We start from the raw sequence: 60,948 nt of genomic DNA on the forward strand, positions 1-60,948 counted from the left end.
GTACAAGTTATAACCGAAGCTACCAATCTTAAGCTGCGGTCTAACCATGGCTTCAAGTCCTCTAGACTGGCCCATCACCAAAACACAGAATACTCACCTCGAACCTCGTCCATGGAATCACAAGTCGGCAATGCACAGCTGATACCGAGAGCTCATGCGCGCATACGAATGCGTGGAAGGAATTCAAAGAGTTATATTTCAAGTTGAATCAATTCCGCACGATAAAGAAATAAAGATGGGAAATTATCATAAATGCCCTGTAGCCTCTCGAAGATAAGTATAGACGTCATCATACCGATCCGCAAGACTCTACTAGACACTTGCTCATGACTTGTAGAACTTATGAACCTAGAGCTCTAATACCACCTTGTCACGACCCAAAATCCAACTAGGCGTGATGGCACATAATCCCAACCCGCTAGGTAAGCCAATTACCAACTATCTAATTCCAATGAAATTAATAAGGCAATTAATTAAAAGAAAATATATAAAACCAATACATTTTCCCAAGAACTGGTAGTACAAATCATGAGCTTCTAAGAATAGAATTTACAAAACTTATATGAAATAATACATCATCTGTTCGAAATGTACATGAACATATTGTTATAAATCTAAGGCTACCATGAACAAGGGGCAGCTACAACCGGAACACAGGTACATCTTCAGATCCAGCTCCCAACGAACATAGCAATATCAGCAGCCAACATCTGCACGCAAGGTGCAGAAGTGTAGTATGAGTACAACCGACCCCATGTACTCGATAAGTAACAAACCTAGCCTTAGGTTGAAAATAATGATAAGCTTGTACCAAGGTCGGGTCCAAAACCAATAGTCCACAACAGTCAATAATCACGTAAAGCAAATAATACAAGAAGTAACTCAGAGATAAAATGCTCGGCTAAATCATGATTTCAAAAAAAAAATAGTTCTTCCTTTCAAGTACATCACTGAAAACCCAAATCGTTTACTGAAGTTGCCAAATATATGAATAAGTTTGAAAACAATAATTTCCCCAAAAATCCTTTCAATAATAAATAAAATGTTTCATTTTCTTTCCAGATAACCCGTGTAAAACAAATGCATCACTATGCCCATCTGTCAACATGTGTGAGAAATCATGAATAATGTGATACTATACAACATGAGGAAAATACATCTCTATGCCTATATGTCATGTGTGCATGTCAATACGATGCAATTCAGTGATAAAATCATATGCATACTCTCAGAGTATCATTTCACTCAGTCCTCCCAGTCACTCAGTTCTCTCAGTCACTCAGTCCTCCCAATCGCCCGGTACCTCTATTTTAAAAGGCATTTTTGGGGCGAGCCCCGGGGAGAGGCATACCAAAAATGCCCCGGGGCGATGGTGTGGGGCGAGAGTCTCAAGAGGCGTACGCCCCGCAATATGGGGCGTAGGCCCCGGGCGTTCAGGGCGTACACCCGGACGTTCGGGGCGCGTTTTTTTAGTAAGGAGTAAGCCCTAGAGACTTTTTCAAATTAAAACAAATTTTTTTGAATTAGTCCTTCATATAATATCCAAATTCTCAAAAGTCAGTTTGGTAATTACTCAAAAGGTTTAAAAAGGAACTCAAAAGTATTAAATTTAAAAGTAAAAATCTTTTTTATTAATTTAAGCTCTAATTCATGATTTTTTCAATTTTTTATCTTGTCCGCTAGTTTGCTAATATCTCCCAAAAGCAACGAATATTTTTTTTTTTTTTACAAATACAAATAGAACTACATTTTTCTTCATAGCAGCAAATCCAAAGTTCAAATTGCAGGTTAATCATCCTTTTTGTTCCTCAATATAGAAAACTTTATTCTTTTAGATTCAAATTACTTGTGCTTGTAAGTAACGTATAATAGATTATTTGATTTGTTTTTTGTGGGGATAGAGCACACATATATATAGTTTTCTTCAATTTTTATGCAATTTTACCTATTTATAAATATTAACTGTCATTATATTATTTTATAAAATATTAAAAATTAAATATCTATGGGGCTTACGCCCAGCTGAGACATATATAAAATGCCCCGCCTTACGCCCACACCTTTTAAAACACTACCCGGTACTAAGCACTCGCACTCAATAGGTACTTGTGCTCACTGGGGGTGTGTACAGACTCTGGAGGGGCTCCTTCAGCCCAAGTGCTATAATCTGCACGGATAACTCACGTGCTGCACGGACAACTCACGTACTGCACGGACAACTCACGTGCTATAGTATCAATATTTGTATCTGCACGGACAACTCACATAATATAATAAAGCCTGTAAGGCCTGCTGCAGGCGGGCAGCCCCGATCCACATAATAATAAAGTATATAAAGCCAATATGGCATGCTGCGATGTATAGCCCGATCCCATAATTATCCTCACAATCAGGCCCTCGGCCTCAATCAGTCATCAATCTCTTCAGTCTCTCTCTCATGGGCATAAAAATAGCCCGAAAATTATGATATGATGTATCAATAAATAACAACAGAGACTGAGATATGATATGTAATGACATGAATATGACTGAGTATGAATTTTCAATTTAAAACAAATAATTCACAGCAATATGACCTATGTGGGTCCCAATAATACTGGCACATAGCCTCAATATGATTTTTAATATGATTCTCAGCTCAATGTATTTAACATAAAACTATATAGAAAATGCCAAAATTATTTGACTATAAAATTCTACGGAAACAATTATGTCACAATTTCCATGGTGCACGCCCACACGCCCGTCACCTAGCATGTGCGTGACCTCCCATCAATTCACATAATACATACATTCAGGGTTCATATCCTCAGCTCCAAGATTAGAAGAGTTACTTACCTCGAACAAGCTGAATACAATGTCGAGCAAGCTAAACAATGCTCCAAAAATTCTATTCTGCGCGTAACAACTTCCGAACGTCTCGAATCAAATCACAATTAATTTGATTTAGTCAACCCAAATTATAGGAATTTATTCCATATCAAAATACTAATTTTTCCACAAAATTCGAAATTATACTCAAAAATCGCCCGTGGGGCCCACGTCTCGGAACATGACAAAAGATTATAAAATATGAACGCCCATCCAACCATGAGTTCAACCATATAAATTTCACCAAATTCGGACATCAACTCGACCCTCAAGTTTTCAATTAAAGTCATTGAAGATTTTTACCATTTTCAACCCAATCTTTACCCATTTGAACTCAACAATCTTTTCATAAACTTTATTGATATGTACAAATAATACTACTACACCCAAGAATCATACTCTTAATCACCCAACTTTATCCAAACTCGAAATTGAAGACTAGGGGTTAGAACCTTACCTCTTGGGTGAAGATCTTGTGATATTTCCTTGTTGGATTTCAAAGCTTGAACAAGATCTTGATGAACAAAGCACTTTACCTTATTCCTCTCTCTATAACACCCTCCCTTCTCTTTTAAAAATATCAGATTTTTTGCTCCAAAATGAGTCCCAAAGCCTATTTATCAAAATGGGGTCGGGTTATGAAAATAGAAAAATTAACCCTATGAAAGCAGGCCTGTGGTCGCATAATGGACCACAGAATGGGTATGCGGGTCGCAAAATGGTCGCAAAAATTGGTGCCCAGAACTGGGCTGTTCTGGTCCATTCTACGACCAGTTTACGGTCGCAGAAGCACTTTCGCGATCGCAGAATTATCGCAGAATCTTATTTTTTTCTAGCCTTTGGTAATTTGGTCATAACTTATTGTAGGAATGTCCAAATAATGAACGGTTTAAAGTGTTAGAAACTAGACTCAAAGATCTTTCATTTGATATATAAAAACCATATAACACTTTGTATCATGAGAGTTATGCTTATTTGAAGTTAGGTCTTGTGCGAACTCACTTGAAACTTTAGTCTATTATGAAATTTCCTATTTCTACATTCGATGTCGAAATCTATCGAAGCAAGTCCGATTGACCTCAAATTTACACAAGTCATAAATGACATACCAGACCTATTTCAATTTCTGGAATCGAATTCCAACCCCGATATCAAAAAGTCAACCCATCTGTCAAACTTTCCAAAAATTCAACTTTCGTCATTTCAAGCCTAATTCTACTACGGACCTCCAAATAATTTTTCGGACACGCTCCTAAGTCCAAAATAACCATACAGAGCTATTGGAATCATCAAATTTCAATTCCGAGGTCGTTTACACATAAGTGAATATCCGGTCAACTTTTTCAACTTAAGTTTTTAATTATGAGACTAAGTGTCTCATTTCACTCTAAAATCCTTCCGGACCAGAACCAACTAATCCGATAAGTCATAAATCAATTGTAAGGCATAAATTGAGCAGTAAATGAGGGAATGAGGATGTGATATTCAAAACGACCGGTCGGGTCGTTATACAAATGCTAGACATGCTCCTCTTGTCTACGAGAGTACACAAGGCGACACACTGGCCTAATAAACCCCTTATCAAGAAGTTCCTGAAGTTGTTCTTTCAATTCCTTCAACTCAGTTGGTGCCATACGATACGGTGGAATAGAAATGGACCGAGTGCCCGGCACCAAGTCATATCAAAGTCAATATCCCTGTCGGGCGGCATGCCCGTCAGGTCTGCAAGAAACACATCCGAAAAATCTTGCACCACCGAAACAGTATCTATAGTAGGACTATCAGCATCAACATCCCTCACAAAGGCCAAACAAGATAAACAACCCTTCCCAACCATACGCTGGGCCTTCGAATATGAAATCACTTTGCTGGGAACATAGTTTAGAGAACCTCTCCACTCAATCCTTGGCAACCCCGGCATCGCCAACGTCACGGTCTTAGCGTGACAATTCAGAACAACATGACATGGAGACAACCAATCCATACCCAAAATCACGTCGAAATCAACCATACTAAGCAATAAGAGATCAACTCTAGTATTCAATCCCCCAATAGTCACTACACATGACCGATATACATGGTCCACAATAATAGTATCGCCCACTAGCACAGATACATGAACAGATGAAACTAAGGAGTCACGGGGCATATCTAGATAATGAGAAAAATACGATGATACATACAAATAAGTGGAACTAGGGTCAAATAATACAGAGGCATCCCTGTGGCATACTAAGACAATTCCTATGATCACTGCATCTGAAGAAACGACATCTGGCCTGGCTGGAATAGCATAGAATCATGCTTGACCTCCACCTGATCGGCCTCCCCCTCTAGAGCGACCTCTAGCTGCCTGGGTCCCAACCCGAGCTGGTTGAGCGGATGGTGAAGTAACTAGGGAGGAAGTCACAACCTAACTCCTCTACTACACTGGACCTCCCGGACGACGAGGACACTGCCTCCACATATGCCCAAACTCCCAGCACTCGAAGCAACTCCCCGATGCTGGTGGTAGGGACTGAAGGGATCCCCGAGCACCGGGATAACTGCTAGAAGGACCTGGCATAGATGAACCCTGAACCGATGGAGCACGAGACGAACTTTGAGTTGGAAGGGCACTGAGAGATGACTGGCCCTGATGAGCATTGTATGAACCATGGGTGGATGATGCACCATGGTGAGATGGACGAGTCGTCTGAGCATGCCTATAAGGACGACCCTTGCCGTGGTAGAACTGACCCCCAGAAGGAACCGCTGAAACCACCCTATCCACGAGGCCTCTTGTCCTCCCACTCACCACGCTCTTGACTACGGACCATCTCTATCTACCGAGCAATATCAACCACCTTGTCGAAAGTAGCACCAGATACCTTCTCTGTGCAGCTGATATGTGAGGCCATCAATGAACCTCCTAATCCCCTCCATATCAGTGGGAACCAACCAAACTGCGTGACGAGCCAACTCAGAAAACCTCATCTTGTACTGCGTCATAGACATGCCCTCCTTATGTAGTTGCTCAAACTGTCTGCGTAGCTCCTCCCTGCGAGACTGCAACACGAACTTCTCCAAGAAGAGAATAGAGAACTCCTGCCATGTAAGTGGTGCTGCATCGATTGGCATGCGCCTCTCATAAGCCTCCCACCATATAAAGGCAACCCCATTGAATTAAAAAGTAGTGAACGAGACACCACTGGTCTCCAGAATACCAGCCGTGCGAAGAATCCACTGGCGCTTATCCAAGAAGCCTTGAGCATCCTCTGACTCATCCACGCTAAATGATGGAACCTGAAGTCTCCCAAATCTCTCTAATCTCATCTGCTCGTCATCAGTCATAGCAGGGACCACCTGGGCCTGAGCAGCTACAATAGGCTGGGTTGGTAGTACCCCGGTGTCTAAAGACCCTGTATCACTTGCTTTAGAGTACATGCAGAGGGAGTCTAAGTACCTCCCCTGGCCTGAGAAGTGGCAGTTGCGGCCGAAACAGAGACCGCCTAAGCAAGGCTAGTGCATATCGTCAAAATCTGAGCCAAAGCCTCCTAAAGGCCTGGAATCACAATGGGCACAGCTGGTGCCTGAGCTAGCCCCACTGGCTCAACCGTATCTGGTACCTGCTCCTGAGCTGGAGCGACTGGTGGATCCACAGGTGCTGCTCTAGCTGATGTACGAGCTGCACCTCTACCCCTACCGCGACCTCGGCCTCTCATGGCCCTAGCTGGTGGTATTGGTGGCTGTCTGTCCTGACCGGTAGCACATGTACTCACCATATATGAGAGAATAAAATACAGAAGTTTAGTTATCGAAATCAATAAATCCGCACGACAAGAATACAAGAATATGAAGTTTCCTAAGGGTTCGGTAGCCTCTTGAAGATAAGTACAGACGTCTCCGTACCGATACGCAAGACTCTACTAAATTTGCTCATGACTCGTGAGACCTATGTGACCTAGGCTCTGATATCAACTTGTCTCGACCCAAAACTCAGCCTGTCGTGATGTCGCCTAACGTGATACTAGGCAAGCCGACACTTCAAAATAGTTCCACATTTTAAATGAAAAATAAGGATAACACAGGTTTTAATCAACAAAACTCTAAAATGGATTGAAAGTCAAAACCAATATAGAAATTCCCATCATCGGGGTGTCACATAAAGCGGAAAGATAGGGAAGGAGAGACAAGGTCTGCGAAACGCCAGGCAGCTAACTTGAAATCCCCAAACGATCAACTGTGGAAAGGAATCAACACCCACCGTGTCCGAAAACACCTGGATCTGCACACGAAGTGCAGGGTGTAGCGTGAGTACAACCAACCCAGTAAGTAACAAGACTAAATAAAGGACTGAAAGTAGTGATGAGCTTCGCAGTTATAGTTCAATTACAGTAATTTTCAACATAGGAAGGTAGGCATGCTTTCAAGTTCGACAATTTAGGCCACAACAATTAATCCATGTCAAGTACAGATGAAACAGAATATAATATCTCTCAGAAATTGCAAGACGGTGATATATGACAACTGAAGTGCAACAGAAATGAAAGTCAAATGCATCTTCTTAGAGCAACAGTCACTCAATCCTCCCATTCACTCCAACCTCATCATCACTCATTCCTCACAGTCACTCATTCCTCTCAATAACTCAGCACTCGGCACTCAGCAGGTACATGTGCTCACTAGGGATAAGTACAGACTCCGAAGGTGCTCCTTCAGCCCAAGTACTATAACAAGCCAATCATGGCATAAATCAATGAAACATGTTGCAGCGTGCAACCCAATCCCATAAATATCCTCACAATCAAGCCCTCGGCCTCACTCAGTCATCAACTTCTCCAGTCTCTCGGGCTCTCAGAAATCATGATAATCAGCCCAAACAATAATGATATAATACATCAATAATGAACAATAGAGACTGAGTTGTAATATGCAAGTAAAGTTGTGACTGAGTACAAAATAACAATTTAGCAGATAATTCAACATGTACACGACCTATGTGGGTCCCTACAATGTCAACACATGGTCTAAACATGATTTCTAACATGATTTGTAGTTCAATTTCTCTAATACGTGGAGAATGTACGGATAACAACATATTATTCAACTACACAGTTTCATGGAATTGACCAAGTCACAATTCTTATGGTGCACGCCAACACGCCCGTCACCCAGCATGTGCTTCACCTCAAAACCAAACACAAGACATATAATACGGGGTTTCATACCCTCAGAACCAAATTTAGAACTGTTACTTACCTTAATCCGAGCAAATCTCTACTCCAACACACCCTTGCCTTGTGAAACGGCCTCTGAATGCCTCTAATCTATCCATAAATAATTCGATATAATAACCACGGGCTAAAGGAATCAATTCCAGAAGAAAAATACTAAGTTATTAATCAAAAGTCAAAAATCGGCTCAAAAGCCAGGCCCCGGGCCTACGTCTCAAAATTTGATAAAAGTCACAAAACCCGAAAGGCCATTCATCCACGAGTCCAACCATACCAAAATCCGACTCCAAATCATCACTCAAATCCCCAAATCAAACTCTCCAAATTCCTAGTCTCAAACTCCCAAATTCCACCTTAAATACACATAAACTAGGTGGAAAATTCAATGGGGAAACAAGATTGTTGATAAAAAAAATGAGCACAAGGGACTTACCTCAAGAAACCCCTCGAAAATCCTCTCAAGAATCTCCCAAACCCGAGCTTGAAATGTTTAAAATGAAGCAAAATTGTGAACCCTCATTTTTAAATAATCTGCCTAGCATTCTCGCTTATGCGGCCACTTACCCGCTTCTGCGGTGTCGCAGAAGCGACCACACTCCGGTTTCTGCGGATTCCTCCGCTCCTGCAGCCCAGACTTTGCTCCTGTGGACTCGCTTCTTCGAGCCACCAAGCCGCTTATGCGGACTCAGCTTTCATTTCTATTTACGCTTCCCACTGATGCATCTACGGTCACACAGGTGTGGTAATTCCCTTGCACCTGTGACCACTGCACACTCCCCTCCAAAAGTCGCATTTGCGCAACATAGCCCACACCTGCGAGCTCGCACCTGCGATCAAAGCTCTGCATGTGCGGTTACAGCAACAGAGTCACAGCTTTAGCAGTCTTTCGAACTCAAACTTTAATCCGAAAACCATCCGAAATCAACCCGACCCCCGGGACCTCAACCAAACATACCAACAAGTCCTAAAACACGATACAAACTTAGTCAAGTCCTCAAATCACATCAAATAACATCAAAAACACGAATCACACCCAATTCAAGCCTATTGAAACTAATGAATTCCAACTTCTACAAATGACGCCGAAAACCATCAAATCACGTCCGATTGACCCCAAATTTTGCACACAAGTCACAAATGACACCACGAGCCTACTCCAACCCCTGGAATTACAATCCGAGCCCTATATCCATAAAGTCCACTTTCGGTCAAACTTTTCAAAAATTCAATTTTCTCCATTTCAAACCTAATTCCACTACGGACCTCCAAATCACAATCCAGATATGCTTCTAAGTCCAAAATCACCCAACGGAGCTAACGGAACAATCAAAACTCCATTCAGGAGTCGTTTACACATAAGTCAACATACGGTCAACCATTTCAACTTAAGCTTCAACCTTGAGACTAAGTGTCTCATTTCATTCCGAAATCCCTCCGGACCCGAACCGACTACCCCTGCAAGTCACATAATAGCTATAAAGTACAAAATGAGCAGTAAATGAGGGAACATGGTTACAACTCTCAAAACGATCGGTCGGGTCGTTACAATATTTTAATAAAGTGTTTCACCGTTTGTTGCCCATCAAAATCGTGTAAGATTCATTTAATGAATTTCATGTAATAGAGATCTTAAATGTCTATTGTGTGTTAATACTTTCACATTGTACTATGCAAATACAATATTTGTACTACTAAACGTATATTTTGGTTTTGATATTTTTCGTGGATAATGAGTATCCAAACACAAAATGATAACAAGAAGAGTAAAGTTCAGGCTAAAATGGATTATAAACTTATGATATTTCAAATAATATTTAAGTAATAATTCAACTACTTGTTGATTGGGAGCATTTATTCACTTATGTTGTTTTGTCCCGTGTATGAATATCCCCTCATATGAGAGAGAAAAATTCATATTTGTGATATTTGATTGTGTATACAAGTTGAGCATAAGAGTGTACGGTTGGTATAATTACAGTAAATTTCACACTTTATTCTTAAGTTGATCGGCTTTATTGATCTTTTCTTCCTCGTTGAATTACTACCATGTGAGGTATGCTCTATCTCTTCTTCTTTTTTTATGGTAAATAGTTTTTTTATTACCAATCGAAACGATATATGCATAAGGGAAAAAAATAAACTGATTATTGGACAAGATGCCCCAACATCAGGATCTATAGAAGCAACCCATATCATCTCACAACTACACCATGGATAACTACTACAATCACAAAGTTAAGGATAGAAATTTAACTGATCAAGTTTCCTAACTAATCTTGCATGCAGTGTTCCTCTACAATATACCTCTTGGATAATTTGTTTCATAATCTTATTGCGTATTTTGGAATGCCATTTGATTTCTTTCTTTTCAAATGTAGTACACACTCGCTACAAGTGCTATTCTGTATATTTCTGCCTCGACTCTTCTTCCCCTTGCATAAACTTCAGCCCACTTTAGTTCCTCTTGCCAATCCATTACCATTCTGCTTATCCCTTGCCAAGCTAGGACCTTTTTCCAAATATAGGAAAACATATCATATTAAAAGAACCAGTGTGAAATACTTTCTCTCCCAGAATGGACAAGCCAATGGAACTTTCATTTCTTATTGTATTAATCTATTCCATTCCCCATTGTATTAATCTATATCTATCTTTTTTTTTCTTCTTCTATTAATCATAAAATAGTATTGAATGAAAAGTTTATTATGTATGGGTGTTGCTCGACTTATCCTTTTCAGCTATTTGTAGGAAAAACTCACCCTTTTATGACCACCAAAAGCTACTATTTGATACCTCCGAGTTTATCATATTGGGTAGTTATTTACATACACGAGACCAAGATAGAGAAAAGGGATATTTAGGCACTAATTGATCATATTATAATGATTTATATATTAATGTTAAAATAAGATGAATGACTGTTAATGTCGCTCAATTCGGTTTATCAATGAACTTTTATTGGGAATGTACTGGGTTTCTAGATTCTCTTTATATCAAACTCGTTATGAACGAATGTTTGACTAATGTTCGACTCAACTATTGTGGCACGACATTATATCCTGTTTTGCCCAAGCTTGATTGTCTTTTCACAATAATTGATCCTCGAACTTTTCTTAATGCGTTGTCTATTTTGATAGTAGGGTTAATCATAGTCAATTTTAATATCCAAGGATAAATCTAGTATTTTACGGTGAGTATTTAATGTATAACATTATAGAAGGCAACTTGGAATAATAATGGAGCAATAACGACCTGAAAATATAAAGGAAAGCAATAAATGACAATAAGTGACTTTCAAATAGTAAATGAGACAAAGATAACCTGACAAAGATAAGTTCCCCAAATGTCCTCCTCGTAATGATGGATGATGATAAACAATCATATATTTTGATCCTTCTTGGATCGGGGAGAAGAGTGATAAAAGAAAGAAAGTGTAAAGTCAAGCTTTGTTTCTACTCAATAAAGCAAGAATCTTGTACAAAAAATATTGACGAAATTCTTTATAAAAGATCTAATCCCCTTTCTGATCTACATCTCTTCCTATTTATAATAGCACATCGACTATAAAAACCTAGATAGTACAACAAAAGGGAATATACATAGAATATTCTCCAGAAAATCTAAATTCCAAGGTCGGCCATCACTTCATGTCGAGAATGAATATTCATCCGCGTCCTCGTCATCTACTAAGCCAGTTCGACCTCGGTACCACTTTGTCCTTCACCTCTGACCTCGACCCTTCGGAGTCATCTCGACAGGTCACCACCATCGTAGGCTTTATTGCATTTGATTGGACCAAATATGTCAAATGAAGTTTTTACTCGTACAATTAGAGATAAACACAAAATGTGAGATAATTTATGGGAATCTTACAGAAATATCCTAAATAAGTCTCAACTTACCAACTTCGAGCCATTAATTATAGACTTATCAAAACTAGTCGAGCACATATAAAAATTGAAAATCCAAATAAATAAGGTTCTTTCTCTCCAAGAATCACACGCAAAGATCTCCTTCCATATTTTTAAGCGTGATTAACAATGTTAGATACAAGACGGAAAGGAAATTTCATTGATGAGGACATGAGGTAGCAAATAAGGTGATGAATGTTATATATAAGATTCCAAAAATCTAAGCAATAAAGGACAATTTTTCAATGGGTATGGTTGAAATTTATTGAAAACATGTAGATGAGTCAATATACAAAATTTAAGGAAGATTGGAGGTGATTTGAATTAATTTGGTATCAAAATTCGTAGTTAAAATCGAGTTAAAAGATTCTTCTGCGACGCATGTATCTCACACACATGTATACATGGATATACATGTGATACACATTTGATGCAAATATGATACATATGTGATACACAAATGATACATAATGTGATACACATATCATTTTTCATGTTCATCTTCTACTTCGAATTTTCAATTCAAACCACCTCAAAACTCCATCAAATCATCCCAAAACTGAGATTCAAGCTCTTTAAGATATACCAATCTATTATAATAACACACTCAAAAGAAAGCAAAAAATTGACCTTTTTTGGCTACAAATAGCTAGTTGGCTAGTATTGGTAAGATTTGGTTAATATTAGTAATATTTTATGAATTGACTAATTTTTGTAATAAGTTACTTATAAATAAACATGGCCGGTAGTTTCCCATAATTTATTACATCAAGAACATGAATGAACCAAAAGTGATTATTCAAAGTAAGCAATTTCAAAATAAATGTGATACTCGAAGTAACTCTAATATAGTAAAATTTATAAAACACGCATCACATTAAATAAATTAAGAGCATGTTTGGAAAGTCATCTAGGAATTGAATTTAGGCGTAATTGCACGGTTTGATATTTTTGTCTGGCCAAGTAATTACTTGGTCGGCATGGAATTAGGTGTAATTGGAGAGGTATAATTACACTCTCCAATTCTCAAGGGGGAGGTGAGAATTGATGGTAACTACATTGTATAATTACAAGGTTATGTTCTCATTTTTTCCCTTTTTGTTTTTATTATAGTTTATTTTCTTTATAACTTTTTATTTCCATCATTTTAATTTCTTTTTATTTTATATTTACTTTTTAATTTCTTTTTAAATTTTAAAATATTTTTTTTTGTACATTATTTATCTTTTATTTCTCTACTTTTACTTCTTGTGATTTCGTATAATTGCTCATATATTTTATTTTCTTCATTTAGCGTAACTGCGTTATTATTCTAGTTTTTGAAACTACACCTCCTAATATTAGAAATAACGAGTTGACGAGCATAAAATACAACACAAAATTGATCATCGCTAGCCATAAATAGTATTGTATGATTATTGTCTTCATAGTGATTGGATTTAAACAATGTTCCAGTAGTTTATGGCTTAATTACTATTCAAGATGATCAAAACTTGATTGGAATGATTACTATATACGATTAACTACAAAAGTAAAGCAACTAACAATTGACTTCAAAGAACTAGAGATTAGCAAAGTCAGTTTCTTATCAATGTGAGGAATAAGAATTTGACAGGATAGGCGCAAGATAGCTATTTGGGATTTAACCATAGTTTAATTCACTATAATATTCTATTGATTCTCAGAAATTCACTCGATGATTAGTTAAAATGTGTAGTCAAGACTCCTCTCTCGATTAAATCTTAACTCTACGAGGTAAACAAGTATAAGCATTGTGAAAGTATGCAAGCATTGCGTTAATGGATTAGTTTCTAGGAAAACGTCTCTCGAATATTCCTAACTTGATTTAATCAACAATTCAACAAGTTCTTTCGATTACTTAAGAGAATCAGTAAATTAAATCAAATAAAATAATGCAAAGATAATCACAAAATATTCCTCTTTCGATTTAATAAACCGGTGAATAAAGTTGCAACAATTCAAAGCTCTATAAACGAATTCAAGCAAGGTAATAAAGTTGAAATCCACAAATATTTATCAAAACATCATCTACGTCAAACACTAGGATAACTACTCCATAATCACGGAGGAAGTCATCACAAAACACAAATATAATTAAAGAATAAGAAAACATCAATCTAACGTTACAATCCAAACTCTCTTATCGAATTGATGGAAATGTGATGAAATTATGTGTCTTGTAGGCTCCAATGCTTTCCCAAAGGTTCCAAGGTCAAAAGTCCCTTCAAAAATATATTTTTGGTGTATTTATAACTTGTAGGAGTGGGCCTCGGCGAAACTACCTTTTCCAAACCGAAACATGAAAGTGACTCTGAGAAAATCACACAGACGCGCCGCACCATGCGCCGCCCCATGCGGGGCATTAGTGGAGAAGTTTAGAGGGTGACTTTCTGACAGGCAATAGACATTTCCACTATCGTGCCGCCACACGCGCCGCGGCAGTGGACTTTTTACAGAGTGCTGTTGATTTGTCAATTTTTTATATCCAGACGCGACCCTCGACCCCTGAACGCAACCCTGATTTAATCCCTTGGATTTTTACTCAGACTTCCAAGCTCCAACTTGTTCGATTCAGCTCCCGATTATCTTTTTAAATCGGAATCACTTTCAGCAAGGCATAAAACACATAATAAGTGCAATTCACTATTATTCAGGCTCAAACATAAGTAAAATACAGTAATTAGAGTGCAAATTATTACTAAAATATGGGATTCTAGCCTACCATCAACACCCGCACTTAAACCCATTATTCGTCCTTGAGCAATCAAACTAAGCTTATCATGCCAAGAATATTTAAAGCAAACTAAGTACCCCCATCATAACATCCTAGCCTCAAGACTCGACTCAAAAGCACCACGTATTTTTCAAAAACTCGCTCACTTACTCAAACATAGAGGCCAAAGACATTACCTTTCCTTTGCAAATCATGTGCCCTCACACCAAAGATAGAGAGTAGTTCCACATATAATAAAATTCAAGAATAAATAGGAACTCAAGATAGAAAAAATTAACTCGCTCTCAAAATTAAGATTCATATGCCACATAAGACGTACCATAGGCTTGCCCGTAGTGTAGTACTCTTACTAAACTGAGCTCATTCAGTCAAGGATCAAGTAGGAATTTAATTCGATTGTAATGTAAATTGCAGGACGGGTAGGGTATAGTGACTTTAATCTATACCTCCATAAGCACTTATACATACAATTTCACAACTTGAACCCCACACTTATTTTGAACCGAACCCCAACCGTCATACATAATAGCATCAAGGCCCCAATGTCTTTAAGCACAAGCACGATGAGAACTACCACTAGCCAAGAATTAGTTTTTTCCTCTTCTAATATATGCACAACTTTTTTTCCTAAGTTCTGTTTTTTTCAAGCAAACTCATTTTTTTTTCAATTCCCTACAAGTGGCTCTCACAATTGTTCAAACAGTGCACCTTTCTCCTTTTTCCTATAGTTCCGATGAAAATTCCGACCATACCTCACTTAGCTTTTACAAGCTCATAACAAAAGCAAGTGCTCAAGAGAGATAGAAGGTTCGAACAGATAGTCAACTCGGACCAAGGGGTCAGACTTGTAGTGTGGTTGCCAAATAAAATATGATTACATGCTCAACGGGAGAACTAAGATACACATTCATTAGGTGGATAAACACATATAACTGGCTCAACAAAGAAATGTCTATATCACTTCCTAGACTGAACAAGACTACTATTTCGCTTTGCAAACATATGGGGAAAGTTCTAGACATCAACTCACATGCACGTGATATCAACACAAACCTCACTCTCATATTGGCACATAACTCACTTAGGATCGGGTCTATCCCGATTCTCTAGTCAAAACAATTAAGCAAAGTCAAGATCAACCAATTTAAGGCACTTATCTATGAGTCAAGACTAATCCTAGACATCACAACAAAGGCACTCACTACTCTCAAGGCACAACAAGGTCAAGACAAGTCATCTTCATTTAATATCATAGCACAAGACTTCACTATTCCTAACAAAAGAAAAACTAACTACACCTGATTCAAACAAAATCTTTGGAAAAGAACCGCGACAAAAAAAAAATAAGGGGGGATTGTTACACTACCTAAAAAAAATAAAATATTTTTTTCTTCGACTTTGATCCCTCAAAAAGACAATCGAGGAAATTCATCGTCGGAAAAAGCCAAAAAAAAAAAAAATCAATCAAAGAAACGAACACAAACACACATATACATATATACGTCTCTCACCCCACTTTAAATTGTGGCATGTCCCCATGACACACAAATAAGAAGCAATAGGTAAAGAAAACTTCCCTGATTCATCTAGTCGGGGTCCGAATTGAAGTCGGAATCTCCTTTGCATGCCCGTCCCAGTGCACACATCCATACCGATAGCTTCTTTTTCGCCTTCTTTGGGTACACCCCACATTTATCAGTTCTAATCTCTACAAGTTGCCACTTTAGGGATCCCTTTCTCCTTCCATCTTGAAGATCAGCCTTTCTTCCCCCACTCTGAGCATGAGATGCCTTTCCTGAATATCCAGAATTGCTCTGCCCGTAGCCAAGAAATGTCTTCCTAAAATCAGAGGGACCTCCCTATTCTCCTATATGTTCACCACAATGAAGTCTACAGGTAACACAAGTTTGTCTACCCGAACTAACACATATTCTACTATTCCTTCATGTATGATTGTGGTCTGATCCGCCAGCTGCACGGATACTGGTATCGACCTGATTCCTTCTATCTTTCCCTTAAATTTTCTGAAAATAGACAAAGGCATAAGATTAATAGAAGCACTTGAGTCACACAAAGATTTTTTAAACTTAGTACTTCCTAAAGAGTAAGGTATTGTAAAACTTCCTCGATCTTCATACTTTTGGGAGAGCTTATTTTGCAGGATGGCACTACAATGTTCTGTGAGCATGACCAGTGATGTCTCTTCTACTTTCCACTTCTCGGACAATATATCTTTCAAGAATTTAGCATAAGCCGGCATCTGTAAAAACACCTCTGTGAAATGTATATTCACATGCAGGTGCTTGAACACTTCTAGAAAGCGCCCGAATTGTTTGTCCAACTTCTCTCTTCTCTACTTAATGTGGAAAAGGTAGAGCATGCATGTATTTACTTTCTTCAGTCTATTCATTTGTTGCATTCTCATCTTTCTTCTTCTTCTTCTTCTTCTTCTTCTTCTTCTTCTTCTTCTTCTTCTTCTTCTTCTTCTTCTTCTAAGCTCTAGTCTTCCCCTTCTTCTTCTTCTTCAAACCATCATCTACCATCATTGCACCCTTTTTAATGTTATCATTTTTCTGCTCCCACAATCTCCACTTTTCTTTCAATCAACTCATCCTTTTGTTTTGCCCTGAGATCCTATAATTCGTGCCCACTCCTCAAAGACACCGTATTTATTGTCTCTTTTGGGTTTCTCTCAGTATTAGCCACCTGAGCCGAAACAAGAAATTACTCGAAGAAAATCACATAGGCGCGCCACACCATGCGCCGCCCCATGTGGGGCATTAGTGGAAAAGTTTAGAGGGCGACTTTTTGACAAGCAGCAGACATTTCCACTGCCGCGTCGCCCCACGCGCCCGGCAGTGGACTTTTTACAGAGTGCTGTTGTTTTGTCGATTTTTGATATCCAGACGCGACCCTCGACCCCAGAACGCGATCCCGATTTAATCACTTGGGATTTTACTCATACTTCAAAGCTCCAACTTGTCTGATTCAACACCCGATTATCTTTTTAACTCGAAATCACTTCCTGCAAGGCATAAAACGCACAATAAGTGCAACTTACTATCATTCAGGCTCAAACACACATAAAATGCAGTAATTAGAGCGCAAACTATGACTAAAACACGGAATTCTAGACTACCATCATGAGTCATTAGTAAACTTGGCATATAACGAGTGATATAATTAAAGTAATTTCGTTGTTGAATGAGGTTATAAATTTATGATGTTTCCTAATCGTATGTTGTATTGGACTTTATTTTTATTATGCTTGAATATGACATATATTAAGTTAATCTCTTTTTTTATTTTAAAATTGTGTTATATTTATGGTTCCAATTCACTTGTTTTAATAGTATTGACTTGTTATTTTGCCTTGGATGTTGTTCATTTTTTAGTTAGAATTGATAGATTTGTTTTGTCAAACATTTGGATAATGTTATGACATTATATTTCTAAATATTAATTTATTTTATCAAACATGCATTCCATGACGTTCTTACAAAAATTATGTTTTAGTTTATATAATTAATTAATCTAAATATTATTAATTTATAAAATATATATCAATTAATTTTACAATATTAGTTGTAAATATATGACTAGTGTTAGAACCCGCGCGATGCGCAGAATAATTGACAGAATATTAATCTTATAAAATTATGATACAATATATCATATTATTTTAATTAATATTAGTTATTTTTTTATAGAATTTACAGAAACTTAACAAAATCCATACAAAATCAAATGATACACATCATATAGTAATCAAATAAAATATTTATTCCTTGTTTATTCTTTATTAAATTAGCAAGTAGTTAGTATGATACATTTACTAATGTGTCTTTTTATTAAGGCCAAATATATAGATAGCCCCTTAAACTTGTCACTATTTTTCACTTAGGCACTTTAACCGAGTCTATTACATGTTAGACACTTTAACCGTGTACAAAATGTGCCAATTAAATACCTCATGATGAGGTGACATAGAGAGTGATTTACACTCGCTCTTGAGCGCGTGATTAACTAAAATGTTTAAAAGAATTTCTTTCTTCTTTCTTTCTTTTTCTTCTTCTTCTTTCTCTTGGCTTAATATTTTGATACTACTTCTCTTTTAATATAACATAAGTATATATTTTCTTATTCCCGAATTTTTTTTATACTTATGTTATACTGTTCAAAATTCTTCAATTGTCTAAATTTATCAATAATTTTCTTGAATGTTATTTATTAATTTAAAATATAAATATTATAAAATTATCTTTATCCCCTATTTTCGTATATTCTTTTCTACTGTAATATTTGATTAGTTTTCTCATTTTGTATTTTACTGAAAATTTAAATAATATTTTTTTAATAAATTATAATTTTGAATTCATCAAAAAGTATAAGGAGATAAACCTTTTATTATTTTTTATAAAAAATATACTAATAATGTTAATAATTAATAATTTGTGTTTTATATATAATATATTATCTTATGTATAATATCCTAATAGTTTCTTTACATTTTTGTATTTTTCATTATGAAATTACGAGTTCTATTTATTAACTAAAATTTCCTACATGAGAAATTTAATTAGTATATAAATTTTTATGTTTTTTTTAGTATTCTCCCTTTATGATTGTTTGTTTATTATGATTTTAGTTATGTGTATATCTACGACTTTTCTTGTAATAATTCTAATTATACGTCTTATATTTTTATATTTTTCCATACATTTATATTTTATTTCTTCTTTGTTCATTGCTTATCTAATTGTATTATCCATTATTTAATATTATTAAATCGATATTCGAATCTATCTATATAGAATAGGAGAAGCAAAAATAATATATTACGACAAGTGGCATAACCACAAAAGCCAGGTGGCATTGTTAATTCAAATAAACTACCTTTCTAACTAAAAACTTTTTGAATTCTAAATTTTGAATTAATTAGTTACTCTACTTGAATTAATAAATATAGATATCTTATAATTATATGTAAAAAATAAAAATATTAAAAAAATAAATAACTCATTCAAATTTCGGAGTAGTTTCAAGTTGGAATTTTAAAATTATTTTAAAATAAAAAATAAAAAATTACCAATTCAAATTGGGGAGTAGTAGATAATTATATGATGCCAAGTGGCATAACCATAAGACGACAAGTGTAGATTTTTAGGAAAAAGCTCCAACAAAGTTGGAGTTTTAAAATTATTTTAAAATAAAAACGAAATAAAAAAATTAAAAAGTTTCCAATTCAAATTGGGGAGTAGTTTCAAGTTGGAGTTTTAAAATTATTTAAAATAAAATAAAAATAAGGAAATAAAAAAATTTCAATTCAAATTTGGGATTAGTTATTATACTAAACTGGTAAATTATTAAATATTCGTATATCGATTTAATAGTATTAAAAATTCTATATAGATAGATTTGAATTGGTAACTTTTTTTTAATGTCGTTTTTTAGTTTAAAATAATTTGAAAGTTTTGTCCTAAAAATCTACGCTAATTGTCTTATAGTTACGCTAATTCTATTAAAAATCTACGCTAATTGTCTTATAATATATATATATTTATTTATATTATGAAGAAATTACTCCCCAATTTGAATTGGTGATTCTTTATTTATTTATTTTATTAATTTTTATTTAAAATAATTTTAAAATTCTGATTTAAAACTACTCCCCAATTTGAATGAATAGTTTATTTTTTTATATTTTTATTTTTTATAGATAATTATAAGATATTTATATTTATTAATTCAAGTAGAGTAATCAATTAACTCAAAATTAAAAATTCAAAAAGTTTTTAGTTAGAAAGGTAGTTTATTTTGAATTAACAATGCCACTTGACTTTTTGTGGTTATGCCACTTGTTTTAATATAATGCGTTTGTTTCTCTTATTCTATATAGATAGAAGATTACTAATTAATGTATATTCAAGAAAAAATATGCATCTCAAATACCTAATCTAATATCATTTATACTTATAAAAAATTATTTATAGGCATATATCTATTATATTAAATTTTAAGTTTTGATAATTACTTTATTTAAAATTTAATTTAACTGTATAATTACACTTGTGTAATTAAACGGTATATCTGTAATTACATTATAATTACGTTATGACAAACAAACAGGTACTCGTAATTACTATATTGTGTAATTACTGCCCTAGGCTTTAGACGTTCTAAACAGACCCTAACTTAACTTTTCCAACAAATAAAGTTAATTAGGGAGTAATTTGAGAATTGTCTTCCAAGGCATTACGCTACTAGCAATATAAGGTTAAAACTTAAAACTTACATATTATAACCAAAGGGTCACCAATAGGAACCATTTATTGAAACTCTCAAAAACCCTCTGAAAGTAGAACCAAAGTCACTGTGTGTGTGTGTGTGTGTGTGAGAGAGAGAGAGAGAGAGAGAGATGGCAAAAGATAGTTGTCTAGCGAGAATAACTGCTGGGGTTGCTGTGGGCGGTGCAGTTGGTGGCGCTGTTGGTAATAAACCCTAAAATCCCTTTTCAATATTTCAATTTTTTAAAAAACCTACTACCCCCCCCCCCCCTTTTTTTTTTATTTTTCAATACTTGTTGATTCTGTTTATGGTTCAAATTTGTATTTATTATATGAGAAATATTTGGTGGGTTATTTCTTCTGTTTATTATTGGTTAGATATATCTGTTTCTTTTACTTTTTTTTTGAGCAAAGAATTAATGAAAAAGTTGTAGTTAAGCACCTTTAAGTGTAAAGATCATATCTTTTCAGTTTTCGGTGAACTGGGTAAGTGTTGTTTTTTTTATTAATTTTACTCGATGATCAGAGACGGAGCTAGGATTTGAACCTTATGGGACCGAGTTCTAAATTAATAATTGTACATATTCATTGGATTTCTTAATACAAATATAGGGTTTGAATAAAAGCTATTGGGTTTGGCCGGACCAGCAACAAACACTATGGCTCCGCCCCTGTCGATGATTCTATTTATTTCTAAAGTTTTGTTCTTTATTATATGAGAAATGTTTGATGGGTTATTTCTTCAATTTTCTACGTGTTAGATATATCTGTTTCTTCCTTTTTTTTTGGAGCAAAGAATGAATGAAAAACGGTAGTTAGACATCTTTATGTGTAAAGATCATATCTTTTCAGTTTTTGGTGAACTGGGCAAGTGTTATAATAGAGATTCAGACACTTGAATAAATAACTTCCATTTTCTTTTTTTATTTTTCAATTTACTTGTTGATTCTATTTATACCTCAAATTTTGTTCTTGTTATATTAGAAATGCTTTATGGGTTATATATTCTATTTATTATGTGTTGGACATAGCCCTTCCTTTTTGATATGGGCAAAGAATGAATGAAAATGCTGTAGCTAGGCACCTTTAAGTGTAAAGATCATTTCTTTTCAGTTGTTAGTGGACTGGGTAATTGTTATAGTAGATACCCTTTAACAAATAACCTCCAGTTACTTGGATTTAGCTGAAAAAGGAGAAAGATCAGCTCTAATTTTTGATTAACTGGGTTCTTGGTGAACAGTCTGGGTTTATGCTATATAGAGGCATTTTAACAAGTAATTTCAATTTTTTGACACATCCAATGGATCATATGCAATGGTTATAGCCAAGTCTACTAGAGTATTTTGAAGCCCCCTAAATACTGTGTATCCAAATTCCAGGCTCCTAGGCAGCCCTGTCTTTCTTGGCTGAGTTGTAGACAGTATACAGTTGGTAATAAGTGACAGTGCTGATTTGGTTCTCTATAATTTTTTTTTTGATGAAGTAAGTAGAATATATCATAAAAGGCATCAAGAAGATGCAAAAAGTTACAAAAGAAGTGAGTTTGACAGCTCATTTACAATTAAGTGCTATAAAACTAGAGAGCTGACAAAGTCCTTGAAAACATCAGAGTTATTTACAGTAGTAATGCCCAGTGAAACAAGTTAACCAAACATCTAGCCTTGAAGCAGCCTATTGAAGTTGATAATCCATCAAAACATCTGCTATTCCTTTCGACCCAAATACACCAAAAAATGCTTGCAGGTACCATATTCCAGACTTTCTTGATGGTTCTGTCAACTTCCCTTGAGCTCCAGCTCACATAGGCATCTCTAGCAGAGAATGGCATAGTCCAGTGTAGACCAAAAATACTGAGAAACATGTTCCATATGTCTGTGGCTACTGAACAGTGGAGGAAAAGATGGTTAACAGATTCTGACTTCACTTGGCACATGTAACACTTGTTGGCCAGCTGAAAGTTTCTTCTGGTGAGGTTGTCTTGGGTGAGGCAGGCATCCTTTAAGGCCAACCAGCTGAAGCAGCAGACTTTGGCTGGCAGTTTTGTCTTCCATACTAGTTTCCAGGGCCATAAATCAATCATCATATTGTTGGAGCACATTTTAGCATACCCTGCCCTGATTTGGTTCTCTATAATTTTCCAAAATCTCTTTATTTTTGCTGATTGGTAATCCTGTGATAGGGAGGTTTGAGGTTTTAGAACTTGGAATCTGTTCTGACTTCTTTGAGGCATGTCTGAAGAACCATTTTGACTTTGTGATGCCATCAGTGACAGATTCTTTGTTAACTACTTTGTCATATCTTCACTCTCAGCACATTTGTCTCTGTTAGAAATGATTTCAGTAGTATTTGACTCTGATGATTTCATTCTGAAAATAATGAGATCGACATTAATGTCTAGATTGAATGTTAGCAATGTATTTAATATATTAACATTGCATCTGATGCATGTATTTATTTGTAGGTGCTGTTTATGGGACTTATGAGGCTATTAGATACAGGGTAAAGCTCTCTCTCTCTCTCTCTCTCTCTCTCTCTCTCTTTTTGATCCGATGATAACAAATTACTATTAATGCCTTTGTTATGTCATTGTTGAATTTATGGCAGAGATGGATCTTTTAGATTTATTATTAAGATGCTGAAAATATGACAAGTAAAGCATACAGGCTTGGTATCTCTTTTTTTATTGGCATCCGTTGGTAATTTCCTCTAATGTCATTTCTGGAAAGTTGCAAGATTTAACACATTACAGAAAGATCAGAAGTAATTCTGGTAAATTAGAGAGGGATCTGGTATGAACATTTTCGCGAGCATAAAGTTACTGTCACAGTATAGAAGAAAAACCACTGATTTCTTTCCATCTACCTAAGTTTTGGAGGGAGAACTATTTATTGCTTATGCTGGTGGGAAGTAACAGGTAGTCGGTGGATAGTCGAGGTGCACATGGTTTGGCCCGGATATTGCCATTTTGGAAAAAAGTTATAGACTTTTATTTTGGAAAAAAGTGTTGCTGCTAAATGCAATTTGCTTCGACGTATTAGCCTAATGATATCAGTTAACTTTAATGGAAATTGCAGGTGCCTGGTCTTATGAAAATCAGATACATTGGACAAACAACTTTGGGCAGTGCAGCCATTTTTGGTCTCTTCTTGGGTGCTGGGAGCTTGATACACTGTGGAAAGTCTTACTAAGCATATCTTTGCTAGCTGCAGTTAAACTTTTTGATTACCCGAGTCGTTATCAGACTAGTGTGCCTGTGTAATTCCTATATTTTTTTGTGTATTTCAGTTAAGTTATGATGCTTGAATTGGTGATTCAAAATTGAGCTTTTCTCTAACATTTCTGCTGCAGTTTATGGCTCAGTTGGTAGGCCATGGTGTAACCTCGTTCCCCTCTTTCCATCATTTAACAATAATCATCAAAAAAAGAGAAGGGAAAAAGTTTTATAGCGTGTTCGAATGGTAACTCCGGATTTGCAGTTTGAGACATTTTCACTGTTGTTTCCTTTTAAATGATTATATTGACATATGTTGAGAGAGCAGCTTAAACGTTACACATTTTAACTTTGCTTATATTTGCGTTTTTCATTTACTCAAGTCAAGCGCCAACGTTGCTTCTAAACATAATTTATACTGATAGCAATCTCTCATGATAATTCAAATCCGTGATACTGCGATCTAGTGGTGGCAAAATGGATAAAAAATTCAGTTATCCATTCATATTATCCGTTAAAAAGAGGGTTGGTTAATGAACTTTTTAAAAATGGATCAAATATGGATAAAGTTTATATTATCCACTTTAAAAAATGGATAACCAATGGATTTAACTTTTACACTTGCAAAGACTCAAATTGGGAATTACTCAAGTTTAGGAGAGTAAGAATTATCTGGAAGTGATCATATTCAAGAAGCCATGAAAAATATAGATATCCATATTATCCATCGGTTAACCCATTTTTTTAATCCATATTAGATATGGGTCGGGTCAGATATTTTATTCATTTTCGACCCACTCATATCTGTCCCCGATCCGCCCGTTTGCCACCCCTACTGTGATCCGAATTGCGAGTTGTGTCTTGAATTTTAACTTCTTTATAGCGAAAATGTCTCCGCATGGACCGGTAAGTTTCTCTCTTTACGTGAAACATAATTTGCAGGCATGTTATCTTTTTCCCAAATTGTATCTTCGTGGATGTCTTGGTCTGAATCTCCTCAAAATTGTCCTTTCTTTGCTTAATATAAATAGTCAAATCGGTATCCCATGAAATTAGTCGAGGTGCGCTCAAGTTGACCGAGACACCGGGGTTAATAAAGATAAATAATGAAAATATCTGCATGCTTCAACTAGCTGAGAGGAAGAGAGACAAACAAGTACTAAGTAGGGTTACTAGTTAGAGTTATGCAAGTATTAGTTATGACTTATGTAGGGATTAATTATGAAGGGATTAGTTACGCAAGGACTAGTAATGCATAGATTAGTAATTTATGGATTGTAATGTAGATATTATTTCTTGTTAAATGTTTAATTTATTTTAATTATACAATGTGTAATTTAAAACAAATATGAGGGGGTTTTGGTCATTTGATTGTTTAATCCATGTAAAACCAATACATGTACATTCTAAATAATACATAACTTTTGTATAAAGTAACTAAAGGTTACCAAACATGGTATTAGTTATGTTTCCCCTAATACATGAATAGCTTACCCTGTAATCAGCAACCAAACGACCCCTAATTGCATAAGCAAAGCCACTTGCAACAAAAATGGAATGTAAAAAGAGGGTAGGGATTTGAAATCAGAAGATGCATTTACTAGAGAAATTTACAAGGAAGCTACTCTCAATAAGAGCAAGCAGTTAAAACTTTACATCTCTCACCCTCAATTCCCCACAAACACCATTATGGAGGGGGGAAATGGAAAAAGGAAAAATAACAGGTCAAGCCATAAGAAGAAGATGAAAAATCTAATGAAAACTTAGAAGCAAACCTCTAATCCTAGTTCTTTTTTATGACAACCCCTGATACCACCCCACAGATTTGAGAAGCCAAACTAAGCGATGAATATGAACTTCCCCGTAAAGCAGAGATTTTTCCGACAGGGAAGAAGAAAAAGAAGAGGCCAAGAAAAGAAAAAATCACTTACAAATTTATTAGCATGTTTCAATGTGGTAAGTCCTCGCTTACACTGCCAACACTTGACTTGTCCCCCATGCGGACGTTATACTGCTCATAAACTCTTGCGCGGTTCTCTGCCCACCACTGTTCAGCTTGTTTCTCGCTAAATCGTTTTCGACTGCATTTTAGGACACATCAGTCTTTTGATTCCAACGGAAAAGTGGCTATATGAAACTTAAAGCATTCACACACAGAATGTCATTGTAATCAACCAACCAATTGTTTTTAAGCAAACAAACAAAACATTTTTCTTTGTGCAGGATTCTGAAATGAATTCTCAATCAATCAACTATGCCTCAATCCTAAACTATGTGGGTCGGCTATATGAATCGTATGCATTCTACTTTAGTTAGACTAATATCACTCTGATGCTAAATAATTTCCATTTTAAGGAAAATTAGGGATCATCTAGAACTAGAACTTCTCTAAGATCTCAAGCTTATTCCTACATGGGTAACAAATCTCTACTGGAGATGAATCCAATGTACAGCAACTATGCCTCTGTACCAAGGAAGTTGGGTTCGATATGAATCCTTAGTGACCATGCCGTTCCGTTTATGATGTCTAAATGGTAAAACGAAGTTTTGACAACCAACATAGAAGCATGTAGTCAACAACTACATGCAAAAGAACTAAATGCATGAAGGATCTTTTGCGTCAAACTAAAATATCCTTTTTTTGAAAAATTAGGAAATCAGTCCAAGGACAGGAGCGATTCCTAATGAGGATATTTTTCTCATTTCTACTAAAGAGAGATGGATCACTTTAACAGAGAGATAGCATGGCCAGGCTCAAACCATATTCCTTGAAATGTGCTCAGAGAAATTGAAAAGTAACTACCCGCAGAAATAACATAATGAATAATTACAGGAGATCATTTATTTTGACAAGAATAATGCAGAGGATTAATTCCATCAAATTTGGTGACCTTAAGCCATAGTTAGCGTACCTGAAGCGAACACGTTTAAGATCTTTGACACCTCCAGGTAGGGAGGTAAGTGTAATATATACACCTGGTTCATCTTGTTCGACCCATTCATTCTCATTACGAGAATCACCTTCTTTTGTTCTGGCCCCATTTCTTGGGGTTGGTTCTGGAAACCCTTGTCTGTTTTGAACAGCATTGCGATTACTGGCATTGCTTGATCCGTTAGAAAGTAGTTGGCTGTTAGATACATTTGACTCCACATCTTGGAAAGTTAGTTGACTATGAATTCGGTCAATACAGCCATTTGGTATATCACCGGCGGTAAGATTGGAAGCCAAGGAAAAAGATGTAGGAGATTTGATGTTCCGGGAAGCACCTACTGGTAACCTCTCAGCCATCTCCTTCAGCTATGAAAGATAAAGACGACAAAACAGATTATCAGCAAAAGAAGCTAATGAAAGGCAGGTCAACAGAAAATTATGTTTTCAATAACTTTACAAATCATCTCTATCTTCAATAGAAGGGCAACAAAAATACTAAACTAAAAGGATACTGATGAGCAATCGCACATAACCTGACCACTAAGGAAAACAAGCTAAACTATGAAAAGCTTGAACTGTTAAAACAAATCCAAAAGAATGAACGGCAAATTATAAAGAAACTTTCTTTTTTCCATCTGTTGTTTTACAGACTGAGTGTCTTCATCCTTTTACACGCAAGCTATATTCCATGTGAACTTAAAAGGTTAACTGCCAACAAAAAAAGTAGAATTGCAATTTTGTCACGTATAAAATTTGGGTCCACTTAACTTTTGCAGGTATACAAAAAATGTTGGAACTCGGATTTCATGAAGCTAGACATTGGTACGAAAGAAATCCCAATAGTTTTGGGAGAGAAATAAATGACATTCTATTTGAAAAGGATGAAGTAGATTGTTAATCGAATACGATTGTTGAACCAAAATCACACGCAATTACTTTGACATAACAAAAAGACAATTCCGAGATGCATATTCGAGAAATGCCATAAGATTAAAGTAGTCATTTTACAAAAACTTATGACCTAAAGACACAAAAGATAAAGTATGCATTATTAAGTGTTTTAGCACAACTGATAACACGATGACAAAAGAAAATGCACACTCGCATCTAGACCAAAACAGAGAGATACTCTGAGTAATGACAACCACATACTTCGTTGGTCAGAAATTAATTTGTGTCTATATCAAACGACTGCATAAAAATCATAGACCTATATGTATATGTATCTCAATGTTGTTAGACCATCTTACTTGAAAGTCTGTTTAATAAATTAAGCAGTAATAATTTATTAGAGTAAATGAAAGCTTTATTTTCCTAATCCAGCTTTAGATTTTTTTAAGTGGAACACATTCTTATTTATAAGAGTTGCCGCATTTCATGAAGTCAAAACAGAAACAATTTGTGCTGGGAAACTTATTCCGAAGACAGGCATATATTTCATCATAAGCATGCGCAACTTTTTGACATAAAAACTAAAGCAGCTTACCTGAGCAGTAAGTGACTTGATAACTTCTTTTGCTGCTTTGCATTTGGCAGTCTCTTCTCCAGCAATGGCTATTGCCTCCTTTAGCTGCTTACCAGATCTTTCCAGTTCTATCTCTTGAAGTTGAGCCTTGCGCGTGAGATTTTCCACCTATGATGAAGATCGTTCAACACAGTGCTTTTTCTAATGAATAATTCATTCATTTGATTCGGATGATTCAATTTTTAAAAAATCGTGATGCTTAATACAGACAATTTAGATCCTAGTCTCACACTTACATGAGAATGGCACTATATATAAGATGTAACACAGCATTAAAAAGGACGCCTGAAATGGAAAGTGCGATAATGCCATGGACAGAAAGATAACTAAAAGGTGAACAGTAAGTTTTATAGGATGGTTGAGACATGCATATATCTAGGAGTAAATATTGAGGCTTAAAGCCCAACATATCCATGGATGACTGCCATAAGTATGCAAGATATTAAGATGAATACGGACAAGAATATGCAAGATATTAGACTGAATAAGGACAAGAATACAAAAATTCATCTCTATTTTTAAAAACAGAGAAGATTACAAATGATCTTATCCAACCAAAGAGGTAAGTAGCACAATTGAAGGACCAAATGGAAAAAAAGGTCCCCACACAGCTGATTTGCCTAAAAAGGCAAATTGTCCGGTATTGGAATGTAATAAATCAGAATAGAACAAAATGGATATAGAAGATTCACTAGCCGACTCCACTTGGATTCGGATTGAAACGTAGATGATTGGTTGATATTTATCCGAACCTAAAATCTCTACATACAAGATGTACTTAAGCAAGACTGGAGGACATCATAAAGTACATGGTACTATACAAAAGGGCATTTGATCGGGAGATTAAACTCAGTCAAAACAGGAGGAGATCATTGATGGACTATAATTCATAACTTTCCCGCAGGCTTACATTTTTAGTGTAAGCAATTGCATTTCATATGGGGATAAGCCTTGATCTGGTAGATGACTCAATTATTCCCTTCTTGCCCCCCCTGCCTCTTCCTCCCAGAACACACAAAAAGACAAAGAGGAAAGCAGAAAGGTAAAAAAGAAACAAAGGTCTAGTGTCTATCTATACTCTAACACATGTCGATAGACCTTTTTTATCTTTCATAAGTGCATTCCATTTTGGATAGACTTGTAAATAGAATTCATTTAAAAACTTCAATATCTCCTTATATTCATTATTTGACCTTATTAATTAATACGAAAGCTTCATTATTTAGACATCATGCACCTATTATCATTCTTAAAGCCAAATTAATTACATTCTTACGTGGTGTTGGCCTAGAGACCCTAACTTTTCTTTTTCTGGAGTTCCTATTCTTGTTCTTTTTTCCAAATTAAAAGATGAAATAAATAACTCAGTTTCGTAGTTACATGATGTTGGCCCAAAGACCCCAAATTTGCTTCCTATGGAAATCCCTTTTCGTTCTTTCTTTGAAAAAGTAAAAATAAGGTAAAATATTAAGTCAAAATTAACGCGAGTATTTTCTCCTTCCAAAGCAAAGCCAAACATCCATTGATAAACCCATCCTTCCACAACTTAAAAAGGCAAAAAAAACTTCACCATTTCATTTTACAGTGACATAATAAAAACAGAAAAAACTAATTTTGATTGTTATAAAATTAATAAATTTACTTTCAAAGTTTTCAAGTTTTTTTCCCAATTTCCACAAGAAACATTTCAAAATATACACTTCCTCGCTTTTCCAAATCTTTGAATTGATTTTGTACGAATTATCATGGGATATATATGCAGTGCACGTAAATAAAAACTAGTAGAATAAAATGCATATCTATTACATTGTAAATGATGTGCTTGAGAAATCATATTAAGATCTTGATGCAAGATATTGCACCTTTTTCCGTTTCGGAATAGGAAAGAGACAGGTTTTCTTTACTTAACCTTTTTTGTATTCTAAAACATACAGGAATGAGAAACACTTTCTTTTATGTCTTTTTTAGTTTACTATTTTTGTTTTTTTGGATAGCGAGTTTCTTTTTTAGTTTAATTACAATTGGGATGAGATATATTTCTTTAAAAAAAGCAAATGAATGAGAGACATGTTTCTGCACAAGCTAACGAATTGGCTTTACTTACTTTTTTTGGGTAGGTAAGATCTTTTATTGAACTCGTACCACGATGGTACAGAAACAGGTACATATTAGGTTTACTTACTGTATTCGACCATTCTTCACCACAATTGGCATTTACCAAATAAAGCTACTTGCCCAAATACAAGGATCTGAAGTACATTTTCTAACTCCTTTTTTTTCCTCTCACTACTACAATTATAAGTCCTAAAAGGTAGTTTCTATTATAGCGTTACTCTTTAAGGTCAAGTTGATCTGCGCAATACATGTTGCATTGATGTGAAAGAACCATGGATCCGCTGTTGGGCAAGGATGCCACAGAGATGTATTTATAGGCATCTTTGGGAAATGATCGGATGCCAGATGCCGATGAATAATCTTAGTTGTTCTATGATTTTACAGAGAAGACAAGCCTTGACAGCGACTTAAGTTTCATGCAGATACTATTTCTATGCAGGTGTGAACTTCTAAAAGGTAATCCTCCACAATCTACAATGAAGCAGATTAGTAGAGTCATTATTAAGAGTGAAGGGATTCCCACATTCAGCCATGCACTCTTGCAAATAAAGATCTATTTTAATCTCTAGATGGATTACAATTTTGATCAGTTGATTGTCCTTTAGGTTAGGTTTTTAGCCTGTCAGATACATTGAACAGGGAAAAGCAGCAACCAGGGGATCATACCACAAGATAGCGCCTAAAAGAAGATATATCAGTGACCTGGAGGCTCAAAAGATTGTTAAAAATTCAGTACAAGATGGCATATTACTAATAAGTCTCTGATTTTACCTCTCAAATAAATTCTCCGATTCACTGTCCATTTAGTTACACTATCACGTCTTATGACACTTCTAATGAACCGATCAATAAAGTAATACTTCTTATAAACTTGGATGAATTTTCTCAGCATTGTATGAAAAAATATGCTATGAATATGGTGTTCTCTAGAAACTCTAGAGGAATTCTTGCCCCACATCTCATGTTTGACACTTCACATTACAGAAAGTGTCCAAAAATTCTTAGATTAATAGAGAAGCTTAAATCTTTGTTTTTGAACTCACATCAGCCACGGATAATATGTGGAGCAAACTGAGGAAAATGCGTCCCAAGTAGATGACTGCTCCTTACACAAATACAAATGACATACCTGTGCTCTTAATTTGATAACCTCTTGGCTAAGGCCATCGTTTGTCCTTTTAGCGTCGTCCAAAACAATCTTTGGAGATGTGAGTCCACCCAATGTTGGAGTTGGCGTAGTAGAACGAGGTGGACTTGGCCGTCTAGATATTGGTGATGTTGCTCGAGAAACAATTCTTGATCCAGGAACTGAAGCTGAAAAGAATTTCTTGGACGAGCCAAATACTGGATTAAAAGACTTGGAAATGTTGAGAGCTCCCCATTGAGAGGTACCATTTGGAATAGGTGACACACGGCTGCTGTTAAATTCAAGTTTTTTCTTCTGTTTGGAAGAACGGTTTTCTACATGTTTGAAGGATTCCATTGAAGAAAATCTAGCGAGTTGAGGCCGAGACCTTGTTTCTGACTTAGTGTCCTTGTCTGTTATATCAGTTGACGCCTGATGCGTGCTTCCTCGTCGACTCATAGAAGACTGAGAAGAAGCATCGGTTTCAATAGCTTTTTTCAATTTACTGAAGCAATTGTCACAGACACGATAGGGTTTATTGGGATTTGGTGCCATTGATGCCCTCAGTGATTTCTTGCTGCTACATGAATGACAAAAGACAAGCCCACAGTTATAACAGTTGTGGCGTTTCCTTTTAAAGTTAAAAGGAAGACGACAGCCAGAACACATGGATTGGTCGACCCCTGATACCCATTTATGAAGGCAAATAGCAGCAGTAAAATTAGTACCACAAGCAATACTTTTGACTTGCTTGTCTTTTAAAGCTTCCACTAGAGTTGGAGAATTTCTGTCATCAGTATCCCCATGACCCAATCTTCCGTTTGCCCCCTTTCCCCATGTGTAAACTTCAGTTCGAGAAGTCAAGACAGCAACATGATAAGCACCACAAGCAATCTCCTCCACAAAACTCTTTGCCAGCTTGCCTTCAACACGACGGGGCAGCTTCCCATCAGCTTGGTGATGACCTAATTGCCCATATACAGGACTCCCCATTGTATATACATGACCAGAAGTCGTCAATGCAACTGTCAAGCTGTGTCCACAAGCAACCTGGCAAAAGTTTGGTTCAACAAGAGCTGCAACACAGGTAGGTACAAGTTTTGACTCCTTATCACCATGCCCAAGTCTACCTTTATCACCATCTCCCCAAGTAAAAAGTTTTCCTGATGAACAATTACTTGAACTTGAGCTTCCGACCATGACTTCAACAACCGCTGCAGTATGCCAAACCCCACAAGCTGCTCGAACAGTTCGAAGCCCCTTTAAAGACTCCACTTCCCTAGGTTTAGAAACACTTTTTCTGTCTCCATGACCAAGAACACCAAAAGTACCATCGCCGAAAGTAAATAATTGACCAGCAGAGGTCACCACAGCAGTATGCCAGGGCCCACACGAGATATAGGAAACGTGTATGCCCTCTAAGGGTCCATTTACTCTTTTGGGGACCCAATGACTAACTTCATTTCCATGCCCAAGAAGACCAAAATCACCATCACCCCATGTGTACAAATCTCCGGAGAGTGTTACGGCACAAGTATGATTCTCACCACATGCAACAAGCTCAATGTTTGAATGGCTGAGTGAATCTATAAGCTTCGGATGCAGAACATCAGAATCAATACCATGACCAAGCCTACCTCCTGATTCCTCACCCCAGGAGAAAATCTCGCCCTGCTTTGTCACAAGTGCTGCATGTCGGCCACCACAAGCTATATTTTGAACATCCAATACCACTGCAGACTCTAAAGCTTTGGGAAACAAAGAATCTAGTTTTGCACCAAAAGAACTGCCAACTCTATGAGGTCCACCACCTAGGACACCATCCCCAGTGCCTTCTCCCCATATAAAAACATCCCCCAAAGCATCACCATCATCATGACCAGAACCTTGACTTGATGAGCTAACTGCACTTGAAAGGCTTACTCTAAAATTATCCATCCCTATTCCCTTCATCTGACCATGTATGCTATCTGAACCTCCAGAAGACAAGGAATGAACAGAAGCACTAGCAGAATCTGAAGGGAAAAACCCTTTGGGTGGTACGGCATACAGAATTACATCAGAAAACGCCTTATCTACACCGTTTTTAGGAGGGCTTTCATATGGACTATGAAGCCGAAGCTGATCACCACCATCCTGAAGGACATATAGGATCTCATTCAAAATCTCAGAGAGAGAAATAAAACCAAAATATAAACATGAAAAATTTAAGGATACATTTCATCTGCATATGCATAAGGAGACATGTGGATGCTATAGTACCTTCTGCAAGCTGTCACCACTACTAAATGGAGAATGCAGAGGAGAGCTTCTTCGAGTATATGTTCGAGGACTAGTAGCACCAGAAGAAATTCCATCGCTCCTTGATTCTATTCTCCATTTTCTCTGGTGCCCACGAGAAATTAAGGCCTTCAAACCACTAAACCAAACCTCCGCTTCATCTTTATCTTTACATATCTAAAAAGAGAAAGTGACAAGCAAAGGTGTGATGAATTTGGTGCAAGAACCAATATCTGACAAACACGGGATAATACAAAGCAACAAAAATCACAATAAATTTTTTTCTCTAAATGAAAGACACAGCTGTTACTAATGAAACTCTTACCAAATCCAGTGATCTATCATTGTATATAAGTGAAAATGACTGATACTCCTTCTCAGGTCGTGGGTACCTTTGAAAAATTGGCTGGAATAGAGCATTAATTCAGATCAGTGAATACTAACGAGAACGTTTGCCTTGTTATGGTTGACAGTTATAGCGAGAGATGTGTGTGTGTATGTGTGGGAGAAGGCAAGAAAGACAAAAACTGACAGATTCATACAGCACAATTAATCAAATCAACTATGGATTGAGCAACCTTCTTTTAGCAGTGTTTGGACCTTGGTCCTATTCATTCTCCACCCATCTACTTTTTCCTCATCTTTCATCTACTCTCAAGTTTTTTTTAATAACAAAAAGTACATTATCACATCGAACAGAAGACAAAGTATTATGCCAGGAGAAGCGTGCCTAGAGCCAAAACTTCTAGCAAGTTCATAACTATTCACAAACAGTGTTAAGGTTCTCTGTGACTTCATCAGATATCACTTAAGTTCCCCTTCTAGTGTATAGACTCTTCAATCACAAGTATTGATACCACACAAAAAGATACACAGACGGATTCATTTGTATTACGGAGATACCAATCAAAAAAGTTTCAGGACAGAACCAGGCTTTTCACCATGAGGAGAACTTACAGTGCGCTGCCCAGATATTATTCTTGACACATGACTTAGCTTCAGGTGTTTCTCCTCTTTACCTGAAAACCATATTAAAGCAGACTCATCCTGCAACCACAGTCAGAATTAATTTTTAGATACTAAAGCATTAATTCTCAATTAGAGCTAGATTTCAAAGGACACAAAGTAGTCCAGACTTCAGACTAATTTTATTTTTATAGAACTTCTTTTGATAGGTAAAGTCCAAACTTCAACTTAATAAAGGGAAGAAAATTCCGTTTAACTGAGATACAACAGCAAATCCAATTTCTAGTAAAGGTATAGACAAACAATCTGTGCAGCATGAAAGAACTCTTCTTATGAAAACACAGTTTTTGTTACAACCAAAGTCATCAGCAAAGACAGACACAGAAATGGCCAGCATCAAGCGTTAAACCTCAACAAGAGACTGAAGCTCAACTATTGGGACAGCTCAGAAGAAGGAAACAAAGAATAAATGGATTCCATGACATTGAACTACATGCTGCACCCTTAAACAGTAAAAAGTACCGTTCTAAAAAATGGTTGATTCTCTTTCAGGTATGAGAAAAACAGCATACCTGAATAAAGAACCACTCTAGGTGTATGTGTTTATGGAAATTATCCATTTTGTTTCAGCATAAATGAATGATTTCTAAGTTTTGGTGTTGGATAACATGACAGGATAGGACTTCGGAAGACAATACGATTACCAACTTTTGCTGCATTTCGCTTGTAACTCAACTTTAAATATTATTCTGCATAGATTAAATGCTACTTTTGCTTCTCTTTGGTGTGAGGCAGTTCAGATATCACGTATTGCTTTCATAGTAGCAGAAAGATTAAGGAGCCTGGACTAACTGATGCTTACTTTTCATGCTTGATAAAGCACATTTTCCTTATGTCATGTAGTATTGCTATCGTTTGAATGATGATCCTCCTATCTTAAATACAAAACTCATATGGACACACCACACACGCACGTACATTAATTCTAAATAGAAAGGCAAAGGAACTGATACAGTAAGCATGTGTGAAGTGAACATTAGGTAATTCGGATCAGAAAAGGGTTTCTCAAGTAGATAGGCTGCAACACACATTTTGGATAACCGATGTACAGTAAGACACAAAACTGAAGATTCCACAAACTTCAGAGCAGCTGTAAAATCAACCGGAGAATGTAGAGGGAAATTACAATAGGAAATGCATAGTTTGCTAACCCCTTTTATAGGAATATTCTCTCTATTACTGCTTATACTATTACACGATACTAAACCCCTTCTCTTGCCCTTCCTTAATCCAATTTTACACTGGGGCATTATACAAACAAGGGTCACGTCAAGCACCTTAACTCAAAAATTAGGCAAATATCAAACATCTCCTGCAGAACCAGACAGATTAATTTATTTGATTTTTTAAGGCAATCAAAAAATGAACCCGGTAGACTACTAGCTGCTGCTTGATAGACTCTAGAAGTTCTTATTCTTACCCCATAAATTATAGAATAAAGGAGTTACACGTCAAGCGTCGAATATCACGGTTTTGTAGCATAATTGACAAAAGCAAAGACCAGCATAGATATTAAACTACATGATTGGGAAAAAAAGAGTAAATTGCATCTTAACCTCATGCTACACTCAACAATAAAGACAGAAATATTTTTTATTTTTATTTTGACTAGTACAAATGATATCTTACGAGAATATTCATAGATGACAAAGAAAAAATTGGGGTAAGAATACAAAGTAATTTACACAGGATAAAGAAACATGAACTGATACTTACGTTTGACAACCGAAAGGGACAAAACTTTGGCTTCCCCCTTCTTCCATACTTGAGTAAGTATGCACCCTTCTTTAGAGCAGTTATCGCCTGATGTAAATCATAAGAAGAAATAGAAGCTGAAAAGAAGTTTAAAAAGTCGAGAGATTTTGAACCTAATAAATAAACAATGAACGAGCAACACTAATAGCCCAATTTTCAGAAGTAGTTATATTTAGGTGGTAACTGAAATTACTTAAATTGGACTTCATTGCTCTTGCTACCAAAATCAACGCTTTATATTACTTGGCACTTCAACAGCAGCAACAATATTCACACAATCTTATGACATGCCAATTGCTAATTCTTTCTAAAACATGATATCCTAGTATTATTACCTTACTTGCCATTTCTATTCTATGTATAAAATGATTATAAAATTATTGTGTCTCAATTAAACATGCTTTCTTTTACGATTCATCTTGCATAACACCATAAAGAGGAAGTTGATTACGAATTCTCACCACAGAATGCCAACAAATATTTTTAACACTAAATTACGAAACCACGAAAAAAGAAAATGAGAAGTGGAGAAAGTATTGCCGCATTCTCATAAGTAAAAAAAGAAGTAGTCACATATATTAAAAATAATAGGGCATTCGACAAGTTTCCAGAGATTACCGATAATGAAATACAATAAAATCAAACTATGCTTCTATCCCGAACTAATAAGGATTCTTATCAATAACCAAATACAATTCAATCAACTGCGCTTCCATTCCAAACTAGTTGGAGCCGACTTTTCAATAACTAAATACATTTCAATCAACTACTCCTCAATCTTAAACCAGCTGGTCAGCTAATCAATAATAAAATATAATTCAATCAGCTATGCCTCAATCCCAAACTAGCTGGCCTTAGCTTATAGTAACAAAATACAATTGAATTGACTGCGCCTAACGCCTCTATCTCAAACTAGTTAGGGTCAGCTTATCTAAAAAAAATAGAATCGGCAAAAGCAACAATACTCAACAAACTTCAGTATCTATACAATTCAATCAACTACGCCTCAATCAAAACCAAAAAACAGACGTAATTCTAGGATTCCTTCTAGTTGGACTCAGCTTATCAGTAATAAAATACACAATTAACAAAAACCGTAATACTCAATAAAACTTTAATTGTTTAAACAATATTAAAAAGTGCAGGTTTACTACAGTATATAAAAATTTAAAAAAATTTAAAAAAATACAGTATATTAAATTTGTACCTGCTCAATATCCCTTTCAACTTGTCCACTAGCTCTGTTGGCATCTGAATTCATTCTATCAATTGACACCAAAATCTGCCACTTCCAAAACTAGCCCTAAAATCTCTAAACCCCTCGCATTCATTTAAAATAAAATTTTCAATTCCAATCACATTGAATACAAGTTCTATTCAAAATTCACCAAATGCCCTAGAAAAAAAAAAGTGAAAAATTACTGATTACAATGATCCTATATAGCCCCCCAAAAATTGCAATTTGCAACTACTAAAAAAAAAAAGAGTGAAACTTTTTTTGGGTGTGAAGTAAAAATTCAAGAACTGAAGTGGGTATTAAAAAATAGCTAAAATTAGCAAGACCCAGAAAGCTGAAACTGTGAAAACGATTGAAAATGAGAGTTTTATAGTAAGAAAATAAACGTCACTGCTTGTGAATTTGAGAGAGAGAGAGAGATCAGCTGATAAAAGTGAAGCAACAGAATCTAAGGTTTGATCTGATTTTTTGTTTTTGTTTTGGGCAATGGGTGCAGAGAAGCAGCAAAAACACGCACACACAAAAGTGCTACAGAAGATGACTGATGAGAGAGAGAGAGAGAGAGAGAGAGAGAAGAAAGGTGGACTGAGGAGAATGGAATATAATATTAATATTAATTTTACTTTCTTTAAATTGAGGAAATAGCAGTTACTCCTATTAATTAAAAGTTGTTGTTTTTTAAATGAAACTTGTAGGTCGCTGGAACCGTAGGCGATCTGTTTATCTGAATTTATTCTATGTATTACATAACTAACCTTGGTTGTGTAAGGCCATTGTACCTTTGACATCTGGATTTTTGTGGGCCCTGCCTCATAGTCCTTCCACTTCTCTTGCCTTCTCCAGTTATTTATTTTTACAACAACAATAATAATAATATATCCGATGCAATCTCACAAGTGGGGTCTGAGAAAGATAGCGTGTATGCAAATATCCCTACCTTTTTTTCTTTGGAACCCCAGGAAAACTCGTTGCCGCTACAGCCTCTGCCACAACCTCTACCCTTCGGGTGAGCACTCTGTGCGCACTGGGTAAATCTCCCACTGTGTAATAGCCTGCAAATCACACAGGGGATATAAATTACACTAGGCAAGCTCTGTGCAACAGACTCAGACCCAGAAGTCATTGAGAATGGATCGATCACAGGTCATCACTATGAATAACTCCCTCCATACCAATTGGGTCGTCCCGAAGGATAAAATATCTCTACCTTGTGAAGACAGAAAAATTATTTTTGAAAGACTCTAGGCTCAAAGAAAACATAATCACAACATGACAAAGAAATACAAGTTATTTATTTTTGAAAAAGCACCATAACCTCACACAATTTATATTAGTTGTGTGAGGTATAGAATAAAAAAGTTCATTTGACACATCATATGGTTTGTAAGAATTAACTACTTCGGTCTGTTTTTCGTATGCTTTATTCTTAAATCGCAATTCACATATACGTTTTACATATCTTCAGTATTTCTTTAAATAGCAATTCACATATACGTTTTGCATATCTTCAGTATTGAGTCAAAAGTGTACATTTCTTAAAAAGAAAAATCATATAAGTACTAGATTGTAATTGTTACATTTGACTCATTTCTTATTAATTATTCTTTATTTTAAGTAATTTCTTCTTCTTCTTTTTTTCTTTTGAAGTTTAAGCGTATTCGAATTTATGTCAAGGAAATTTCATTTGAGATTAAGACACTTCCTCCAAAAGAATATTGCATTTAAACTCGAAAGCTCAAATTACGGAGAGGGAGATATTTATCATCTTACCAGAAATATGGTAAGTAAAATTATAAGTATATTGTGATCCTATTTTGTATTTGGAAAGGAAGAAAGGAAATACATATGAAAAGTAAAAAAAAATGAAAAAATAAGATAATTTTTTTAATTTAATATTCTTTGATTTGTAGTTCACCATGGTAAGTAAGAGTGGAAGTTGTGAACTTGTGATACTAATGAAATCTCTAAACATATTTTAAATCTATATTTAGAAATCACATAAATAGCATTACAAATCATTCTTTTGATAAAATCATCTTTTTCTCGTAAAGATATATTTTTAAATATTAAAAGATTATATTGAACAAAAATTTGACTCCCAAATCAAAAGTAATATTGTCATGATTCATGAGTCCAATAATTCTTTCCCCCATTTTCACTCATATTTTCACCTTTTATACATCTCTTCCTTTTTCCTTTCATTTCCTACATTCAAAGCATATGGTTCGAATTCTGTCCAAATTCTCTCCAAGAGAAAAATTCCATTCCAAAATTCCAAAGTTGAAAAAACATTCTGATTCTCCTATACATAATCAAAATTTTCGAATATTTGTTTTGATGTCTCGACTAATTCGGGGTTGCGCTACGTATTCTATCAAAGGGGAAAAACGTTCCAACTGAAATTTTTTCAGTTTGAGCGAGGGATCCTATTCAACCAACCATAATCCTTAGTAGTTAATTATTAACTACAGATAATTTATAAATTCAAAGTTACTCATAGATTATTTCTTTATATTATAAGTTTAATTTTCATTTTTCTTGTTTAATTAATAAAATCCAAGCTACCTGTCACCTTGATGGTTTTAAAAAAGATATCATATTGTTAGCCGTTACAAACACTTAAAAATTTTAATAACCATAAAAATTGCAGCATTTATCACAAAAAATAAAAATAAAAATACTGGACCATTTATTAGGGTTCATAAATGTTTTAGGTTAATTAGAAAGATTAATTCTTGAGAGGTCACTCCACGCTTATTTGAAAGAGTTTAGCTTCTATAATGTAAAAATTAATATTTTGATAAACACTAATGGGATTAGAGTTAATATTTTGAAGAAAAAATTATAGAATATTTGAAAAGATAAATAATCAGTAGCGTCAATTGACTTATTTAAATTAGTCTGTCACATGAGGGAGAGAAGATTAAACACAAAGTGTATTAGACTTCACAGAAAAATAATTCTTTTATCTAGTTTCAAATTTCAAATTAACTTAAAAAGTATTAGGAGTATAGTTTTACATTTACAGACAACCCTATCTTCAAATAGAATTATACCTAAAACATTACAATTCTTCCAATATATTTCTTACTAAAACTTTTTCCAAATCTATAAAAATGTGGACCAAAAAAAAATTATTAAATTAAATAAACAAGTCAGAAATATAATGGAGATGTACCAAAAATACCCTTGACAAGAACACTTGTCTTTCCAACACATTGACAATAACTATCACCATAAGTTTTATGCACTTTTTTTTAGAAAAAAAGGAAAAGATAGAAGGATCCACAAGGGAGAATTATGCAAATTAAAATGGTCCCCTAGTTCCTTTTTACAAAATTATGTTTGGGTAATGTGCTCATCAATTATAAAGTCAACAACCATTTGCCACATGCAAAGATGAAAAGATCTTCAAGCAAAGTACTCTCCACTTTGTGTTCATGCGGGTTCGAGGAAGGGTCATATCCTAAGAATATAATGTAACCAGTCTATCTTGATACAAGTATCAGTGGCTAATTTCACAATTAGAACCCGTAACTCCACGGCTCCAACCCTTGATGTAGGTAGCCCGGTGAACGGCGGAAGAAATTATTTATTCTTGAGAGATATTTATTGTCTAAATATAGCTATCAAAAAGAGACACGCTTTGTCATGTGACGATCCTTGATAAATAGCAATTTGATGCACGAAGTATTACGTGTTCACGTGGGTCGGAGGAAGGGATGCACCCCAAGAGGTGTAATGTAGGTAGTTTACCCTGATACAAGCATTAATGACTGATTCCACAACTCGAACATATAATTCTATGACTTGAACCCGTGATGCAAGAAGCCCGGTGTATGAAGAAATAAGTTATTTATTCTTGAGAGATATTCATTGTCTAAACATAGCTATCAAAAAAAGACACGCTCAGTGGGTTTTTTGACGGTTACCTCTTCAAGTAAAAGTGCTTAAATGGAAAACTCGCAAATTAATAACCATCTGGAAAAATTTAGGGGTTTGTAAAGTCATTCAGCATAAAAGTTAAAAATTGTGACATATTAGGATTTATGTAACCCATGAGACTCATACTTCATTTTGCAATAAGGATAAGTAAAACGTCTCACCTTACACTTTAACTTTTTAAAACACAATAGCCAATTATAAGAAGCGAAGTGATTAACTTACTAAAAAAAAATCATTTCGAGTGAATAAGTTTCATCTTGTCTTTGTTCTAATTGCTGTCAAACATTCAAAGGCCTTATAAATATATAAAATTATGGATCTGGCAATAGTAACTTAACCTTGCTAGATGGCATCAGGCATCAAGTCTAGGTAAGAAAAATCTTAAAAACAACAACACATTTTTTGGATTCAGTGCCAACACAGGCAATAACTAGTTTTGCCACTTAGCTTCTGACAACTTATACTGTCATTAATTTTCTATTATCATACCTCTGTAATTGAGAGTCCTAAAAAAGAGAAAAGGTGACCAGAAATGTCATATCACTTTAGTATCTTCACTCTTGCAACTCCTGTAAGCTATTATATTTGGACTAGGGCCCAGGGCCTCCCTGGTGCTTTTATACACAGAATTCCTACTATATCCAAACATACACACTACTATGAATATAAAAAGACTTTTAACAATCAATCATACAAATAGGATTTAGATTCTATGAAGAGAAACAAATTCCTATTTAAAATTGCCATGTTGCTATTGTTTATTGGTTCATATCCACATCTGCCCTTCAGAGGGCACAGTCTTCACTGAAATGAGAGTGATGCATTTACTTAGATTCAATTGAAGAGATCATCAAGCTATTGCAGCAGCAAGGGAGGTTTATTTTGGTAAACCCTCCTCTTTTGCATAAGTCTTTCCGAAACATCTGATAAAACTGGAACGATACATAGTAGATAAGCTTGCCCCTGCGCAAGGATGACACAAATAGAGAGATGGTCTCCTCTTTTGTACAGTGGAAGTACCTTACTTTAAGCTGAATGACAATAAAGATTACGCACAGTATTCCTATTTCAGCATCAAGCTACAAAATTGGATACAAATATTTTGAACTATACAAGTCCTGAAGAATCTCTTCAAATGCTGGAGTAAAGACGAGTGAATTCAAGTTGCTTTGAACTGTACGAATCAGAAAGAGTACCATCGACACTGAGATCCAACAAATATCTTAAAAACTAATGGACCTGCTATTTTTCTTCTGTCAAAAGCAAATCTTTTAACTCTCAAAAGAACTTGTTTCTTCATCTTTACTAAAGCTACGCAGCATCTCAGCAGCAGTCCTATATATAGCAAATACAAACGGAGTAATTGCTAACATAAAGAATTTTTCAAAATCTTTGGTTTTGCTTGCAAAAAAAAAAACATTATGACTGCTTAATAAGACGACGCTAACCATGGAATTTTTAAAATCTTTAGTTTTTTCTTGCAAAATAGTACATAACATCTTGCTTTTATAATTGGTCATAGCAGGTAGAAAGTCTCAGTAAGATAACATCACAACATAGTAACTACCAAGAAGATAAATGCACATGGTACTACAAAAAGATTAGCCTGCACTTTGTTAATGAATCAAACTTCTAGAGACGGACCGAGATAAGCAAATAAAGGTCTTAAATCAGTTAAAAGATGGCATGAGACACAGCCATTATTCTTCTGTACTTCAAATTGCCATTTTATATTTGAAATTGGATAAGAGAATGCATTCAAAGGGCAAATTATGACATCTAATAACATGATCATCTCACAATGGAGTTATATTCCAAAAATCCTATTAAATAAACATGTTAAAAATACATATGCAGATTCATGCATACTAAGTGGTGTAAGATCAAGTTCTTTAAGTTGGTCTAACCTTATCCGATGATTTGTCTGCAGTGGCATTCCTATCATAGGTGCTCTCCTCAAGTACTCTTGATGCTCAGGAACTTCATCCATAGGACGATGTACAACCATCTCTCCAAGTATCTATGTAATATAGTGTAACTTGTCTAACCTGCCACCATCTCTCCAAGACTCGAACAAAAGGGGCACGTTAAGTATGGTTATCTTCAGCAAATGGAAAAATAGGCTTACTCTTAGCTGAGTTCTTGAACCACCAGTATAAAAGCATATAAAATAATTCTAATATAATCACGTCCGAAATTGGTCAACAACTTTTAAAAGGCTATAGGTTTCAGAATCTGGCCTCGCCCCTCCAAGAATCATTCTTTTAAGTAGATTTGGATCATATACCTTCCCCTTAACATACGCCTTAATTAACGTATTGTACACAAAGGTATACCTAGTATAATTTGCTTTCTTCAGTTCTTTAAACACCTTTTCAGCATTCTCTACGTCACCATTATCTGCAAATATTTCGATTATTGAAAGAGTAGTCTCCAACCATGGAGTTGATCTTTTGACCTTTATGCTTGCTGTCATATCCATCCCCAGTTGAAGAGTTTTAATAGCCTCCTTAATTAACCCCGCTGTCAAGCAACCAAGAGCAAGATGCCGATAAGTAATGGCATTTGGCTTGCACCCACTTTTCTCCATCTCCTTATACAATGCAGTGGCTTTGGTGATAAGTCCATGTCTGCAGTATACAGCTATCAAAGAATTGAACTGCTCGTTTGACTTCAAAGAATTCCTTGATTTCATTTCGGACCATAGCTCTTCAGCACGACAGATATCTCCGATCCTACCAAATGCTTCGATCGCCAGGACATAACTCTTAGACCTGACATGGGACAGCTCCATAATGATGCCCCATATCCTCTCCAAATCATTCCGCTTCCCCAAATACCCATAAAGTATGATAAGAATGTCCAATGTAGACCAGTTTCGTCCAGTTGCAGACTTCTCAAGAGCTTCAACATAGGTCTCACAAACTGTATATAACCTAGCCACAGCATGTGCAGTGGCCAATATGCAGTATGATACCTCATTCGGTTCAACTTTTGCTCTATTCATGTCACCGAATACTTTTAACAGGCGTTCAATATTGTGTTCATTTGCTTCTATCTTGAGCAGAATATTAAAGGTCGAGGCATGTGGAATGACCTTATCGGCTTTCATCTGCGTCAGGATTTTAGGTATGGACTTCTTGCGGCTTGGGGAGGAGTGGAGAATAATGAGATGGTTGAACACCAAATAAGATATGGGATGACCCAGCTCTCTCATTTTCTTCATATATGCTAGTGAAAGCCTTATTAGGCCTCTGTTCAAGCACCCAAGTATAAGATTGTTGTAGAGCAACTCATTTTGGAACTCAGATGGTATTCGTGAGAAAAGGCTTTCAGCTTGTGATATCCCATGAAGCTTAGAAGTGAATTCTAGTAAATATGAGTAATCTAGTTCCTTTGGTCTGTAAGGTCTCTCCCTTATAACCCATTCCATCACCTGAGAAAAGTAAACCGCAGAAGATTAAGCATACCGCTCAATATCAATATGATTTCGTTTGAAGTTCCAACTGAGCACCAAATTGTATCCTTTTTTTTAATTGTTAGCATCAAATTCTATTTATTTAATTAATAACTGAATCTAACAATCAAATGCAAGTGAATACAGTCAGATTAAGAACCTCAAAGATTGTCAATAGCAACTACAAACGAGCTTGATTTGACATTATGATAAGTAAGACTTGAGAATGAGCTCAACAACAGTATAGAGCAAATTCAGTCATGAAAATGCCAGGGTAGCTCACTATGGAACACACCACTCTGCAGCAGCTTACCTGAAACATGTGACAGAACTGTGCAAGACAAAGTTTTCCTCTTTCCGTAATAACATCACTACTATTACCCCTTAGACTTAGATTTCTCAAACAAGCACATCGAGTAAGTGCACTGTAGTGATTTTCTCAGTAGGTTGAATATTTCACGTAATTCATAATAGGTAAAATGCCCGTGTTCAGATTTGGCAAGAGGGGGCAGAGTAAAAGAACCTCAAGACCGCGCTTGATGAATTTGAGCTTGCGCAAACGATTGATAGTATGGAAAATATCACCTCTATGAATAGGTAGACCATCACCCATCCAGCTTTGGAAAGCGGATCCGATGTACTCTCCTTTGGGTACACTTTCAATTCTTTGACTTAAGCTGTTCCTTGTTGCCAACATTCCCTGATCTACCAACCTTTCTTCTCTTTTTGATTTTGAGTTCTCATTTGCATCGGATACTTTTGAGCAAAAACTGTGACATGAATCAATACTTTGTTTGTACAAAGATATAACAACTGTTGGATGAATTGCACTAATGATCCTCTGTTGCCGCAAAATGGTTATGAAATTCATTGTCGATATGTCAAACAAAACTTACTTTACTCATCAGGACTGCTTAAAGGAACGAATTGTTCTGATATTATGCACTCAGCGCCACTAGCTCCGCAGAAACCATTAGAGTGAACCTGCCACGGGTTGATAAAAACAAAAGATTAGGAGTCATTTTGGCTTACCAAACCAGTAAATAAAAATAGCTTCAAGCTCTGATGACTCTAGTTTTAGCCTTTTAGGACAGATCTCATTTACAAAATGCATTAGATTTGGATACAATATCAATACCCAGAGCAAAACAAATCTCCTATCCTACGAGTATATTATAATTAGCACTAGTGCACAGAAAACTACGTGATGAAAATATTACACTACTTAAGATTGACTTGTATGCTAACCTAAAAAAGACTTGGAATAGCATACAGATTTGCAGCTAATTTCTCATGGATTTATTGGTGCTGCACATTTTTTCTTGGCGGGAACGACTTATGATAGAATCTGCCTTGTTTATCTTGACGAAGACTTGGAGCAAAAATTGTTAAGTGGATATGCTGTATGATTTCACTGACGTTCTTATGCATTACATGTAATCATTTGTTTCTCTATTCGAATAGGCATGTGAGAAAATGAATAACATTTGAATATGATCAGATTAAAAAAAAACAGGGTCTTAAAGTTCTAGTCTAACAAATTAAGCATAAAATAAACACATATATAGACACCAAAATAGTTCACAGTTATTAGAGTTTTGGTTAAAAATTAATTCAAGTTACATTCCAATAAGGGGTATGAATTTTTTACCCACTACATAAGAGATTTAACAATTTTGGATAAATCCAGAGAATATCATCCATATCATAGAGAAATATGATTGTGTCATCAGCTGCACTTTCCAGTACATCATATTCTATCTATGACAAACCAAACAAATCATTAGAACAAATCCAAAACCACCTAGAAGGCAGATTTAAATCGGGGAAATAGCAATTTTAATCCTTGTGTTATTGTTTAATTTCAATTTTGGTCGCTAATTTATTTGACTAAGCACTTATAACCTTTAATTAGTTCAAAAGTCTGGTTTTGATCCTTAAAGTTAACGAAAGTTAAATATTTGTGAACATATTTAACTTGTTACCTAATTCATAACTAGAATTCAACTTGTGCTTTCTACTAGGGCTGCTTATAGGGAAGATCGGTTGGATATTTGCGCTTAATGGTTCGATTGATACTACTCCACTAGCCAACTGCTTCACAAGGTAGGGGTAAGGACTGACTACATACTACCCTCCCCACTTGTGGGAATAAACTGGGTATGTTGTTCGGTTGGTTCGGTATCGGTTTAGCGGTTATCGGTCGGTTATCGGTTAAATCAACAGGTCATCCGGCCTAAAATGAAAAATCAAAACATTACTGCCTAACCTAAGTTTTCATTTTGCTTGCAATTTCTGTGAAATTCTGCTGAAACAAAAGCACATCGATAAATCAAATTTATCCAATGATAATAACTAATTTGTTCAAAGAATATGTCACTTAGCGAAAGCTACGAAGCAAATACAAGTTTATGTTTGCGATATATGTGTAAAATTGCAAACAACAATGGGAATAGAGCTACCTGATTAAGTTTGGATTGTGGACTCCGGTTCGGTCGCTCTAGACTTGGAGGCTGGAGTGAAGGAGTAGAGAATTAGGAATATTTGCAAAGTAGGAATTAAATTTGGGAAAATTTCATATAAGAACAACTGATTCCTTACTTTTCAATTTTATAGCTCACATTTCAATTTACAACCAACTAGCCCAAAAATAATAGACTAAGATTCAAATGTACAACTCCAATAAGTTCTCGAAATTACTATTTAATTTTTTAAAAAATTGCTCAAACTTTTAAGTTAATTTTCGAATCAGTAACTGTAACTCAAATATTAGTTCAACAAGCCAAATCCATTTAGGTGGTAAAAATTAGATTTTTAACAAGTTTAATATGTGGATTTAAATTTCGAATTTGATTTTGTGAGAAATTTAGAGTGGGTGTTATTTAGATTTGTTAGAAATAGTATAAGGAGGTTGTATATAAAATTTGAAGTCATTTAATGGAGATTTGGACTGGTTTTGAACAAGAATTGCAACTGAAAATCGTGGAAGAAGTTCGTCTACGTACGCTTGTATAAAGGTGTATAAAAGTGTATAATAGTGTATAAGATGTGTTTATACACTCATATACACTATTATATAAGATTATACATAATTATATAAAAGACTAACTTCGTCTTCTTCTTTGCGTCTTTTCTGAAATTGAACTCAAATCTACTCCAAATCACTTCAAATTTAAATTTTGAACTCATTTTAATATTTTCAATCAATTGGAACAACACCCAATCCAAATAATTAACAAACTCAAAAAATTCTATTTTCGAAAGCAAAGCTTTGAATGGTCTTCAATGGTGGACTTCTACTCTTCAATTTTCTTATATTGCAGCCAGGTAACATAGAGGGGGTAGCAGAAAATACACGGCCCCTTGAAGCATATGTAGAAGATGTGAGAAGAAGAGAGACTGAAAGCAATGGTTGTGAGAACACATATTTAACTCCATAGCTTTTAGAAGCAATGGTTGTAAGAACACATATTTTGAATTTGTTAGTGCTTTCAAAATATGTATAATACGGGCTAGGTCGAGTAAAACTTAAAAACATGGGTCATTTTTTGTTATGGTGTGAAGTCACGTGTATTTTTTTGTAATTCATTCATTAAATTTGGATGTAATTATACAATTTGATATATTTATCTAGTCAAGTAATTGGGTATAATTAAAGGGGTAAAATTATATTATTCAATTCTCAAGGGGTGTGTGAATTGCTGGTAGTAATTACAAGCTAATGTAACTTTAAAAAAAATTATTTTCTTTTTTTCAAATATATTAAGTACTATTATTTTTAAACTATTTCTCTTTCATTTTCTTTAATCCTCCCTTTTCAACAGTTTAATGTGTTCATTACGGTGTGCTTCCATATAATTTTGTAACTTCTCGTATATTTTTTTTCTTAGTCGTTAAACACAATTTCGTAGTTTACTAGCATTATTTTCTATCATTAGTAAAAATAATTTATAAGAAAAATACCTTCAAAATTAGTATTGTATAAGGTAGGTCTGGGTATAGTAAAAAATCCACGTGTACAAAAGCACCTGGAAAGGAGGCCTTTAGTCCAAATATAATGGAATAGCATAGAGCAAAGATACTAAAATGACCATAAGGGGTCGTTTGGTAAGAGGGATAAATAAAAAATAGTGTTGGGATGAAAATTTAATACCACCTTATACATTATTTGGTTATTAAATTTGGAATAAGTTATTCCGGTATTAAAAATAATACTCGGATAACTTATAAATAGTCCAAAAAATCTATTGTCCTTTTTTTTTTTTTTTTTATTACCTAGAATAGATGCCTGATGCCATCTTGGATTAGATTAAATGCCTGATGCAAGCATAAGTCCCACGATTTTTAATTTTTAACAGCTTAAGAGATAATAGCATCTAAAAATAGATTAAATTATAAAAATGGTGAGAAATTACACTAAGGGTCCTGTTTGGAAAGCCATGTGTAATTATCTGACCGTTTCAATTATTAGGGTAATAATTGCACACTCTGGTAATTACACAATATAATAATTACAATGATCTGTTTGTTTGCCACAATGTAATTATAATGTAATTTTTACTGTTATGTTTGATCGGACAAGTGTAATTTCATAGTTAAATACAAAAAATTCAAATTAACATGTGGATAAATTTTATGATATGGCATGTATGTGAATCATAAATATCAAAAAAGTAATTAACTAAGAGGTATTTAGAACAAATATTTTGCCGTAAAAATATGTTAAATAATTATAAATTAATAAATAATATCATAAAAAATAATTGGTATCTTAAATTACTTAACTTGACTTCTTTCAAATAATTAATGTCTTGATTTAAAACAATTATAAAATCTTCAATTATGAATTTAACTTTTTCTACAAACTCATATGAATACAATATGAAATTTATAATTTATTGTATTTTTAAATTAAAAAAATAGTTATGAATTTTGAAGGTATTTTTCTTATAAATTATTTATACTAATGATAGAAAATAAAGCTAGTAAACTACAAAATTGTGTTTAACGACTAAGAAAAAAAGAAAAAAAAGAAGCAAAATATGAGAAGTTACAAAATTATATGGAAACACACCATAATCAACACATTGTAAGGTTGAAAAGGGAGGATAAGAGAATTGGAAGAGAAATAATTTTAAAATAATAGCAGTACTTAATATATTTGAAAAATGAAAATAATTTCTTTAAGAGTTACATTAGCTTGTAATTACTACCACCAGTTCATACATCCACTTGAGAATTGAATAATATAATTTGACCCCTTTAATTACACCCAATTACTTGACTAGATAAATATATCAAATTGTACAATTACACCCAAATTTAATTCCTGCTTTGTAAATATTCCTAATTTACAACTTTACGCTGCATATTTGCAAGAGGCAATTTCCGCAGCACTACTACGAATATGACCCAAAAAAAAGTTGAGGATACAGAGTCTTCAATGAAATGATAGTGCTGCATTTACTTAGATCCAATTCAAGGGATCATCAAGCTACTGTAGCAGTAACTGCAGGGAGGTTTCCGATAAGATCGGAACGATATAGATTAAGTAGGCATGGCCTCTGTTCAAGGATGACACGCACAAATAGAGAAATGGTCTCCTCTTCTATATAAAGGAAGTACCTTACTTCAAAACAAAATGACAATTGACAATATATATTACTCATAGTATTCCTATTTCAGCATCAAGCTACAAAATGGGATACAAATCTTTTGAACTATACAAGCCCTGAAGGATCTCTTCACATGATGGAATACAGGCGAGCGAATTTAAGTTGCTTTTGAACTGTACAAATCCAAAGGAGTCCTATCGACGCAGAAATCCAACAAATATCCCTAACTAATGGACCTGTTACTTTCCTTCAGTCAATATCAAATCTTTTAATCCTCAAAGGAACTCGTTTCTTCTGTTTCATCATCTTCACTAAAGCTACGGCGCATCTCTGCAGCAGTCCTATAGCAAACACAAACAGAGTCATTGCTAACCAGAAAGAATTTTACAAAATCTTTGGTTTTTGCTTGCAAAATAGTACGTAACACCTTGCTCTTATAATTGGTCATAGCAGGTAGGAAATTCGATAAGATAACATCACAACTTAGCAACTGCCGAGAAGATAAATGCACATGTACTAGATAATATTAGCCTGCACTTTGTTCATGAATCAACCTTCTAGAGATGGACCAAGATAAGCAAATAAAGGTCTTAAATCAGTTCTAAGATGGCATGACACACAGCCATATATTCTTCCTTTTGAGAAAAAAAATATTTTGAGAAGGACAGCCATATATTCTTCTGTACATCAAATTACCATTTTAAATTCGAAATTGAATAAGAGAAGGCATTCAAAGAGTAAATATGACATCTAGTCACAGATGCAAATTCATGCATACAAAGTGGTGTAAGATCAAGTTCTTTAAGTTGGTCTAACCTTATCCGGTGATTTGTCTGCAGTGGAATTTCTACCACAGGTGCTCTCCTCAAGTACTCTTGATGGTCAGGAACTTCATCCATTGGACGATGTACAACCTTTAAATTTTAATTTAGAGAACCCATAAGCATGTCCAAACCAAAAGGAAATTGCAAGAATTAACCAAAAACAACCATAAAGCTTACCCTTGTCTCATTGTGCCGCGGAACCTTCACACGAACTAGATCGTGGTTTTCATCAACTGCTGTCCTTTTTCCACTGATGTGATCCTATATATTATTTCAAGAAATAGGTATCAGGATTTGCTGAACCACAAAACAACGTAACATAAAGCAAATATGGTACTATACTATACCTTTTCCACTATTTTGGGGAGCTCTTTCCCCTCAAAATTATGATAGTTAATTCCCTTATAATCAGAAGGCTTGCAATCAAAATGTTCCTTCTCAACAGCCTTAAGGCTCACTTCACTGTGGCTACTGAACCGAGGTTTCAATTGCTCCCCGTTGACTTTTCCAAAATAAGGACTTCGAAGACCATTGCTCGAGCCAGTACTAGCTCTAATTTCTGCACGTCCATGTTTGAGCATAAACTTACAGCTGTCTCTGCTGTCAGCTGCAATTTTTCTTGCAGGGCCTTCATACATGTCTAATGACGAGTTCCACTTAGGATATTCATTATGCTCAGAGGAATTCGGCTTAGGCTTTAGGTTGAAGTGATATTCAGGAAGAGCGGAATTGGTTTTTCTTTTGAATCTCAAACCATCCAGATCAGAATCATGCGAGTTGGACTTGGAATTGGATCTGTGTCCCTGATGGGGCAATGCAAAAACAAAATATGTATAATTATAGAAACCACATATCACGAGACTTTGGTTCAGATAGTAAGATCTATATGGTAACTTGGAAAGATGAGTGGCCCTAAAAAACAAGTAAAGCACAATTCTGTTTTAGTCCATCCTAAAAATTAAAAGATACGTATATAAAAAGGAGTGATTTTTATTCCTAAGACAGAGGTTACTTCAGAGTACAGACTATTTATTGATTCCCAAGAAAGGTAAGTGACAAACGAAATCACTGGTGTAATCACAAAGCAGCCTTTCTGTAAGAATTCAGGAATTCTCTTGATTAGTGCAACCATCACTTTCAAACTTTCAAAAGCATGATTCTCATACCAGAGCTGATTTCAAAAGAATATCAATAGAACTCAAGCAGCCTACAAAACCTTACTTTACTTTGCTAAAGAGTCCATTAATGTACTAATCTTTATTCTTGGCCAGTAATTCCACTGAATTTGGAGAAGGTTAGTCATGATATAGAGAATCTAATCTGGTACTTTACACCAAGTACTGGTAAATCCCTTGGAGAAAAGCATTTTATTTGTAACAAAGTGATTAGACTGGTAATAACTTTAGAAGTGTATTATATTATTTTTATCAAAAATAATGGGACTATAATGTTTAAAGGAAATCGACAACACCGAAGCAGCCTCCAGAACCTTCCATTCCTTTGCTAAAAGTTTCCATTGCTATAACGATCCTTAGTTTGATAAGTCCGCAGGGTGGCGAAGCCAGAACTTTCGCGAAGGGTATACAAGGTTCAATTTTAATATATATGTATAAAAAATATTTTTTACATATATTAACAGTATAATTTCTATATAGCATAGTATAATTTTCCGATGAGGGCCCTTCACTCTATGTGGCTACGCCACTGTGACCACAGATATAACCATCTTTAGCTGAAGATAGTAACCCCTGTCAATTTAAAATAGTTTTGCCATGAAAGATCCAATCTGGTATCTTATAGTCCAGTTGAAACAAGCCTCTCTTCATGGACAAAAGGAAGAGAAAAATTCTAAAAAACGAAGAAAAATATGGAGTAATATTTAAAGAGCAAGTTTTTATTTTGATGAAGTAAGATATTTCATTAATAAGCATCCAGAAGATGCAAATACATATCTATCTTACCTTATCAAAAAAGGAAAAGAAAAGAAGAAGATGTAAATGCATAGAAGAGATAGTTAGGTCGTGTATATTGGATGCACACTTTTTAAGAACTTTGTTTTGGTCAGTTAGAAACTTTGGGCCGATAATCCAACCATAAAGCACTCTAATTCGCCAAAGATGCAAGCCAAGAAAAATATTATTGAATTTGTACAAGCTTTTGTGAGATAATAACTAATCTATAATTTTGGCCACCATACCAGTAATCAAAAGGGCAATCTAGTCCATCAAAGATGCACCATCTAAGAATTTACCACCGCAAGCTTCAAATATGTTTCAACATTCCATATCACACAATAGTTGAAGTACAGTGAATTATACACAAATTTGTGCAGTTTTGCTACAAACTTCTAAATATGGCACTTCCTTAGATCCTTGATTGAGTTGACAGAACAAATTAAGCATTCTTGTGCAATATGCAGAACATTCACAACAACAACAACAACAATAACAACAACAACCCAGTGGAATCCCACAAGTGGGGTATGGGGAGGGTAGTGTGTACGCATACCTTACACCTTACCCCTGCTCCCCAGGAGTAGAGAGGGTAGAGAGGCTGTTTCCGAAAGACCCTCAACTCAAGAAGATGTAAAGAGACAGCGGAATATGCAGAACGTTCACGTTTCTGAAATTCTTAAATTGAGGTTTACCAAATTAATTAAGAGGAATGCGGCAAGATCCACTTACATTTGACCGCCTGTAGACATTGGACATATCTGGTGAGCAATCTGGAACAGGTTCAGTAGCATAACAAGGGTCTGTGAAACATTCATATCACAGTATCAGTGAGCAATGCTTTGTATCAGGAAACTAAGTTACTTGGGAATCCATATTTCAGACATACAACCAAGAAATGTAACATTAAGAATATAAACTTGCAGATATATAACAGAGTTGAGGTGATACTGGACATACTAATAAGCGCTTGACATTCAGCATGAAATTCAGCATGAAAAATCCATCAAACTCTTATTGTAAATACAGAATCAAGGTTGACATCTATGTCAATATCATACACCATGGACTAATGCCTAAGAATAATTTTACAAACAAAATTCCATGTGTATAATAAAGTGCTCAGCATAGTTGATAAAATAATGAAAAATGTTCCAATTTTAATCCCCTCAGATGTGAAGAAGATAAGTTTAACAGTTATTGCCCAATATATGGAAGACGCAACGAAAGCTGAAGCAAAACATAGCTGGCAGCATAATCCTGTTTCTAAGATAAAACTTTGATAAGACAAAAAGTTGTGTATTCATATAAAATATGATACACGACAACAAGTAAGCAGCCCCACTGAATAAGAACTAAGCATGGCAAAGCAGAAAAAAGGAGGCATCTTCTTGAAAGATTAAGGCATACGAGCTGAAAAAAAGAGAGTAATTCCAGACAGGCTCGTAAAACTTGGATAACCAAAACACCAAAAAACAAACAAGCATTTGACCTCACCATTGACAGGATTTGGCACTGCTGATTCAAAAGCACCAGGTGGAAGTGGATCAAATTCAACACCAAGGGCTGGACCATCCAGTCGGTAGTGCCTCCCCAATTGCCTCTTCACAGTAGTAATTGCAGCATTCTCTACCTGACCCTTTACTTTTAAATACCCAGATGGGCCATTCTTTGGTTTTACACCCTTAAAGTCAGTAGGTAAATTCTGCGATATGTATCTCGAAGTTGCTATATCATATGATTCTGCATTTTGCGAAAAACATTCATTCCGTAATGAAGAGCTACTTCTTGAAGATGCGTCATCCATGCGATTAGACTTCCCTCTAAAATGAGTGCCAACCTCATATGTCACCTCTGCAGTTGAGAATTCTGGGCCAGTTAATCTTCTACTCTCAACTTCCCGATGATCAAATCTCTTATCATCCGCTTGCTTGGTGCTACCACAAGAATCCTGTCTAAATCCACTGCCATGGTCCTGAATGACGCCACTTGAACGATCTTGTCTTCCATTTGCATATATTTCTCCTTTTGACAGCCTCTTGTCCTTCAACCGCCTATGACAAAACCAACCAGAAATTTGCTTTTCTGTTAATCCCGATGTCTCTGCCAGATCAGCTTTCATCTCATCTGTAGGGTACTTGTGTTCTGAAAATTAATAAGCTTTCTCTTATTGCTATGTCCGGAACAACAGGTATGATGTAGTAGCTAACTGCAAAACAAAAAATAGTAAATACGATCTCTTACCCTCATAAAGTTTCTCTAGGGCTTCGACCTGAGCACGTGTCTTGATTATTCTTTTCTTGTTTTTCTCATGGTGGCCTTTATCGTCTTCAGAATGCACTTCACATAAATCTGCAAAAGGTTGACAGCCTTAATAATTTAACTATTATCCAAGCAGGAAATAAGGACTATTAACTGTTCCAACAATAATGGATTCTACTTCAAAAAGAAATAATATTTGCTTTCGTATATAAATTGACCAAATTCATAACTATTATATGAAACATCAAGAATCCAAAACCAAAAAGAAAAAAAAGAAAAGAACTTTTTCTCAAGGAATCTAGAGACTGAAGTTGGTATAGTAACCAGTAAGCATTTAAAAGAAGGGACTTTGGGAGGGGATCATGTATAACAATTTTGTGATAATGGAGCACTTCAGAAGGTGATAGGTATAAAAGACGAAACAGTAGTTCATTACTTACTCCTCCCTATCTCATCTGAATTGACTCTAGTCACATCTGGCTATATCACTTTAGCACATCCATATAATTTATTTTGAGTTTAACTTATAAGTGAATTCCAGTACTAGGAAAGGGGCATTCCCCAATTCAAATACACTACGTACTTGATAACCAGTGATCTTAGTCATGCACCTAGCATAGAAAGGGGGAAAAAAGGCAATCTCAACCATCATCATCCCAAGTTTCAACCACTTTTTTTTTCCTTAATCAGGAGTCAAGTTTCAACCACTCGAAGTTAATTCCAAATTTAATCCATTCCCTATCATCATAACCAATTAACACCTCCTTTGTCAGAACACTGCAAATATCATATTACAAATAAGGTAATCTGCATGCCAGCAAAACATTCAAATCCCCACCCCCTAAAAGGCACACAAAACCACAAAATACCTACATTGCACGTAATCTCAAGGTAAAAAGGAATATTCAATCAACAAATTGCCCAATCATCTGGAACCTTTATTAATCGATCATCAATCAACTGCGCCCAACCCCTGATCAGATTATGTGAATCCTCTATATCTATTCCGATCAATACCATTGTTATTTAATTTTATTGTTTTCTTTAGCCATGAAGCATGATTTACAATATTTATACACCATGAACTATCAGATATCAACATTCTCTACTAAAGAGAACATCAAGGCTTAATCACTGTACAAAAATCCAACGATCGATCTCTCAAAAAAGAACACCTAAAGCTCATCAGCTGCAATATCAGAATCTTTAAACTCACAACAATGCAGAAACTGTAATTTACCCATAGAACTCAACTAAAAACAGCACATAAAACCCAATATTTCTAAAATCCAAGAAACACCTACAATTACAAAATCCAACACAATGGTAAAACACCCAGAATTACATTTGATTTTGATCTGTAACCAAAGAAGGTAGTATTTTGATACCTTTCATTATGATTTATCACCAAAAAGAACATCAGCTCAATATCACAGAACTAAAAATTGCAAAACTTAAAACTCACAACAATGCAGAAACTGTAATTTACCCATAGACCTCAACTTAAAACAGCACACAGAACCCAATATTTCTAATAACACCTGGAATTGCAAAATCCAACACAGTGGTAAAACACCCAGAATTACATTTGATTTTGATCTGTAACCAAAGAAGGTAGAATTTTGATACCTTTCATTATGATTTATCACCAAAAAGAACATCTAACTCAATATCACAGAACTAAAAATTGCAAAACTTTAAACTCACAACAAAGCAGAAACTGTAATTTACCCATAGAACAAAACTTAAAACTGCACACAGAACTCAATATTTCTAAAACCAATAAAACGCCCAAAATCGTAAAATCCAACACAGTGGTAAAACACCCAATTACAATTAAATTTTGATCTGTAATGGAAAAAAAAGGTCAAATTTTTATACCTTCCATGATTTTTCACCAAAATTTTTCTGGGGTTTTCCTTATTTCCTCTATACGTTGCTCTATCACCTCAAAGACTAAACCTTAATACCTTCCAGGTGGAGAATGCAAGAATTGAAGCACCCTTTTGTGCATCTTATGCAGATGAAAAAATTGGGGAAAAAATAGATTTGTATATGCAAAAGAAAAAATCAATAAAATTGTAATTTGACACAAATCTGTATTAGAGAAGGAATTATTATCAGAAGGGTAAGAGAATTGTTGTGAAAATAAAGGAAAAAATTAAATGGCCACTGGGAAGAAGTTATGGACTTATGGTTTTGCTTTGCTTGTTTTGCTTTGAGTTCTTTTCTTCTTTATTACACGTTCGTATTCTCTCTCTGTATTTTCAATTAATTTTCTGAATTTAATACTCACTTTACTATTGCGGCAAAATAAATAAATAGCGCTATACTTCCTAAATTCCCCCTTTTCTTTTGTTTACTAGTAAGGATAGTGCCTCAAATAAAAAAATTAAACAATTTTAATTAATTAATAATTTTATTACGAAATAAATATGATTTTTAGTCACAAATTTTCAGTATTGAAGTCAAGTTCATGTCCAAATATAATGCACAATCTTTTTTCAATTTCAATTTCAAATACTTTTTCTAAACCTTAATCAAATATTATTGAATGCTTACAAAAAATTAAATTCAAACCCTACAAGATTATACATAAACTAACTTGTGTTAGGCACTTTTTTCAAAGGAAAAAGGATGTATAATAAAATGTGACTAAAATCTATATAAAACTATAATTATATTATTCTCGTTGTCTTTATAAGAACGATAATGACATTGTATAATGATCAAAATATCTAATTTTTATTTTATATTTTCAGTATGGTAATAATTCCCTTTCATTAATATCATAATTAAATTCTACTCCTATAATTATAGATAGTTACCTAAGCAGTACTTTGTCATTTTATCTTTTTACCCTCTGGATCCCAATTAAATTCTTCTTTGTCTATTTTATTCTTATGTAAAAATCCAGTAAGTACTTGCTCCGTTTTTATAATATTAGCATAATGTATATGATCTTCTTCTACTTTATTAGAGAATCTATCTTTAATATCATTGTAAAATAGCTAATACCTCCAACAATATTACAGTAAATTGCATAAGATATAATTATGTAGCTTGATAATACTTGTATTTAAACTGTTGAACTTTGCTTGCTTATTGTTCATTTCAGAATTTAATCTTCATATCAATATGTGTGCCTAATTCATTTTACTTTTATTACAAATTGTTGAATAAAAAATATTTGCTTCTTTGGAAATGAATATCTTCTGCTACTTCTACAATATTAGGTTTGTATTAGGGGTGTACAAACCGAATCGAAAAACCGCACCAAACCGAAAAGTCAAACAAAATTGATTAAAAAATCCGACTAGGTTTGGTTTGATTTAATTTGGTATTGAGTAAAAAAATCCGAACCAGACCGACATATAAATATATATTTTATATATATACTTTTAAGACTTTATATAGAATTTTCTTTAAAAAATATCTAGATATATTTGGGATTCTCTTGCGGGAAATAAATTTTAATAGAACATGAAGTGCTCCATTTTTATTGACCTTAAATAATGGGTTGTATGATCACTTTCTTATCAAGTGTTACTGAAATACGTCTATTTCTTTGTTCTTCCATATTCATATCATATGTTAAGATCTATTAAATTCTTATATCTTTTTCGAATGTGAAGTGATTATTAATATTTAGGTATCATATTGATTTTTATGTTTAATTACTAAATTCGGTTAACCTGAAAGTGTACATCAACAAAAAATTATTGTTAGACGCCTAAAAAAAACTATTATGTGTTACTAATAGAATTCTCCCATAAGAATATTTTAATCAATAATATGTTTGTCAATTTTTTATATTTTTACTAAATATATATTTACCTACCAAATATTTAACAAAGTAAGATTAAAATAATATTTAAGTAATAAAAAACCCGAAAATCCGACAAACCCGAACCAATCCAAACCTATATAGTTGGTTTGGTTTGGTTTTGATAAAAACCGAACCAACCCGGTCCATGTACACCCCTAGTTATGTATGATGTTATATTTTTTATAGTAATCTATTATTAAGAAAAAGTAATTTTCTTTACTACAATAAGTATTTTATATTATCTCCACTGTATTAGGTTCGTATACTGTTATTTTCTTTACTCCAACAAAAATTGACCTTAAATTGGAATGAATAATAACTTTGAAATTTAAAAGTTAACAAGGTGATCCTTTTTATATGAGAAATAGGGTTGGATAGTAAAAAATTTAATGATCCTTTTTATATGAGAAATAGGGTTGGATAGTAAAAAATTTAAAAGGTTAAATTCCCAAAAAAAAACTAAGGCATTATGAAAAGCTTTTCAAGGAACATAGAAATGAATTTTGATTCTGGGACTTGACAATACATTATTTATAACTACAAATAATATAAAAATTTGCACAAAAAATGATACGGAAATTGAGGAAAAAGAGGGTTGGGTATAGGCAGTAAACGTGGCTGCAAAAAGAGATCATAAAAAAAGTTGTTATATATTGTTGAGGGACCCACGTGATTAGGAAATGGCCATTTCAAAAAAGCTGTCACGAACATGCGGCGTGAAAAATTCATGTGGCCCCTGAAAATTTATCAACATGTACAATACCTATAAAGCAGATAAAGTGTGAAATATCGGAAATACCCTTGTAGTGAAACAGAC

At 34.8% G+C, this 60,948-nt stretch overlaps 4 protein-coding genes, 1 non-coding gene and 1 pseudogene across 13 annotated transcripts; 3 read left to right on the plus strand and 3 right to left on the minus strand.

Moving 5' to 3' along the window:
* The first annotated feature begins 21,043 nt into the window (after positions 1–21,043).
* LOC107774470 (uncharacterized) lies at positions 21,044–24,518 on the plus strand. Its single transcript, XM_016594005.2, has 3 exons — positions 21,044–21,244; positions 23,502–23,539; positions 24,115–24,518. The coding sequence occupies exons 1-3, from the start codon at positions 21,172–21,174 to the stop codon at positions 24,226–24,228; spliced, it is 225 nt and encodes a 74-aa protein (XP_016449491.1). The 5' UTR covers positions 21,044–21,171; the 3' UTR covers positions 24,229–24,518.
* A 1,310-nt stretch (positions 24,519–25,828) lies between these two features.
* Positions 25,829–38,850, minus strand: LOC107774471 (PH, RCC1 and FYVE domains-containing protein 1). Of its 2 annotated transcripts, XM_075222138.1 has the most exons (9): positions 38,218–38,850; positions 36,972–37,058; positions 35,187–35,276; positions 34,555–34,635; positions 34,212–34,406; positions 31,953–34,085; positions 28,670–28,816; positions 27,164–27,549; positions 25,829–26,332 (listed from the first exon to the last, which is right to left on the minus strand). In XM_075222138.1, exons 1-9 carry the CDS (start codon positions 38,269–38,271, stop codon positions 26,200–26,202), a joined length of 3,306 nt encoding a protein of 1,101 aa, XP_075078239.1. In that variant the 5' UTR covers positions 38,272–38,850; the 3' UTR covers positions 25,829–26,199. The 2 variants fall into 2 exon arrangements, with proteins under 2 accessions (XP_075078239.1, XP_075078240.1); XM_075222139.1 differs by lacking the exon at positions 34,555–34,635 and having other exon boundaries at positions 38,218–38,847.
* A 3,868-nt stretch (positions 38,851–42,718) lies between these two features.
* LOC107796249 (pentatricopeptide repeat-containing protein At1g07590, mitochondrial-like) lies at positions 42,719–48,230 on the minus strand. 8 transcript variants are annotated; one of them, XR_012695048.1, is made up of 5 exons: positions 48,112–48,230; positions 46,546–46,633; positions 46,173–46,419; positions 44,100–45,628; positions 42,719–43,527 (listed from the first exon to the last, which is right to left on the minus strand). XR_012695048.1 is itself a non-coding variant. In XM_016619002.2 (4 exons), the coding sequence occupies exons 3-4, from the start codon at positions 46,344–46,346 to the stop codon at positions 44,378–44,380; spliced, it is 1,425 nt and encodes a 474-aa protein (XP_016474488.2). In that variant the 5' UTR covers positions 46,347–46,419; positions 46,546–46,633; positions 48,112–48,230; the 3' UTR covers positions 42,719–44,377. The 8 variants fall into 8 exon arrangements, 4 of the variants coding, with proteins under 4 accessions (XP_016474488.2, XP_075078243.1, XP_016474486.2 ...); XR_001650353.2 differs by having other exon boundaries at positions 42,719–43,155; positions 46,173–46,633; XR_001650352.2 differs by having other exon boundaries at positions 42,719–43,223; positions 46,173–46,633.
* On the plus strand, positions 43,101–43,197 carry LOC142164548 (U6 spliceosomal RNA; annotated as a pseudogene).
* Positions 48,231–51,157: 2,927 nt separating the features above from the next.
* On the plus strand, positions 51,158–51,259 carry LOC142164400 (U6 spliceosomal RNA). Its single transcript, XR_012695172.1, has one exon. It is a non-coding gene; the product is annotated as a U6 spliceosomal RNA (small nuclear RNA).
* On the minus strand, positions 51,238–58,567 carry LOC107796248 (uncharacterized). The gene is made up of 8 exons (XM_016618999.2): positions 58,184–58,567; positions 56,285–56,392; positions 55,538–56,185; positions 54,773–54,843; positions 52,436–52,891; positions 52,266–52,349; positions 52,081–52,178; positions 51,238–51,605 (listed from the first exon to the last, which is right to left on the minus strand). The coding sequence occupies exons 1-8, from the start codon at positions 58,188–58,190 to the stop codon at positions 51,533–51,535; spliced, it is 1,545 nt and encodes a 514-aa protein (XP_016474485.1). The 5' UTR covers positions 58,191–58,567; the 3' UTR covers positions 51,238–51,532.
* Positions 58,568–60,948: the final 2,381 nt, after the last annotated feature.

This window comes from Nicotiana tabacum, chromosome 9 (genome assembly GCF_000715075.1).
Source record: "Nicotiana tabacum cultivar K326 chromosome 9, ASM71507v2, whole genome shotgun sequence".
Lineage (NCBI taxonomy): Eukaryota > Viridiplantae > Streptophyta > Magnoliopsida > Solanales > Solanaceae > Nicotiana > Nicotiana tabacum.

Bases quoted from the DNA above. Each gene is read 5' to 3' on its own strand.
- LOC107774470 (XM_016594005.2), top strand. From the start codon at position 21,172: ATGGCAAAAGATAGTTGTCTAGCGAGAATAACTGCTGGGGTTGCTGTG. The intron at 21,245-23,501 runs GTAATAAACCCT...ATTTATTTGTAG, and splicing joins TGCAGTTGGTGGCGCTGTTG to GTGCTGTTTATGGGACTTAT. The intron at 23,540-24,114 runs GTAAAGCTCTCT...TGGAAATTGCAG, and splicing joins ATGAGGCTATTAGATACAGG to GTGCCTGGTCTTATGAAAAT.
- LOC107774471 (XM_075222138.1), bottom strand. From the start codon at position 38,271: ATGAATTCAGATGCCAACAGAGCTAGTGGACAAGTTGAAAGGGATATT. The intron at 34,636-35,186 runs GTAAGTTCTCCT...GCTCTATTCCAG, and splicing joins TAATATCTGGGCAGCGCACT to CCAATTTTTCAAAGGTACCC. The intron at 26,333-27,163 runs GTACGCTAACTA...CCTAAAATGCAG, and splicing joins CTTAAACGTGTTCGCTTCAG to TCGAAAACGATTTAGCGAGA.
- LOC107796249 (XM_016619000.2), bottom strand. From the start codon at position 46,520: ATGAATTTCATAACCATTTTGCGGCAACAGAGGATCATTAGTGCAATT. The intron at 45,629-46,172 runs GTTCTTTTACTC...TACTTTTCTCAG, and splicing joins TCATCAAGCGCGGTCTTGAG to GTGATGGAATGGGTTATAAG.
- LOC107796248 (XM_016618999.2), bottom strand. The intron at 56,186-56,284 runs GTAAGAGATCGT...ATTAATTTTCAG, and splicing joins CCTAGAGAAACTTTATGAGG to AACACAAGTACCCTACAGAT. The intron at 52,892-54,772 runs GTAAGTGGATCT...TTGCCCCATCAG, and splicing joins ATGTCTACAGGCGGTCAAAT to GGACACAGATCCAATTCCAA.